General features: G+C 42.0%; 1 protein-coding gene and 3 pseudogenes across 4 annotated transcripts, besides 1 other annotated feature; 1 reads left to right on the forward strand and 3 right to left on the reverse strand.

Moving 5' to 3' along the window:
* Positions 2,041-3,799, reverse strand: CTNNBL1P1 (CTNNBL1 pseudogene 1; annotated as a pseudogene).
* On the reverse strand, positions 23,214-24,487 carry GAPDHP65 (glyceraldehyde 3 phosphate dehydrogenase pseudogene 65; annotated as a pseudogene).
* Positions 30,578-31,235: an enhancer, noted in NCBI's record as "NANOG-H3K27ac-H3K4me1 hESC enhancer chrX:46306311-46306968 (GRCh37/hg19 assembly coordinates)". NCBI's record gives its function as "activates a minimal SCP1, AML or CMV promoter by ChIP-STARR-seq in primed H9 embryonic stem cells {active_cell/tissue: H9 hESC(primed)}" and the evidence as "EXISTENCE:reporter gene assay evidence [ECO:0000049][PMID:30033119]".
* On the forward strand, positions 30,999-58,341 carry KRABD4 (KRAB domain containing 4). Of its 4 annotated transcripts, none has more exons than NM_001129899.2 (7): positions 30,999-31,048; positions 31,902-32,012; positions 34,133-34,177; positions 46,450-46,576; positions 46,900-47,010; positions 54,844-54,887; positions 56,452-58,341. In NM_001129899.2, exons 3-6 carry the CDS (start codon positions 34,163-34,165, stop codon positions 54,885-54,887), a joined length of 297 nt encoding a protein of 98 aa, NP_001123371.1. In that variant the 5' UTR covers positions 30,999-31,048; positions 31,902-32,012; positions 34,133-34,162; the 3' UTR covers positions 56,452-58,341. The 4 variants fall into 4 exon arrangements, with proteins under 4 accessions (NP_001123371.1, NP_001123372.1, NP_001123370.1 ...); NM_001129900.2 differs by having other exon boundaries at positions 46,900-46,995; NM_001129898.2 differs by lacking the exon at positions 54,844-54,887.
* On the reverse strand, positions 37,162-40,946 carry VEZTP1 (VEZT pseudogene 1; annotated as a pseudogene).

Here is a 71,831-nt window from a genome sequence, read left to right on the forward strand (position 1 = left end):
GCCTGCTTTGACTTTTTTAAAAAACAGATCTATTGATGAATAATTCATATGCCACAAAATTCTCCTATTTCAAGTATACAATTTAATGATTTTTAGTGAATTTATAGAGTTGAGAAATTACCAACTCAATCCAGTTTAAGAATATTTCTGGCCGGGCATGGTGGCTCATGCCTGTAATCCCAGCACTTTGGAAGGCCGAGGCCGGTGGATCACCTGAGGTCAGGAGTTCGAGACCAGCCTGACCAACATGGAGAAACCCTGTCTCCATTAAAAATACAAAATTAGCTGGGCATGCTGGCGCATGCCTGTAATCCCAGCTACTTGGAAGATTGAGGCAGGAGAATCGCTTGAACCCGGGAGGTGGAGGTTGCAGTGAGCTGAGATCACACCATTGCACTCCAGCCTAGGCAACAAGAACGAAACTCCATCTCAAAAAAAAATAATATTTCCATCACTCCAAAAAGATTATGCATGCTGTCTGCAATCCCCACCCTCTACCCTCAACACTAGGTAACCTTTAAATTGCTTTCTGTCTCTATAGATTTCTCTATTCTGATTATGTCATATACATGGAATCATATAACATGTGGTCTTTTGCATCTGGCTTATTTCCCTTAGTGTAATGTTTTTGAGGTTCATCCATGTTACCACATGTATCAGTACTTTGTCCTTTAATTACTTATTTATTTTTTGAAACTGGGTCTTACTCCATTGCCCAGGCTGGAGTGCAGTGGTGCAATCAGGGCTCAGTGCAGCCTGGACACCCTGGGCTCAAGTGATCCTCCCACCTCAACCTCCCACATAGCCAGGACTACAGATGCGCACCACCGCACCCAGCTAATTTTTGTATTTTGTGTTTTTTGTAGAGATGGTATTTTGCCATGTTGCCGAGGCTAGCCTTGAACTCCTGGGCTCAAGCTATCCACCTTCTTCGGCCTCCCAAAGTGCTGGGATTACAGGTGTGAACCACTGTGCCTGGCCCACACATTTTTTAATCCATTTATCAGTTGATGGACATTTGGATTATTTCCATTCTTTGGCTATTACAAATTACATTCCCATGGACATTGGTGTACACATTTTTGCATGTTATAAAATGTTTTCATTTCTCTAGATATTTAGAGAATTGCTGGATTTTATGGTAACTTTAAGAAACTGCCAAACTGATTTTTAAATTGGCTGTCCTGTTTTACATTCCCACCAGCAATGTATGAACGCTTTAGTTTTTCCACATCCTTACCATCATTCTATGAGTATGAAATGGTGGTTCATTATGGTTTTAATTTGCATTTCCCTGAAGATTAATAACGTAGAACACCTTTTCATGTGCTTATTGGTCATTTATAGATCTTCTTTGGTCAAATATGCATTCAAAACTTTGGCCCATTGCCCATTTTTTGAGTTGCTTGTCTTATTATTATTTAGTTGTAGGAGCTCTTTGTACATTCTGGCTGGACGTAAGTCCTTTACCAGAAATATGATTTGAAATATTTTTTCTGGTCTATGGATTGTCTTTTCATTTCCTTTTTTTCTTTTTCCTTTATTTTTTTGAGACGGAGTTTTGCTCTTGTCACACAGGCTGGAGTGCAATGGTGCGATCTTGGCTCACTGCAACCTCCACCTCCCAGGTTCAAGCGATTCTTGTGCCTTAGCCTCCTGAGTAGCTGGGATTACAGGTGCGTGCCACCATGCCCAGTTAATTTTTGTATTTTTATTAGAGACAGGGTTTCACCATGTTGGTCAGGCTGCTCTAGAACTCCTAACCTCAGGTGATCCATCTGCCTCAGCCTCCCAAAGTGGTGGGATTACAAGCGTGAGCCACTGTGCCTGGCCCTTTTCATTTTCTTAATAGTGTCATTTAAAGCACAAAAATTTTATAATTTTGATGAAATCCAGTTTATCAATTTGTTCTTTCATGTTTTGTGCATATCTAAGAGATTTTTGCCTAACCCAAGGTAACCAAGCGTCTTAGTTCATTTTGTGATGCTATAACAGAATACCTAGGTACTTTATTTTATTCTATTTATTTGTTTTTTTAAACAAAACTAGCTTTAATTTGTCCAAAAGCCACACACAGCTGTCTAGAAACTGTTTCTGGAAGGGAAGCCAAGAGGGAGTCCATTATGCACAGGGTCAGGAGGCCTCTAGAAGTTTTCAAGCAAGCCCAGGATGTGCTTTTGCTCCTTCTCCCGGAACTCCGCATACCCCTTGATGATATGCCTGACAATTTTGATGGAGCGTCCTCACATGTTTAGGATCTGGTGAACCCTCTGGCAAATCTGGGGGACACTGGCATTGCAGATCTTGGACATAATGCAGCAGATGCACTGGAGAACAAACAGCTCTGCATCCAAGCACTGGAGGTAGAACTCATCCCCCATGTCACTGTCTATGATCTCTCCACGCTAGACCATGTCACGTTTTTCCCCTTCATTCCTCTTGTCTGCCACCTGCATTGCACCCAGATATTGAAAATGCAACTCCATTAGTCTGTCAGCCTACTCACTGTCATTTTCAGTGAATTTATTCAGAAGCCGGGTTCACTGATGCCCTCTCAGGTTCCACAAAAGGGAAGCCAGAACGGAACAGACATGCTGTTTGTGTTCCTTGTCAGTGGTACCCACTTTCTTGATCTTCCTGGGAAATTCCATAAAGAGGGGAAAGATGGTTCATAAGCCAAGAATGTCAACAAATTTACCGCAGTTGTAGATGCCCTCGGGTGCAATCAGCACTTTCAGGACCCTGCTCCGTGAGATCTTCTTTTCCCTGAGCATGAGATTCATTACCTGAAGACCCTCGCCCTTCAGGAAGTGCTCACGATTGGAAGTGAGCATTAGTTAGAAGCAGAGTGAATCAAACAGATTCTCCATCATCTCCTGCTCCTTTGCTGTGCTGGGATTGTGTCTTTTAAACACAGATAACTGTGAAGAAGTGCATCAATTCTATCCAGCTCCCCAAGCAATTTCCTGTTTTCATCATTGTCCTGGAGCAATATGGCCTGCATTTCACTGCAATACAGTTTGTTGGCATCAAAAGGCTTCTTTGCCTTCAGCCTCTTCAACAGCCACTGAGGAAGACCCTGCTGCGCACCTTTTGTACACATCTCCAGCTAGAACTCAGCCATGTTTTCCACAATAACAAGAGTGTTATGGACACCATTGACCTGCTCCTTCACAGACTCATCCAGGCGCTCCACGTTCTGCACCAGCAGCGCTATCACGTGCCCATCCACCAGAGCATCAATGAGTACTTCTGCTCCCTCTCCACTCTCATAGAAGATGTCTATATCTGTTAATTCCTGACTCAAATCAACCCCAGCTATGGACACGTCTGTATTATTGTGTCCAAGCAAACCAAGAAGTGACTGCACAGCATTCAGCTCCAGCAAGAGGTACAGGTCTGGCATGGTGGCCACCAAGTGCATCTTCTGAATGATGTCATGTAGGTCCAGTTGGGATTCCATGAACTTCTCTGGATTGTCTGGAAACTTAATCTGCAATTCTTGGTTTTTATATGCTCACTATTCAAATGCAAGGATCATTTTCTTCACTGAGCTTTCATCCAATGGCTCCTCCTCTTTCTCTTCCTCCTCACCCTCTGTGTCAATAATCTGAAGCAGCAAATGTTTGTCATCCTCTGCTTCTTCCACCACAATCATTTCCTCTTCCCAATCTTGAGTACTAGTTTGTTTCTGATGCATCTTCTGCTCCTCCTCTTTGCCATCTCGGGGACGTTTTATGCCCCTGTTGGGCTGGTAGCTCAGAAGTTTGCCCATGTCCGTGGTCCCTGGCACAGCCAACCTGTGTAATTCATAAAGAACAGAAATTTATTTCTTACAGTTTTGGAGGCTGGAAAGTCCAAGATCAAGGCACCAGAAGGTTTGGCATCTGGCTAGGGCCCAGTCTCTGCTTCCAAGGTAACACCTTGAATGCTGTATCCTCCAGAGGGGAGGAACACTGTTCTTCATGTGGCACAAGAGCAGAAAAAAAGAGAGAACCCATTCCAGAAATCCTCATTTTAAAAACATTAAACCCACCCATGAGGGCAGAGCCCTCACAACCTAATCACCTCTTAAAGGTCCCATTTCCCAATTCCATTACAATGGCAATTAAATTTCAACATGAGCTTTGGAGGGGACAAACATTCAAACCATAGCATTCCACCCATTGCCCCCCAAAACTCACATTCTTCTCATATGCAAAACACTTTCATTCCATCCCAATAGACCCCAAAATCTTAACCATTTTAGCACCAACACATAAGTCCAAAATCTAGAATCTCACCTAAATCATATATGGGTGAGACTCAAGGCATGATTTATTCTGCGGCAAATTCCCTCCAGCCATAAGCCTGTGAAATCAAGTTATCTACTTCCAAAATACAGTGGTGGAACAGGCATAGGATAGACATTCCCAGTCTAAAAGGAAGTAACAGACAAGAAGAAAGGGGTAACTGATCCCCAATATGTTCAGAACCCAACAGGGTGAACAACATCAAATCTTAAGGCTCCAGAACAATCTTCCTTGAATCCATGTCCCACCTTTTGGGCACACTAGAATGGGCTATGTGCTTCCAAGACCTCAGGCAGCCACTCCCCCATGACTTTGCTGGACTCAGCCCATGCAGCAGTTTTCATGGGTTGAAGACTTGGGCCTGCAGCTTTCCCAGACTAGGACTGCATACTGGTGAGTCTACATTTCTGGGGTCTCTGCAGCAGCCCTAAGCCCACAGTTCCACTGGGCATTGTCCTAGTGATAGCGACAGGAGGCAGCCAAATGCCTAGGCAGTTGGGATGGGTACCCAGTGAAACCCCAACTCCAAGCCAAAGACAGTTTAAAGCCTGAAAGCCAAGCTACAAGTTAAATCCTCAGACTGGATTGAGAACTTGTCTTCCTGTGTGGCGCACTTTCCTCTGATTGATCCCCTCCCTTTACCTATTTTACCTATACCTACCCTTCCCTAATTGGTTTTCTACAGTCATGCCCATCTTTGAGTGGTGTCTTTGCTTTAACCTTTTTTGCATACTCACAAACCAATCAACATGCCCTCCCCATTCTGAGTCCATAAAAGGTCCCGGATCCAGCCACATGGGGGACTTTTCCCGCCTTCAAATAGGGAAACCTCCACCCCTTGACATCCCCTCTCTGCTGAGAGTTTTCCTTTCACTTAATAACTTCTACTCCACTCACTCTCCGGCATTCACATGCCTAATTCTTCCTGCTTGTGAGACGAGAACTCAGACTTAGCTCAGCTAAGGGGCAGAAAGACCGTAACACTAGCGGAAGCTCTCTGTGGTAGCTCTGCCCCTATGACAAGTTTCTACTTGGGCCCCCAAGCTGTCCACGACATCCTTTGAAATCTAGGTGAAGGAAGCCATGGCCTCACATTTCTTGCATTCTGTGGGGCTGCAGAATTAGCACCACCTGAATGTAACCAAGGCTTAATGTTTGAATCTTTCAGAATAGCAGGTTGAATTGCACCTGGGCTTGCTTGAGCCATAGCTGGAACAGCCAAGGAGTGCTGCACTGGAATGCAGGAAGCAGATACTTGAGGTAGCAAAGGGCAGCAAATGCTGAGATCCCATAGCCCTCTCTCTAGAAACCTTGCCCTCAAGGTCCCAGTGCTCTGAGACTGTGATGGAAGGGGCAGCCTCAAAGATCACCATAATGACTTTAGGTTAATTCTCCATTGTCTTGATGAATAGCATCTGGCTTCCTTTTATCTGTATTAATCTCCTTATCAAATGGTCCTTTGGCCACACTTTTGGTTTTCTCTCCTAAACATGCCTTTTGATTCTTTACTTAGCCAGGATTTTCCAAATCCTTATGTTCCTCTTCCCTTTTAATTATACATTCCATGTTTAAATCATTTCTCTCTTCTTGCATTTAACTATATGCAATTAGAAGAAGTCAGACAACACCCTGAATGCTTTGCTACTTATATGTTCTTCTGTCATATCCTAGTTCATTGCTTTTAAGTTCTGCTTTCCACAAAACCTTCAGACATGGGTACAATTCAGCCAAGTTATTTGCCATTTTATGACAAAGAAGGACTTTACTGTAGTTTATGATACCTTGTTTCTCATTTCCATCTGAAATCTCACCAGAATTACCTTTACCATTCATATTTCTACCAACATTCTGATCATGACTACTTAGTGATCTTTCAGAAATTTCGGACTTTCCTGACTGCTCTCTTCTTCTGAGCCCTCACCAGAATCGCTCTAAACACTTTATTCATGGCAATATAGGCTTTTGCTAGGATACTCCTCCAAGTTCTTCCAGCCTATAACCACCACCCAGTTTCAAAGTAGCTTCCAGATTTTCAGGTATATGTTATAGCAACAGCCCTATTTCTGAGTACCAAAATCTGTATTCGTTGGGGTTCTCCAGAGAGAGACAGAGCCAATAGGATAGATACATGATAGGTAGATAAGTGATAGATAAATAGATAGATAGATAAGAGGGGATTTATTAGGAGAATTTGCTCATGTGCTTATAGAGGCTTAGAAATCCCATGATAGGCTATCTGCAAGCTAAAGAACCAGAGAGGCTGGTAACATGGCTCAGTCCAAGTCTGAAGGCCACAGAACCAGAGAATCGAATGGTGTAACTCTCGGTCCAATGTCAAAGTCCTGAGAACCTAGGAGGTTGCTGGTGCAAGTCCCAAAATCCAAAGGCTGGAGAACTTGAAGTTCTGATGTCCAAGGGCAGAAGAAGAAGGGTGTCCCAGCTCCAGGACAGAGAGAGAGAGAGAGAGAGAGAGAAAGAGAGAGAACACGAATTCACCTTTCCTCTGCCTTTTTCTTCTATCTGGGCCCCCAGCCAACTGGATGGTGCCCATCCACATTGAGGGTGATCTTCCCCACTCAGTCCACTGACTACACACCAATCTCTTCTGGAAACACCCTCACGGATACACTCAGAAATAATGTTTTACCAGTTTTCCAGGTATCCCTTCATCTAGTCAAGTTGACACCTAAAATTAACCATCACACCAAAGTTTTCTCTTATGTTTTTCTCTAAAAGTTTTAGCACTAAAATTTAGGTCTTTGACCCATTTCAAGTGAATTTTTGTGTATAGTGTGAGGTAAGAGTGCAAATTCATCCTTTTGCATGTGGACATCCAATTGTCCCAGCAACTATCATTGAAAACACTATCCTTTCTCCATTGAATTGTCCTGGCACCTTTGTCAAAAATCCATTCACCATAAATGGAAGGGTTTATTTCTGGACTCGATTCTGTACCATCATCTGTCTTCATGACAATATCACACTGTCTTTTTAAACTTATTTTTAGAATAGTTTTTAAAAATTTTTAAATTGACAAATAAAAATTGTGTGTATTTATGTTGTACAACATGATATTTTGAAATATGTATACACTGTGGGATGGCTAAATCAAGCTCATTAACATGTACATTACCACACATACTTATCATTTATTTGTGATGATAATATTTGAAATCTACTGTCTTAGCAATTTTCAAGTATACAATACATTGTTATTAGCTGTAGTCACTGTATTGTACAATAGATCTCTTACACTTATTCCTCCTGGCTGTAAAATTTTGTATCCTTTGACCAACGCTGTCTTGATTACTGCGGCTTTATAGTAATTTCTGAAATCAGAAAGTGAAAGTATTTCAACTTCTGTTTTTTTTCAAAAATCTCTTTGTTATTCTGAGTCCTATTAAGATCAGCTTATAAATTTCTGAAATAATTCAGATGTCTTTACTTATGTATAGTTCTATTTATTTATCATTATTATTTTTTTTTGAGACAGAGTCTCACTCTGTCGCCCAGGCTGGAGTGCAGTGGTGTGATCTCGGCTCACTGCAACCTCCGTCTCCCTGGCTCAAACAATTCTCATGCCTCAGCCTCCTGAGTAGCTGGGATTACAGGCGCCCACCACCACCCTCGGCTAATTTTTGTATTTTTAGTAGAGACAGGGTTTCACCATGTTGGCCAGGCTGGTCTCAAACTCCTGACCTCAGGTGATCTGCCCCCCTCGGCCTCCCAAAGTACTGGGATTACAGGCATGAGCCACCTCGCTTGGCCCACTTATGTGTAGTTCTATTTTGATTCTCTGTCTCTACTTGAATCATTTTTGGTAATTTGTTTATTTCTAGCAATTTGTCCACTTCACCTACATTGTCTTTAAATTCCTTTGTTGAATTGTTTTGCTACATATTTAAAAGTTATTTTCTTAGTTGTTGCTCTAGGGATTACAATATGAATCTTAACCTGTCACTCTCTATTTCATAGTCATTACTAATTACCTTTGGCAAAATATAAAAAATTTGTACTAATATCATATATGTCCACTTCTCCCCCCTACACACACTCTGCTATTATTTTCATATATGCATTATATTTTTATATGTTATAAGCATAAAAATCATTTTATAAGAATTGTTTTATGTAAGGCTGGGTGCGGTGGCTCACGCCTATAATCCCAGCACCTTGGGAGGCTGAGGCAGGTGGATCACTTGAGGTCAGGAGTCTGAGACCAGTCTGGCCAACATGGTGAAACCCCATCTCTACTAAAAATACACAAATTGGCTGAGCGTGGTGGTGCACACCTGTAATCCCTGCTACTCAGGAGGCTGAGGCAGGAGAATCGCTTGAACCCGGGAGGCAGAGATTGCAGTGAACCGATATTGCACCACAGAACTCCAGCCTGGCGACAAAGCAAGACTCTGTCTCAAAAAAAAAAAAAAATGAGTTGTTTCATGCAATCTTATGTCATTTAGATACATTAGGAAAAAAATATATATTTATATAATATTGTATATTTACCTACAGATTTACCTTTTCTGGAGCTTTGTATTTCTCTGAGTGAATCAGAGCTACCATCTAGTGTCATTTCCTGTCAGTGTGAAGGATTTTATTTTTTCTAGAAAAACACCTATGTCTATGAGAAATAAGGTTACTTTGGGTTTACAAAATACTGGATAACTAACCCAGAGGCAGATACAAGGCTAAAATGGAAAGGATACAAATATTCTATTTGTATCCCATTAATTCCTGGTACATTCATATTTTGACATGGTGTTTCTACATATTTTGGAAAATGCAACCATGAGGTGGCCAACAAATCTTTGGATTATCCCCCTCCAACCTATGTGAGAGTAGGTTGCAGATTCCTTCTTTGAAAAAAAACGTTAATAGGAAAATCTTGCAGTAGAGAGCACTTCGTCACTTTGATATGGACATCACCACTACCACCTCAAGCTAAGAGAGGGTCCACGAGATAACTCAGAATAACAGAGGTTGCCTTCCATATGGAGAGACTGACATCTGCTTCTGCCCCAGGTGCTGAGCTGTAGAAACGTATAGACCTACCCAATTCTGTCTCTGGGATACAGCTTGAGGGAGTTTTTGGTAAAGCTTGACATGTCCTCAGAGTTTTAGAATGTAGATAAGGACAGAGACTGATGACTGCTTCTACCTGGATAAACCTGTAGAGAGGAGGCTCGTGTAGCAGCCTGACATGGCAGGGTAAGGAAAGCGAGTCTAGACAGCGTGTATGTCCAGAGTTTGGTGGGGTGAAGATGTGTGGGTTTTTCCCAGGGGCCAAGAAGGCAGCCAGTTGGAAGAATCTTGAAGGGTGGTGACCCAAGTGGACAGGTTGTCAGGTGAGGAAACTGGTGGTAGGAGTAACTCCTGTGGTAGAAACTGAGACAGTAAGTAATTGAGTTCAGGAGTATTTGCAAATTCGGTCTTTTTGGGCTTTTGGGGGCCATCAGAACATCCCTATATATTCTTTTTTTTTTTTTTTTTTTTTTTGAGGCAGAGTTTCACTCTTGTTGCCCAGACTGGAGTACAATGGGGCCATCTCGGCTTACTTCAAGCTCCACCTCCCAGGTTCAAGCAATTCTGCTTCGGCCTCCGAAGTAACTGGGACTGCGGACATGCACCACCACACTCGGCTAATTTTTGTATTTTTAGCAGAGATGGGGTTTCACCGTGTTGGCTAGGCTGGTCTTGAACTCCTGACCTCATGATCCACCTGCCTCAGCCTCCCAAAGTGCTGGGATTACACCCCGCGCCAGAACATCCTTATATTCTCTCCACTACTTCTCTGTATTGCTGCTAAACCTGTACAGGACCTACAAAGGTCTTGCCGTTGTCAATGGTTTGGTTGCAACCATTTGCATTCTGGTGTTCCTGGGGATGCTCGTCACCTCGTTTTGTTCATAATGTAATCTGGGAAATTTTTTCTTTTGCCATCATAATGGTTCTTTGCTATCATAATGGTTTTAAGATAGCATTTAGGGAGATCAAAAACTACACTATAAGCAAGGCCCTATGGCTCATGCCTATAAGTCCAGCACTTCAGGAGGCCAAGGCAGAATGATTGCTTGAGACCAGGAGTTTGAGACCAGCCTGGGCAACACAGGGAGACCCCGTCTCTAAAAAAAAAAAAAAAAATTTAAATTAGCTGAATGTGGTGGTGCATGCCTGTAGTCCCAGCTACTCGGGAGGCTGAGGTGGGAGGATAGCTTGAGCCAGGGAGGTCCAGGCTGCAATAAGCCATGATTGTGCCACTGCACTCCAGTCTGGGTGACAGAGCAAGCCCTTGTCTCAAAAAAACCAAAAACCCAAAAACTGCACTACCATTATTACCTTGCATTGGCCTGTTAGTCCAGTACTGACTTGTTAAAGAAACCAGGCCAGTTAACTTGTAGACTGTCCCACATTCTATATCATCTGATTGTTTCCTCATGATGTCGTCTAACTCTTCCTTTATCTCCTGTATTTTCTGTAGACTTGAAGTTAGGTCTAGAGGTTTGATCAGTTTCAGGTTAAGCATTTTTAACCAGAATACTTAATAATGACCAAGAACACTTCATGGGTAATATTGTGCAACCACTTTAATGATGCTAAGTTTTCTAACTAGCAAGTAATCTGTGGACTGACATTTTAGAGAGCGGGATGTTAGCATCGTGTTCAAAAACAACTTTTATTGAATGTTTTTAACATCCCTCAAGGATCTTTGCCTGAATCAATTATTACACTGAGGCTTGCAAAATAGTGATTTACTAATTACACAATTATTTGTATATTTATTAGGTGGCATTCTTTTATAAATAATGGCTGTAGTAAATAATGTGTTGCTCTGCTCAGATCTCCTCTTCAGGGCCAACACACTATCCTCCTACTTCTGGGAAAATCAGCTACTGACTTCACAGCTATGTCCCTCATTTCAAACTGACCTTGGCTACAGAGAACTGCTTTACTCAAGGCTACCCACCCCTTTCACCCCTCAAGGAACAGGCAGTAGTCAATGAGTATCTGATGTAGAAATACAAGTCATGCATGGCTTACTGATGGGGATACATTCTGAGAAATGCTCGCTCCTTTAGACAATTTCATCCATGTGCGAACATCATGAGTGTATTTACACAAACCTAGATGGTATCATCTACTGCACACCTAGGCTACATGGCATAGCCTATTGTTTCTAGGCTACAAACCAGTACAGTGTATGACTGTACTGGATACTATAGGCAATTGTCACACAATGGTAAGTATTTGTGTACATAAACATATCTAAATGTAGAGAAGGTAGTGCATCATGCTAAGATGTTATGACAGCTACAATATCACTAGATGATAGGAATTTTTCAGCTTCATTATAATCTTGTGGGATCACAGTTGTATATGCGGTCTGACATTGACTAAAACATTCTTAGGCAGTGCATGACTCTACAAAGGTTCAGCCCACTCTCCTTAATTTGAGACAACTCTGAAGGGCCATCCCAGCTCCAGAGCTCTCTGTAGAATTGTCTCAGGCCTCAGTTGTAACTGCATTGTAGGTCAACTTCTCTCTCGGTCCAGTCTTGTCTTCCTCACCCTCTTACAGATGTTTCTCCACAGATCTCTTCCCAATAAACTTTCTGTATCCAGCTTTCCATCTGAGAGTCTGTTAACCTGAAATCCATTATAAGACAAAACAAACAGCTTTCACCTTTTTTCCTTTTAACCTTTCCTTATAATGTTTTTGAAGTATCATTATGAATTTAGGGAATTTAATTTATCGAATGTGTTAGAATAAATTACGGCCGTTATTCTTTTTGATGTTGAAATGATCTCAAATGTGGCCAGTGAAGGCCCTTCATGATGCTGCCTATGTCATGGGGCCCCATGAGTCTTTAAGCATTTCCTTGCTTTTTAGCACAATAAGATAGCCCATGAGCAACATGTATTTTTCTACCCCCAGACCTGGAATTAGACATTACCCAAAAAATCTCTGGTGCCCTTTTAGTGAGAATGGTGGTTAGAGATCAAGATAATGGGCACTAGGGGTAAACTATTTTGTTTAATTTCATTATCTAAACGTCTTTTTGTTGATATACAGAAATGCAATGTATTTCTGCACAGACATTCACTGGGGTTGCATTAGAATTAAAATTAAGTTCTCCTAAATCTCAATGTATATTAGAAATATTTTCAGCTGCAAGTAACAGGAAGCTCACTCACAATGGCCTACAAAAACAAGATGTTTAGTTAGCTCACCTGATAAGGAGTCTGGTTACAATCAGTCTGGGACTAATGCAATGGCTCAATGATTCTGTCAGGGGGGACCCATACTGTTACTATTTAGCTCTTAGTTTGTCCTCTTGTTTTTTGCCTCATTGCTACAAGATGACTGGCCTACACCAGGTATTGTCTACATTCCAGGCAAGTGTAAGGAAGGATAAAGAAGTTAATGACAAAAATATATTCTCCTTTCCAGGTTTTGCTTTTTTATTGGGGAAAGATGCCCTCTCTGGCCGGGTGTGTTGGCTCACGCCTGTAATCCCAGCACTCTGGGAGGATGAGGCAGAAGGTTGCTTGAGCCGAGGAGTTTCAGACCAGCCTGGGCAACATGGCAAGACCCCAGCTCTACAAAAAATACAAAAATTAGCCCAGTGTGTTGGCCCGTAGTTCCAGCTACTCGGGAGGCTGAGTTGGAAGGATTGATTAAACCCAGAAGTTGGTGGCTGCAGTGAGCTGTGATCATGCCACTGCACTCCAGCCTGGGTGACAGAGTGAGACCCTGTCTCAAAAAACAAATACCCTCTCCAGATAATTCCACTTGCTCATTATTAGACAGAACTGTCACAAGTCCAACTCTTGATGTATAATAAAGTAGTTTAGAAAATTGAGTTTTATTTTTAGCTGCTAGCCCAGAATTATATTCCCAGTGAAAATATCCTTTAAAATGAACATAAAGTAAAACTAGTCTCAGAAAAACCAAAACTGATACAATTAATTGTCACCAGAGTATTTATTCAGGTTAGAAAATAATGAGCCCCAAAATATGAAAATGCAAAAAGGAATAAAGAGTACAGGAAAGGATAAATATGTAGGTCAACCTATATGAATACTGATTGTATTAAACAATTATCATAATGTATTGAAAGGCTTAAAATATACATAGAACTGACATTCACAGCAACAATAGTACAAAATATAAAAGGGAATTAATTGAGTTGAAATATTTTACATCATTGCATTGTTGAGGAAGTAGTAAATATACTAATCTGTAGTGGACTAATAAATCAAGGGTGTACATCATAATCCTTAGAACCATTAAAATAATGATTAAAGAATGCAAAACTAAGAAGGTGAAGGAAGGGAAATAGAATAATAAAAGTTAATTGATTAATCCAAAAGTCAGGAAAGGAGAAAAAAAAGGAACAAATAATAGGAGACAAAACAGGTGAGAAGTAGTAACATAGTATACTGAAACATACATATATCAGTAATTATGATGAAGCTCAAATTGTCAGAATGGATTTTAAAAAGAAGGGTAACTATATGTGGTTTACAGGAAATATATCATTAATATGAAAACAGAGATGAAAAGCAAAATGATGTAATATAATATACAATGCAAATACTAATCAAAAGATGGTTGGTGTAGCTATGTTAATATTGTGGGTTGAATGGTAGTCCCCAAAAAGATATGTCCTAACCCCCAGAACCTGTGAATGTAGCCTTATTTGGAAAAGGGATCTTTGCAAAAGTAATTAAATTAAGGATCTTGAGGTGAAATTATTCAGGATTATCCAGATGGGCTCTAAATCCAACGACAAATGTCCTTATTAGAGACTTAAGAGGAGAAGAGAGAGAAGAGGAGAATACCAGTAAAGACAAGCAGAGACTGGAGTTATGTAGCCATGAGCCAAGGACTCCTCAGAGCCACCAGAAGGTGGAAGAATAGGAAGCATCCTTCCCCAGCACCTTTGGAAGAATTGCATTCCTGTCAAACCTTGATTTTAGACTTCTGCCCTCCAGAACTGTGTGAAAGTAAATTTCAGTTTTTAAGCCACTAAATTTGTGGTAATTTGTTATAGAAGCCCTAGGAAACTAATAAAGATTTTGGTACTAGGAAGCAGGGTGCTGGAGTAACAAATAGCTAAAAATATGGAAATGGCTGTGGAATTGAATACCGGACAGAGGCTAGAAAAAGTTTAAGAAGCATGATGGAAAAATTCCAGATTGCCTTGAAATGATTGTTAGTAGAAATATGAACATCAAGGCAATTCACGTCACGGCTCAGGAGGAAATGAGGAGTATGGTAGAGAAGGCTTCTATAACCTTAGAGAATACATATATTGTTATGCAGAATGTTGATAAAAATATGAACAATAAAGGCATGTATAGTAAGAATGCAGAAGGAAATGAGGGACGTGCATTGGGAATGGAGAAAAGGTGATCCTTGTTATATAGTGGCAGAAAACTTGGCTGAGTTGTATTCCACAGTTGTGTAGAAAGCAGAACTTGTAAGTGATGAATTTAGGGATGTAGCTGAAGAGATTTCCAAGCAGTGCTAAAAGTGTGGCCTAGTTTCTTCTCGCTGCTTAAAGTAAAATGCAGGAGGAAAGAGATAAATTGAGAAAGAAATTGTTAAACAAAATGGAATGAGCATTTGATGATTTGGGAGGTTCTTGGCCTACCAAGTTTGCAAAAGATGCTAAAATTAGAAAATTCACTGTTGAGAAAAAAAAAAGAAAATTTACTGTCGGGAAAAAAAAAAGAAAATTCACTGTTGGGAATAAATGTTCCAGGGAGAGGGTTAAGGGTTTTGCTAAATAACTTTTTGCTGAAGAGATTAGGTGTGTTACTCATGGACCCAATCAACCATCTCAGCAGAGGCCAAGAATCAAGGGATGGAAATGAGAATGGCACTACCCACCCCTAGAGATCCACTAGCAAAATTTTTGCTTCCAATCTCTGCGACCTTATGTTTTACTGGTCTAGAGATCTTAGTTTCAAAGGAAGGAATGCTTTCCACTAGGAGACACAACAATGATTCCATTGAACTGGAAGTTAAGACTGCCATCCAGCTGCTTTGGGTTCCTCTTGCCTCTAAATCAACAGGCAAAGAAGGAAGTTACTGTACTAGCTGGGGTGATTGGGCCTGATGAGCAAGGAGAAACTGGGCTGCTAATACAATTGAAGGTAAGAAGGATTTTATCTAGAGTACTGGAGTTTCCTTAGGGCATCCCTTGGTACCACCATGTGCTGTGATTAAAGTCAATGAAGAACTACAACTCAATCCAGGCAGGACTCATAATTGTCCACACCCCTCAGAAATGAAGGTTGTGTAACCCCACCAGGCAAAATACCACAACCAGCTGAGGTGTTTGCTGAGGGCAAAGGGAATATGAAATAGTAATGAAAGATGGCAGTTATAAGTACCTAGCTATGAGCACATGACTGGTTGCAGAAATGAGGACTATAATTGTTATTTCTTCTTTGTTTTTGTATGAATATGTGATATTTATGTGTGTGTGCATATGTAGTATTTTTGTTTTCTTCCCTCTCTTATCCCTTTATAATCTAACATAAGATGTATTAATAATAGTTAACTTCACGTCACAGTATTTATTTCAGTTACAGGATGTCAAGGAGAAGAGTGAACATTATTCAAAGGTATTTGCATCCTCTTCTAGGGAAAGAGTTGGTGCAGTTTTGGTTGTATGCTGGATAATTGTATCATGTTAGGTGGAAATATGACTTTGTTATTATCTTTATTTGAAGATTAAGCATAGTTTAAGGAGATGTGTATGGTACCAAGATTACAAGGGGTAGACGGTGATGATTAGTTTTGTGTGTTAACTTAGCTAGGCTATAGTGTCCAGTTATTCAATCAAATACTAATCTAGGTGTTGTTACAAAGATATTTTGGAGATGTGATTAACATCTATAATCAGTTGACTTTAGGTAAAGAAGATGATTCTCAGTAATCTGGGTGGGCCTCATCCAATCAGCTGAAAGATCTTAAGAGCAAAACTGAGCTTTCCCTGAGGAAGAAAATTCCACCTGTGGACTGCAGCATCAGGTCTTTCCTGAGGGTTTCCAGCCTGCTGCCCAGCCCTACAGATTTCAGATTTGCATAGCCAGCCCCCACAATCATGTAAGCCAGGGGCCCCCCAACCCTTAGGTCATGGACGAGTACTGATCCGTGGCCTGCTAGGAAGTGGGCTGCACAGCAGGAGGTGAGCACCCAAGAGCATTATTGCCTGAGCTGTGCCTCCTTGTCCAATCAGCAGCGGCATTATATTCTCACAGGAATGAACCCTATTGTGCATGCAAGGGATCTAGGTTGAGTCCTCCTTATGAGAATCTAATGCCTGGCAATCTGAGGTGGAACAGTTTCACCCTGAAACCATCCCCCTGCCCCTATCAATGGGAAAACTCTCTTCCACGAAAACTGTCCCTGGTGCCAAAAAGGTTGGGGACCGCTGATGTAAGCCAATTTCTTGTATGTATCCTACTAAACTCCAACTGATATAATTAATATTAGACAAAGTAGATTTTATGGCAAGAAGAACGATTGGATGATTGGAGATAATCATATAATATATATATAGTTTTTGTTTGTTTCTGTATATATATATATACACACATATATATAGTTTTTGTTGGTTTGTTTGTTGGTTGGTTTGTTTTTGAGACAGAGTCTCACTCTGTCACCCAGGCTGGAGTGCAGTGGTGCAATCTCGGCTCACTGCAACCGCCACCTCCCAGGTTCAAGCGATTCTCATGCCTCAGCCTCCTGAGTAGCTGGGACTACAGGCACGGGCCACCATGCCCAGCTAATTTTTTTTTTGTATTTTTGGTAGAGACGGGATTTCGCCTTGTTGGCTAGGCTGGTCTCAAACTCTTGACCTCAGATGATCCACCTGCCTCAGCCTCCCAAAGTGCTGGGATCACAGGCGTAAACCACCGTGCCCAACCTAAACAATGTTATTTTGATAGGCCAATTAAAAAGGCCAATTAACCAGGAAAATGTTGCCAGTTTAAATATTTAAGTGTATCTTTTTGAACAGGAAAAGGCCATGCTGAAAACATATAATATAACACATTGAATAGCTTCCATCCCCTGGTAACAGTCATTTGGGGCACCAGTGCTTGTAACTTCAGAGCCAATATTGTGAGGGCAGCAATAATACACTCTACAAGAAAAAACGACGCTCTGTACAACAACAAAATTACATTGAATTGACACATGTCTGTTTCTGTCTCTAACTACAAAACAGTCTCTTCTAAAGTAAGGTTTTTTATTGTAATGTTCTTGCTATTTGATGAAGAAAAGAAGAATGTTTTCTGGGGTTAGACATATCCATGCCCAACCAACTACTGTTTGACATTCCACTTGGGAGGAGCCAGACAGTCTATCCTCTTCTCAGAGTACATTCCACAGAGACCCAGGAATTACCATTTTATCAACACAAATGACCTCAGAAGAAGACTGTGTCTGCTGAACCAATGGATGCAAAGCCAGATTCCTTAATCTGAGCAATATGAGCCATTCGTCCCCACACCCAGATGAGCACCCATTGGGCAGCTGCCAAGTTCAGTGTGTGCACATGATGGCAGCCTTCGATGAAGAGTGGAGCAAGGCTGACAGTGATGTACTCCAAAGGAGAAGCCATACCTCCATCTACTCCTCCAACATGAGGACACAGGGATACCTCCTTGGGAGTCTGAGCCCCTCAGATTTCACACCACCCTCTGTCATTGGCCTCTGCACATGTGCCCCATCATGTGGTATCATGTAGGCAGAGGAAGGTTAGCTTTGTCTTCATCCCATCCCAGTAGGTACAGAGAAGATGACCCTGGGAATCCATGTAAGATGTAGGGGATAGGCATTATGGAGGACATCACACGGAGAGGGGGATTCTGTTCCCCCCTCCCCACCTTCTGACTCCTGGAACTCATGAGCCCTCCCCAGAGTAGAGAGACCAGAAGTCATGATTGTTTTTTTGGTTGACTTTTCATCAGTATTCCTTCTTACAGTAAGTCACAAGACTAATTGTTTTGGAGGCCATTATCACAAGTCTAAATGAATGAGTCCAGTCCAGCCAGACTTGGGCTACTTTGTAGGACCCCATGTCTCTTATCCCATAAGACAGAGTATGTGGATCCAGCATGATGATTATCTCATCCATTATGATATTCTCTGGTTGAAGGAGAAAAGTTAGGGGCATCTTCCACTTAAAAGGTCGCACCATATTCCCATTCACCATTTTGAGTCAAGGCTTATCACTGGACTCCCAGGAACTTTGACTCCCAAGATTCCCACGTAAACCATACTAAAATGGCAAGCTGTTTCAAAGCAGTTCCAACCTTGTAGGGATATTACCTCTACATTCAGGAGCTCAGGGATGCTCCTGCCCCATGTGTGTGTGAACCTAATTCCCCTGAACCCCCATTTCAGGAATAGACATATATGACATATTCCAGATATGTCAGTAGACATATCTGATCCCTCCTGTTGACTGTTGGGTCAGTGCTCATCAGAGTCATTCTGCTGCAGAGTTCTGTACTGAACACCATTTTACTCACCACTTGCTTCATTCAACTGCATGAATGTCACCCCTTTATCATGTAGACAAATAATCCAGTCTCCCAGAGATTTCTTCAGCCCCGCATGGTACTACCAGTCTTGGGAGAAGTCTTATTATTATTTCCATGAATTGTAACAGTTTTACCTATACCTGATTTTATCCAAAAGTCCTCTGTCTGGTACATTGTATAATGATTGAATCTGAGGAGTTGGGCTGCATCAGCTGCCACAGTGATGACCAGATTTGGGGGTGGGGTGGGCTCTCTTTTGTCCCTTTCTCTTCTTCTTTAAAGTTCAAACACAGAAAAGCTGAGAAATATAACAATAGGCAGCCTTGTATCTCAGCCTCTTTTTTTTTACCATAGTGATGTAGCCAAATTATCTGCTCATTCAGGTTTACATCTGTGGCCTCCAGACATTGTAACTACCCAGTGACTAGCTACCTAGGGCCAAATGAACTGCCCATTCAGGAGTGTTTCTGTGACCTAGAGACATTCTGGCCATACAATCAAAAGGCTATCAATTCAAATTGCCTGTCAGTTTAGGGGCATTTATGGGCCACAGAAAATGAGGCCATTCAATCATGAGCATTATGGGTGATTTGTCCTCAAACCCAGAGAGTATGCTTCGCAACCCTTGAATGAAACAGTGAAACTTTTCTGCCATGATCACTCCACATTAGGCACTACTATCAAGCAAAGGGCCTAGTCAATCACCAGAAAGTATCACTGAGGCAGGCAGGGTCACACATGCATGGGTCAGCAAAAAGCACAGGTCTCCCATTCCCTTATTATCTTGCAGAGACACATGCTTGGGCTGGGTGCAACTGGATGAACCAGGAAAGGACCCCCATCCCCTACTTCTCTTCCTTTTCATAGGTAGAGCATGAAAGTGCCATTGTAAGTAGAATCTGAGCTTGGATGCCGGTTGTTCAGGGGAGTGCTAAAAATGACAGCTGCCCAGCAACCTTGTGAGAAGTTGAGATCATGAGCAGTCCCTCATTTAATTTGGAGGATCAGCAGCCATTTATCCCACTTAGCCCATTTTCAGGCAACTATAGGACACATTATTATTCAGCAAATAATCTTTTTCGTCTCTCTATATGATCTTCGCAATAAGTTCTATAGTGAGACACACTTGGAAAACGTATTATGGGAGACCTATACAGTAAATTAGCATTTTACAGGTTCTAGAAGTCCTAACATGACAAAACATTTGTACACAATGTTTCCCAAGTTTTCACAATTACAGAACTCTTACATCATACTTGCTAATAAGCCAGAGAACCAATGTTTTGTGGAACACGTTTGTGAAATGCTACACTTAGGCAGGCATGGTAAATAAATTTCAAAATATTTGCCAACTCTGATTGGTAGAGATAGTCTAGAACATACCATTGAGAATGATTTTAAGACCTTGTCTGACCTCAGCTGGAAAGAGTACAATTATTGACAAACAATAGCGGCCATGGATGTAGAAGAATATAACGGCAGCACGAGGGCAATGGGTTTATCAGTCTTAATCCAGCTCATTTAGCTTCATTTTCTCCAGCAAAAGATTTCTCTAGGTCAGAATCATTGACTCAAGAACTCCTTCATCAGGAACCCCACTTGGGAAACATGACTCTTCATTCATTATAGTTTGCTCATGCTCATTGAGTGTTCACTGAGTAGATGGGGCTCTCAGGAGGGTGAGTAGGTTGTTTCTATTGATGGGACTGCTCTCAAAGGTGCCACACAAAAGAAGTCCTGGAATTTTCCTCCAAGCCCAGTGCACAGGAGGATGCTCCATGCCTGAGGGCCTCCATGATTGCAGACTTGGCTCTCAGGAGGGTGAGTAGGTTGTTTCTATTGATGGGACTGCTCTCAAAAGTGCCACACAAAAGAAATCCTGGAATTTTCCTCCAAGCTCAGTGCACAGGAGGATGCTCCATGCCTGAGGGCCTCCATGACTGCAGACTTGGCCTCTGAGGCCAGTGGCATTTGGGCAGAATCTACGAAGTTCTCCCAACTCATCTGAAGCAAACTTTGTCTCATGATTTAGGAATGTTTTAAGCTTCTCCACTGTGACACTGGGAGATTTTCTGTCTGAGATATGGGTCTGCAAGTGCATGTATATGCACATGCACAAGTACATACATGTACAAGTGTATACAAGTGTCTTAGTTCATTTTGTGCTTCTATAACAGAATATCACAAAATGGTAATTTATAACAAACGGAAATTTATTTTGCATACAGTTCTCGAGTTTGGGAAGTCCAAGATGAAGGGGCCACATCTGGTGAGGGCCTTCTTGCTGCATAACATGACAGAAGGCATCATATGGGTGAGAAAGAGAGGAAAGGGAGTCAAACTCATCTTTTTATCAGGAAACTATTCCCAAGATAATAGCAGTAATCCATTCATGAGGGCAAAGCTCTCATGACCTAATTATCTCTTAAAGATCCCACCTCTCAACACTGCTGCATTAGGGATTAAGTTTCCAACACATGAACTTTGGGAGACACATTCAAACCATAGCATTCCACACCTGGCCCCCAAAATTCATGTCCTTCTCACAGGCAAAATACATTCATTCCATCTCAATAGCCCAAAAGATTTTAACTTGTTTCAGCATCAACTCAAAAGTCAAAAGTCCAGTCTCATCTAAATCAGATATGGGTAACACTCAAGGTATGATCCATCCTGAGGCAAATTTTCCCCCAGCCATGAGCTTGTGAAATTAAACACGTTATCTACTTCCAGAATACAACAGTAGGACAGGCATAAGATAGACATTCTCATTCCAAAAGCGAGAAAGAGGCAAAAATAAAGGGGTAACTGATCCCCAATAAGTCCAAAACCCAAGAAGGAAAGTAATATTGAAACTTAAGAAGACAGAAGAATCTCCTTTGATTCCATGCCCTACATCCTGGGCACACTAGGGTGGGGGTTTGACCCCTAAGGCCTCGGGCAGTGCTGCCCCTATGGCTTTGCTGGGCTCAGACCACCCAGGAGCTCTCACTGGTTGAAGTCTCATGCCTGCAGCTTTCCCAGGCTGGAGTTGCATGCTGCTAGCCTTACAGTTCTGTAGTCTCAGGAGATGCCCCACTCCAATGACTCCACTAAGTAATACCCTAGGAGGACTCTGTGGTGGCTCTACTTCTGTGACAAGTCTGCCGGGGCTGCCAAGCTGTCCATTACATCCTTGAAATCTGACATGGCCCTATAGTTTTTACATTCTGAATGCCTGCAGAATTAGCTTCTTGTGGACGCCAGCAAGATTTACAGCTTCTACCTTCTGAAGTGGTAGGATGAGCCCTACCTGGGCCTTCTTGAGCCATGGCCAGGTGGCTGAGGAGCACTGTGCAGAACTCAGGGGGCAGAGTCCCAAGTTGGCACAGGGCAGTGAATGCTGAGGTCCTGCAGGGAACTCTCTGGAAACCCTGCTTTCAAAATCCTAGCTTGCCTTTAAGATTTCCGAAATCCCTTTGGGGTCATTCTCCCCAATATACTGATGAACAGAACTTTCTATCCATATTAATCTCTTTAGCAAACAGTGGCTTGGCCACACCCTTAGTATTCTCTCTCAAGCATCCTTTTTTATTCTTTACATGCCAGACTGGAAGTTTTACAAATCTTTCCATTCTGCTTCCCTTTTAATTATAAATTCTGCCTTTAAATCATTTGTTTTCTCTGATTTTACTGTGAACAGCCGAAAGAAGCCATGCAGCATGTTGAACACTTTACTGCATAGATATTTCTTCTGCCAGATATCCTAGTTCATCACTCTTAGGTTCTGCCTTCCACAAAATCTTAGGACATGAACACAAATTCCACCAAAGTCTTCGCAAATGTATAGCAAGGATGGCCTTTACTCCAGTTTCCAATACCTTGTCCCTCAGTTCTGTCAGACCTCATCAGAATGGCTTTTACTGTCTGTATTTCTACCAACATTCTGATCACAACTGATATAGTTTGGATGTTGTCCCCTATAAATCACATGTTCAATTGTAATCCCTAATGTTGGAGGTGGGGCCTGGTGGGAGGTCACTGAATCATGGGGCTGGATTTCTCATGAATGGTTTAGCATCATCCTCTTGGTGCTGTCCTTGTGATAGTGAGTTCTCACAAGATCTGGTTGTTTAAAAGTGTGTGGCATCTTCCCCTTCGCTGTTTCTTGCTCCTGTTCTTACCATATGACATGGCTGCTCCCATTTTGCTTTCCACCATGAGTAAAAGCTCCCTGAGACCTCCCCAGAAGCCAAGCAGATGCTGGCACCATGTTTGTGCGGCCTGCAGAACTGTGAGCCAATTAAACCTCTTTTCTTTATAAATTACCCAACCTCAGGTATTTCTTTTCTTTTCTTCTTTTTTTTTCTTTGGCTGAGCACAGGGGACTTTACTGATGGTACACGACAAGGTGGGGCTCCCTAGGTCCCTCCCTCTTCAAGTGGTCTGCATGGAAACTGTGAGGAGGGGAGTGTGGTGGGGGACTGAGTGTGGCAGGAACTCCCCAGCAGTGAGGGTCTCTCTCTTCCTCTTGTGCTCTCGCTGGAGTTGGTGGTCCAGGAGTCCCACTCCTTGGAGGCCATGTGGGCCATGAGGTCCACCACCCTGTTGCTGTAGCCAAATTCATTGTCATACCAGGAAATGAGCTTGACAAAGTGGTCGTTGAGGGCAATGCCAGCCCCAGCATTGAAGGTGGAGGAGGGGGTGTCACTGTTGAAATCGGAGGAGACCACCTGGTGCTCAGTTTAGCCCAGGATGCCCTTGAGGGGGGCCTTCAACGCCTGCTTCACCACCTTCTTGATGTTGTCATATTTGGCAGGGTTTTCCAGACAGCAGGTCAGGTCCACCACTGACACATTGGCAGTGGGGGCATGGAAGGCCATGCCAGTGAGCTTCCCGTTCAGCTCAGGGATGACCTTTCCCACAGCCTTGGCAGCGTCAGTAGAGGCAGGAATGATGTTCTGGAGAGCCCCGTGGCCGTCATGCCACAGTTTCCCAGAGGGGCCATCCGCAGTCTTCTGGGTGGCAGTGATGGCGTGGACTGTGGTCATGAGTCCTTCCACGATACCAAAGTTGTCATGGATGACCTTGGCCAGGGGCGCTAAGTAGTTGGTGGTGCAGGAGGCATTGCTGACGATCTTGAGGTTGTTGTCATACTTCTCATGGTTCATGCCCATCACAAACATGGGGGCATCAGCAGAGGGGGCAGAGATGATGACCCTTTTGGCTCCCCCCTGCAAATGAGCCCCAGCCTTCTACATGGTGGTGAAGACGCCAGTGGACTCCACGACGTACTCAGCACCAGCATCGCCCCACTTGATTTTAGAGGGATCTTGCTCCTGAAAGATGGTGATGGGATTTCCATTTGATGACAAATTTCCCGTTCTCAGCCTTGATGGTGCCATGGAATTTGCCATGGGTGGAATCATACTGGAACATGTAGACCATGTAGTTGAGGTCAATGAAGGGGTCATTGATGGCAACAATATCCACTTTAACAGAGTTAAACGCAACCCTGCTGACCAGGCGCCTAATACGACCAAATCCGTTGACTCCGACCTTCACCTTCCCCATGGTGTCTCATGGATGCGGCTGGCAATGCAAGAGAAGATGTGGTTGTCTGTCGAACAAGAGGAGCAGAGAGCCAGGTATTTCTTTACAGCAATGCAAGAATGATGTAATAAAATGTCCACTTAACTAATCTCTAAGAAGATTTAGGCTTTTGCTACAGCTCTTGTCTTCTTCTGAGCCCTCACCAGAAATGACCTTTATGCTCCATTTATGGCAATCTAGGCTTTTTCTAGTCTGCTCTTCTAAATTCTTCCAGCCTCTAACCATTACCCAATTTCAAAGGTGCTTCCACATTTTCAGGTATTTTTTATAACAATTGCCCCACTTCTCAGTTCCAATTTTCTGTCTTAGTTCATTCTATGCTGCTATAACAGAATACCACAGACTAGGTAATTTTTAGTTAACAGAATTTATTTGGGTCATGGTTCTGGAGTCTGGGAAGTCCAAGACTGAAGGGCCACATCACATCTGATGAAGGCCTTCTTGCTGTGTCATAACATAGCAGGAGGCATCACAGAGGAGAGACAGAGCAAGAGAGGGGGACAAACTCATCCTTTATAAGAACTCCACTCCCACAATAATGAACCCCGTCCCACATTAATCCTACTCGCCTCCTAAACTTAAAGGCCCCACCTAAACAATGTTCCACTGGGGATTAACTTTCCAACACATGAATTTTGGGGGACACATTTAAACCAGTGGAACAAGAATACTGGGGAATATAAACTAGGACTAACTTTATACCCAGGGAGTTTAGGGCCTGGAAAAGAAAATTTCATGACACAAACCACTGTTGCTTGCCTCAGCAGCTGACGCCTCAGTTTGCAGCGACACTAGAGGGTTCTGCAGTCTTCTACTTCAGTTTGGAAGGAAGAAAAGGGAGATAAATCTTTCAACTTTAATGTGAATTTCAAAGATGCACCAGGTATTGTCTATTGACACTCCACAACATTCCCACTCTTATTCCCTTCCCTGGATTTCAGAGACTGGAGGCCTTGAGACAATATTTCTCAGACTCCCTTGCGAATGCAATCTCTGAAGAAAATTTGGAAGACAGAAGGGAGCTAGAAGCCATACTTTTCCTCTAGCAGGAAGAGTAGATGTGAGTTTTCACAGCACCCTGTTAAACTCCTTTCTAAGCTAGTCATCCTGGGGCCAATGGGATACTCATGCTATCAGCAATGGCTTTCTGCAATTTTCTGACCTCTGGGTGGCAGAAACAATTTCCTGACCATGGTTATCCTGAAAGCTAGTTGTAAACCCTGAGCTATGCTCGTCCACGTTCTTTCTTACTTCCAGGAATGATGATGACCAGAGTGCCTTGGAAGCCATTTTGAAGAGGGCAGAGATGATAACAGGCTGGGTCTACATGAAGGGGCACTGCCTGTCAATATGGAATACCCATGGTTGATTCTTGTGTGAGCAAGAAAGAGACTGTATCTGAGCCATTAAATTTTGGGTCTAATCAGTAGTTTGGCCTAACCATAGTACTACAAAAGTTGTAGTAAGCATCTAGTTACTGGTAGTTCCTGGAGTTTGTGGACAAGCAACCGGGCTTACAAATGGTATCTGAGCATCTGAGAGGTTGCTGTAGTTACATTTTCCCCAGGATGGTAGCTGCATGGGCAAGCAGATTTCTGAAGGGAACCATTTTGACCTTTCTCCTAGGCACAGTACAGTTGGATCCTCCCGGGCAGCTAAATCATGTGTTCAGTACAGCATGGTGGGCAAGAAGATCTGGAATGAGGATCACCTTGTTTTCTTCCTGCAAAGTCATGAATAATGTGATATTGAACAATGCCCATTCCTTTACTACTGTTCTCCCCAGAAACCCTCATGCAACAGAGGAAGGAACGTGGAAGGGAGGAACACTGGCTGAGAAGTCAAGTGGAATGGGTCCTAGTTCCAGTCTGCTAATAACTCCCTGAGGAGTCTTTTCCCTCCTTGGGCCTCAGACTCTTCACCCCAGAAGGGAATTGTTAAGGGGTCTCAGAAGTGAGACTCAGAGAACACACCTGCTGTGTCTTTGTGTGTGTGTGTGTGTGTGTGTGTATGTGTGTGTGTAGGTAGATATGTGTTTAAGGAAATTCTCCTGCTTGGAAGCCACAGCTGCTAAACCAGGGGGTTGCTCAAATCTTCTTTTGACTGAAAGCATAGTCTGAGGACCGGCAGTAATAGCATCACCTGGGAGCTTGTTAGAAATGCAGAATTTCAGGCCCTTTACAGAAGTATTGAATCAGAATCCCCAATTTAACAAGATCCTTAAGGGGATACCAATGTGCATTCAAGTCTGAGATGCACTGCTCCAGAGGACCTGGGATAAGACAAATGTCAGCCTGAAAAAAGAATGGGATTTGAAGTCAGGAGACCTAGGTGTTAGCTTTAATTCTGGAACTCACTGGCTGTCCAAATTGAGCAAGTCATGTAATCACCCTGATCCTTTTTTTGTAAATGGGGTGCTCTAGTAACTACAGAATGGTGTCAAGATCAATGGTGTATGTTCTGGAGCCAAACTGGCTAACCTTAAATCTTGAGTTCGTTTATCAGCTATGAAGCTTTTGGTGAGTTGCTTGATATCTGTGGGCTTCAGTCTCTTTATCTGTAAGATAGGGTATCATAATAATGACAGACATTGAGAATTTTAAAATGGGCCAGGTGCGGTGGTTCATGCCTGTAATCCCAGCACTTTGGGAGACTGAGGCGGGCTGATCACCTGAGGTCAGGAGTTCAAGACCAGCTGGCCAACATGGCGAAACCCTGTCTCTACTAAAAATACAAAAATTAGCTGCGTATGGTGGCACGCGCCTGTAATCCCAGCGACTTGGGAGGCTGAGGCAGGACAATCGCTTGAATCCAGGAGGTGGAGGTTGCAGTGAGCCAAGATCACACCACTGCACTTCAGCCTGGGTGACAGAGCGAGACTCTGTCTAAAAAAAAAAAAGATTTTAAAATGAAGTAATTAATGTAAATCACATAGCACAAGGCCTGGCATCATCTAAATTCACTGTACATCTTATTATACTCTGACTTCCTGTACCATCTTTCAGGAACAGAGAGAGACCTCTAAAATAGAGCCACCTGGAGGCTAGCTGAAGACTCCCACCTTTGGTGTTTATCATAGTATACATACTTCTCAACAATGGGCACAGTTGCTCAAAGACTGGAGCTCTAACCTCTGAACCACCAGACAGGCATGAGATTGGCTTCATGGTGTTAACTTAGGCCATCAACCAGTTCCCTTGCATGTATTCCCCATTTCTTTGTTGTCTATTCCAGTTACACTCAAGTCTAGATACTCCCTTCCCTGTGAAAATCCACAGGGCAGCCATATACAGAGCAGTGCCATCCAGGTAGGAGATGAGCACTTGCAACTGGCTTTCCTTTCCCTACAGGAACTCACACAGTTCAAAGAGTGGAATGTCATCAAGGCATTGCCTGATGGGCCTGTCACCACACTCACTGGAGGGAAAGGATCTAGAAAGAGGCAGGTTCCAGGGATCATTAGCAACATACCAAACCACAGCAAGAAACCAAGCATGACTCAGCTCCTGCCCACTGCAATTACTCAGGACCTCTGCCCTTCAGATGTGGAAAAAGCCCAGCAGTGCCTTGCAGTAACTGCTGCTAAGGTCTGGAACTTCCTGACAAATAACCTTGCAAGTCTTTTGCTACAGGGAGGCTCAAACTGGATTTCAGAAGGCCCACCCCACCAGGATGACTGAAACAAATTGTGGACTGGGTATCAATGCAAATAATATTGTAGCATCAGGAATAAAATAAATTTCAACTCAATAAGAGGCCTAACTTATGCATTTAAAAATGTCTGCAGGTGGATACAAGTGGTGATCCTGGGCAAAGCTGGTGCCAGGCACAGGCACAACTGTGCAAGGAAATGGCAAAAGGGAAGCCCACAGTATGGAAAAGTCCAAAAGGGGCACCAGCATGTTCCATAGTGTGGGAGAGAGGAAAATGAAAACACCATTTACCAGATGCCTGCCAAGGGCTATTCCTGGGCCTGCAGCTCTAGAGATGTTCCTCTGAACAAAACAGGAGCCATCTAGGACAGGTGGTGCTTGGCTATGGCAAAGAGGAGGGAACTTAAGCCCAACGGGTCAGTAAATGATGGATTTGAGCCTTCTCTTCTATTGGATTAGTAGATCCCAACAGTCAATACAGTGGGGGGTTGGAAAAACCTTCCTGTGTTTCATGATACCCGAATGCCAATGTCATGAATGGCAAATGCTAGCATCCCAATAACGGTGTGCCCTTCATGAAACCCCATCCAAAGATTCAGCCCCTTCTCTTAATGTTCAAGCACCTGTTCCTGCAGAATCGGGATATGAAGAGAGGCTGGCAAAGGCCACAAACCAGGTACTTCTGCAGCTTGCGGGCGGGTGGAGGTTGGGGAGGTTTCTATGCTGTCCACACTACACTGTCACACTAACTCTATTAACCCTTTCCTACCTAGAGATAATGATATGAGAAAAGAAGGTTATCAGTTCACCTTTCCTCTAGAAGTAAATAGGGTGGTATCTCTGAACCTGGCCATCGTTACAGATGCAAATAAAATACAGAGTGGGCAATAATGCAATGCACATATGCCTAAGACAAAACGGGCTGGCACAAATAAGGAAAGGGGCTTCATTTCTGAAAATACCAGCTCCACTTAACACTGGATATTCTCCTGCCTATGGAAATCCACAGGGTCAGTTGCAGAGAGTGCTGCATGTTTCATAGTGTTGGGAGAGGCAGTGAAAACTAACATTTACCAGGTGCCTGCCACGGGCTATTCCTGGGCTTCAGGCTCTAAAGATGTTCCTTTGAACAATTACAGCAGCCATCTAGGTTAGGTGGTCCTCAGCTATGGGAGAAAGCGGGGGAATGAGACCCAAGAAGCTAGCAAGTGGTGGATTCCAGTCTTCTCTTCCAATGGATTAGTAGACACCAATGGCCGAGGCAGGGTGTTTCTTAATTTTTGAATACTAACATCATGAATAGCAAATGCTGGCATGGCAATAAGAGCGTGCCCTGCATCTGGTCACATCTAAAATATCAGTCCCTTCTCTTTCTGAAGAAATACCTGTTCCTGCAGAATCTCCATATCCTGAAATGGAGAGATGCTGGTCAGGGCCACAGACCAGGTGCTTCTGCAGTTTGCAGTTTCTCTATTGTCCTCAGGACACTGTCATACTATTAGCCCTTTCCTGCCTCGTGATAGTGATGTCTGAAAAGAATGTTATCAGTTCACCTCTCCTCTAAAAATAAATAGGTTGGTTTCTCTAAACCTGGCCATCAGCAACACATACACATGAAATTCTGAATGAGCAATAATTCACTGCTCACATGCCCAAAGGAAAACAGGTTCTTTTCCTAGGACTTGTACAGGAGGCTTAGACAGGGTAACTTCCCAGGGGATGGCTGTACTGAGTTTGCAAATTTGGGCTGAGACTCATTCAAACTACCTGGGGAATGCAAGTTAACCTGCAGAGGAGAAAGCGAAAAAGAAAAAGGAGAAAGACCCATGTTCAAATGGAAATTAAATACATATCTGATGGATTCCATGATCAGCTTTAACACTTTCATCTATAAACAGTGTCTGGCACCAGTTGGCTCCAGCACAGAAGGGATTGCTTTGTACCTGGTGGAGACCCTGCCATGCCTGACCCAAGGAAGCCTGCTTGGTGACTAGGCAGGCACAGAAGGATGGAGAACACACTTCGTCTGTTTCCCCCAGGCCCAGACAGGAAACAGAAAACTTTCCTCAAGGCCATTACAGGCCTTTTTAGGGGACCATGTTGCCACTGGCTGGCAATCTCACAGAAAACACCTCTTTGCTATTTACAGTGCGTTTTCAAAAAAGTAAAATCCAGATTCTCCCAGGGTGTCTAGGATCTCAGGAATTGGAGCCCCTCTATTGCGTAGAGAAAAATCAGAATGAGGGTTTCTTTCCTCATTTCAAGAGATCGCTGGCTCTGCAGCCCAGCTCAAAAGCCCATCCTCCAGGCCACTTCCCCGGCTGAGCCAGACCCCTTGCTCCCATGACTCTCTGAGAGCCAGGCCCAGGGTCGGGTTCCCTGAGACCAGCCTGGACCCTAGATGGCCACGCCTCCGAGCGCTATTGGCGCCGGAGGCGCGACTCTTTTTCCTATTCCCAGGAGGGTAAAAAAGCGGGAACAATGGCTTTCAGGACGGAGGGACACAAACACCCAATGCCGCAGCGACTGGGAGGGTCGCGATGCAGGAGGACGAAATGGGAGAAGGGGGACAAGGGGGACTTCGGCCTCCCTGCGGGCGGGAGCTAGGCCGCTGGAAAGTCCGCTCGCCTCTCGCCGGCAAGGGATGACGCCCTGGGCCTTTTGTACCACTCGCCACGGAAAATGGTCACACGCTTTTGTCCTCAAGCCGAACACTATCAGAAACACGGGGTCCCTGGAAGCCGCCATCTTGGCCATTGGCGGTGGCGCACCCACCCCCGTGCTACTGCGCGTGCGCGGCGCTGCGACACACTCCGACCCCATCCCGCGTTCCCAGGGGGCGGTGGGAAGCGGAAGTGCTCCGCTGACCCGGGAGGGCGGTCCCTAGTTCACACTGGCTGTTGTCAGCGGCCTCTGAGGTTTCAGGCTCTTGGCGGTGAAGTAAGAGGGACGCGGAGGTGGTGATGGTTTTGATGGGGGCGGGGGTTGACGGGGTCGTGGGGTCATGGGGCCATGGGTGAACGCCTTTGTGGGTGACAGGGTGGCTCTACAGCCCAGCTCAAAAGCCCATCCTCCAGGCCACTTCCCCGCCTGAGACAGGCCCCTTGCTCTCAGGACCCTCTGAGCCAGGACCAGGGTCCGGTTCCCTGAGACCCGCAGGCCTGTGGGCGTGAGTGCTGGGGACGAGGTTCAGGGCCAGCGAGTGACTGATTGAGTCACTCCGCGCCTGTTTCCTGAGCGCCTAAAAATGCCAGGCAACCTTGCAAATGTTTCACATTAATCTTCACAGGAGCCCTGTGAGGTGTTACGATGATTATTTTCGTGTTATAGAGAGAAAATGGCTCAGTGTGGCTTGACAACCTGTCCAAAGTCACGTAGGTAGCAAACCCGAGGAATCTTTTTTTTCTTTTCCTGTGCTTCGTTTATCATGTTTATTGTTTCCTGTGTGTCTCCCCCGCTGGACTAGAAACTCTGCGGGAGCTGGGACTTTGAGATTTTGTTCCCTGATGTATTTCCAGCACGGAGAACGGGCTCATGGAAGGAAGGCACCCATTTCTTCAGTGAATAAAAGTGGCACAGCAGTCAGTCAGTTGATTCCAAAGCCCGGACTCAGGAAGGCAGGGTTTCGCTCACTGAGGATAATTGAGCTGTGAATCAATGTTAACTCTTAAAGCTAGAATGAGGCATTGTCCCTCTTCTGCTGGGTAAAACCTTTGGGTTTTACTCAACTTCACTGCATGGAAGGGAGCATAGGTGTTGCTAATTGAATCTCCTGTGGTCATTGTGTTTCCAGGGTCAGAGTGCAGACCTGAGACCACTGCTCACCGACTTCAGACTCCAGTTTATCTGTGCCCCAGCTTCCTCACTTAGTCTCAGAAGACTTAGGCTGAGGCCTCAGAAGGAGGTGAGTTCCCTGGGTCACAGGCAGAGATCTGGTGCTATAGTGATGGCCTCAACTGGGGCGTGTTTGTCTCTGAATCCCTTGGTCCTGCGGCCTTGGACACAAGAGAGGTACGCTGAGCTGAGGCGAGTTGGAGGAGAAGCCTCAGCCCAGAGCCCAGACCCAGATCCTCAGGGCAGAGAAAGGAGGCTCACAGGATAGCAGGTCCTAGAAGAGCTGGACCCATAGTGGCCTTTGTCCCTCACTTCAGCTGAGACAAAGCAAAGCTGGCTCAACTTCCAGATGCCATCGAGGACCGTGTGACAGTGCAGTTTGATTCCTGCTGGAGGAGGGACAGGTGAAAGTCACAGGTGGATGGAGGCATGGATGTCCCCCCATGGGGCAGGTGCCCTGCTGTAGTGCCTGTAAAGGCGCTATGAGGCTGGGAAGGATCACAGCCAGCCACAGAGGATTGGCCTCTCCTAGCACACCTATTTGTGCACCCCTGTGTTCCCGTCTCTTGCCATTGGCTATTTCTGAATTTGAGTCAGCCCCACACCATCAATCAGGCACCTGCTTCCAGGGGAAATGCTGAGTGTCCCTTCATCCTGACCAAAGTGCAGAAAATATATTTTTAGTTTATAGAATTTCCAAGTAGTCTCTAGGTACGCTGTCATCCATCTCTGCTGCCTTATTTCAATGCTTAATGAAAGTGGGCCAGGGGACATGACCTGCTAAGCCACACCAAGCTGAACCCTGTTGTCCTGATACTGTCACAATGATTGTTGCAGTATGCAATGGTTACTCTGCACAGAAGCTCCTTGCTGGAACTTTATTTGAAAAACTACCAAAGAAGGAGGAGCCTGGTAATCAAAATGCAAATTGTGAGAAAGGAGAAAATGATGGGGTGGGAACAGGGTAGGTGGCCAGTTAAAGAGGCAGATGCAGGGGAGCAGGCACGGTGGTTTTCAGCCCCTCACAGAACTGACAGTGCTGGGCTGTTACCCACCCAGCCCCACACCTCTCCTCCACTGTGGCCCTCTGAGCCCCTGTTGGGCTCCTTCCTCCAAACCACATCAAGAGATCCTACTTATACACACTTGCAGAGGGTCTTTTCACCTCTAGGGCTCGGTTTGATAAGTGGTGATTTTTAATAATTTTTAATTTTTGTTTTACTAGTGATATTCTTTGTCAAAAATTGAGAAAATGCAAATAAAAGAAGAAAATTGAAATCACCACTCAAAAGTAACCAATATCAGCATTTTAATAAATCCTCTGAGACATCATATATGTGCATATTGATTATCAAAAATGAGATCACACTGCGCTTGCTTTCTTGGAACCTGCTTTTAAACACATTAGGAACTAAAAACAAATTCCATAGCATTTTGAAAGGCTGTTCAGTATACCTGCTTTTGCATGTGTCATATTTTTTAACTGTGTCCTCTTTGCTGGATATTTAGTTGCTTCCAATTTTTTTGTTTATTTGTTTTTTGTTTAGACAGGGATTCCCTCTGTCGCCCAGGCTGGAGTGCAGTGGTGCCATCTTGGCTCACTGCAACCTCCACTTCCTGGGCTCAAGTGATCCTCCCACCCAGCCTTCAGAGTAGCAGGGACTACAGGTATGTGCTACCATGCCTGGCTAATTTTTGTAGAGATGGGGTTTCGCCATGTTGCCCAGGCTGGTCTCGAACTCCTGGGCTCCAGTGATCTGCCCACATCAGCCTCCCAAAGTGCTGGGATTATAAGCATGAGCCACTGCACCCGGCCGCTTCCACATATTAATATTTTAATGGTAGAAATGACTACAGTTAACATTCTTTCAGCTTTTCCACATTTAGGAATGTTTCATTATGACAAATGTCTAGGAATAGAACTCTTAAGATAAAGGAGATGTTAATTGTTACTGGTTTCTAAAATAGATATCTTTAGACGTAAGTCATACATCTGTCCAGTAAGGGAAACAAAATTTCATGTGGAAAACCTACATGATCTTAGTAGAGTTTCATGGAAACAGGCTGGAGCTACCAGGTCATGTTTTTAGATCACTCTCCCTAGGGTACAAGGGTAATTATTATTGGGATGGTAATGATGGTCTAATGGCTGTACCTACCGAATGTACTCTCCTAATTTTGCCTTTATAGATCTCCATCCTTTGTCCAGAGCAGAACAGGATGGCCATGTCCCAGGTGAGTTTCTAATTTACCCATACTTTGTTTCCAGTGAAATTGAGGCAAGGTTTGGAATCTATATAGCAGACTTGAAAATACCAATTATCCCCTCTTCTCTGGCTGTTTTCTATTCAACTTGTTCTCAACCTCTGGTTTCTCTGATCCTCCCCGTCACCAGGAGAGAGGAAAAACAAAGAATCCTCTCTCTACTTCTTGTTCTTTCTTTTTCTTTTTCTTTTTTCTTTCTCTTTTTTTTTTTTTTTTTGAGACAGTCTCACTCTATCACCCAGGCTGGAGTGCAGTGGTGCAATCTCAGATCACTGCAACCTCCACCTTCCGGGTTCAAGCGATTCTCCTGCCTCAGCCTTCTGAGTAGCTGGGATTACAGGTGCCTGCCACCACGCCTGGCTAATTTTTGTATTTTTAGTAGAGACGGGGCTTCACCATGTTGGCCAGGCTGGTTTTGAACTCCTGACCTCAAGTGATCCCCCCACCTCGGCCTCCAAAGTGCTGGGATTACAGGCGCGAGCCACCATGCTCTCTACTTGTTCTTCTGAGAACTGTACCTCATCTTCTCTTCATTTCCTTCTCACAGAAGATTGTTTACATACATAGATTCATCTTGCTCTTTCCTCTTTCTTCACTTCTAGATCACTTGGTCTTTTTCATCATTCATATTTATGATAATAAGTTTGTGCATAATGTTTTGATGTGCGTAGAAAAAGCTAGTAGCCCAAAAGATTCTATTCCTTCTCCCCCAAGTACCATGTTCCTCGTCAGAGATGCCCACTGTTAACAGTTGGGTTAAATGGTGGGGTAGATGCATTTATGTCAATTTAATGAACCAAAAACATATACACATGTATTGTTTTCATGCTTTTACACAAATGGCATCATACTCCCATACCCATCTTGCCTTTTGCACCTGATTACTTTCTGGGTGGTGTTCCTTGTCGATATATAAAGATTGTTTTAATTTCTATCTCATAGTATGGATGTCTTAATATCATGTAACTATTTATTTATGGATATTTAAGTTTTTAATTTTTTTTTACTGTTGTAAACAGTGCCTCATAAACAACTTTCTCTGTATCTACTTGCTCTGTAGTACCAGTGTTTATGGAGGTTATACCTGGAAGTCGGGTTTTGACTAAAAGGTACTGAAACTTAAGTTTTGCCCTCCGAAATCCTTCATAATTACTCCTTTCACTAAATGTAAAGACCAGATAATTTCTGTGTTCCAATTTTCCAGGCTATTAAAGATGAAAAGGCACCCAGTTCATTTTGTGAAGCCACTTAACCTGAAATTTGAGGAAGATACTACAAAAAAGAAAATTATAGACCAGTTTCCCTTAAGAATATAAATGTCAAAATATTAAAAATACTCTGAATAGAACATTAACAAATTGCATTGGGCATTTCAAAAGCAAATGGATACACATTGTAAAAAAATTCAAACAAAAGCTTTGTTCAGCAAAAAAAAGTTTTTTGTGGTTTTTGTTTTTTGATGCAGGGTCTGGCTCTATCCCCCAGGCTGAAGTGCCGTGGCACAATTTCAGCTCACTGCAACCTCCGCCTCCCAGACTCAACAATCCTCCCACCTCAGCCTCCCAAGTAGCTGGGACTACAGGCACATGCCACCATGCCCAGCCAATTTTTGTATTTTTTGTAGAGATGGAGTTTTGCTATGTTGCCCAGGCTGGTCTTGAACTCATGAATCTCTTTCTCTGCCTATGCACAATCACTCGTTTTCTCCTGCATGTGCTCTCTCTCTCTCTTTCTCTTTCTCTCTTTAACAAGTTACAGTACATCCTGGTCTTTCTGGTCCTTTTTTTTTTTTTAACGAACTTTTCACTTGTATTAACTCTACACCAGGGTTTCTTAGTGTGGCACTATTGACATTTTGGTTGAGGTCATTATTTGTCATGGGTTGCTTTCCTGTGCATTGTATATGTAACAGCATCCCTGGACTCTCTCTACTAGATGCCAATAGTGCTCCCTCCTCCAGTTTTGGCAACCAAAATATCTCTTGTCATTGTCAAATATTCCCTGAGGAATAAAATTATCCAGTGTTTAAAACCAGTGGCCTACCCCGCTTACAAAAATGGCTGCTTTCATTTGATGGCAATACCACTATTTATTTACCTTTCTCCTAATAATAGATATTTAGGATATTCCTAGTCTTTTGCTACCATAAACAACATAGCAGTGTATAGTAGATTCCCATTGTGTACATGTGAGAACATTTATAGGATAACTTTCTAAATATGAAGTTTCTAGGTCAAAGTTTATACATCTTGAATTTTGATTCAGAACTGTCAATTGCCTTCCAAATAGGATGTACTGATTTGCATGGCTGGCAACATTATAATGCCTTTTCCTGTAAATGGGAAATCACAGTGTATTATCCGCTGTGATTTTTGCCATTGTGAGGGAGAAAAGAGTCGTGCATTTTAATTTGTTTTTCTTGATTTGAGTGTCTTTTTTCATTTTTAACCACCATTTGTACTTTTTTCTTTCAAATATTTATTCTAGTCATTTGCCCCCTTTTCTCTTGGGTGTGGAATTACTTTGATTGCTGGATGTTAGCTCCTTGGGTTAACTTAAGCAAATGAGATCTCTGTCATACATGTTGTCAATATTTTTCATAGTTTATTATTTGCTTTGATTTGTCTTATACATCTTGGGGAGTGGACACTTAATGTGTTTTTAATATCTAATTTTACAATATTTTGTGGCTTCTAGAGTTCTTGTATTGCTTAAATAGGATTCTGTGAGTTGAGATTATAAAAATGGCATTTCAGTTATGTGGAAAAAGTGGTTACTGAATGACGGTGGCACCGTTGAGTCTCCGTCTGGATGGAAAGAAAGTGAAACTCTTCTACATCATATAAAAGTGAATTCCAGATTGATCAAATACCTAAATATATATTTGAAAAATTAGGTGACAATTTAAGAGGATATTGGTATAACTTTGCTTAGTGCAAGAAACTTTTTTTTTTAAATGGTACAATGTTTTTCTTTTAATGATCATTGGGACATCTTAAAATTAACTACTAAGTAACCACATAAATAAGGAAACATAAGAAATGCCATAACCCAAGTACTTTTGAAACTACTTCTTAGTTCCAAGCCCCAGCATGTATCAATTGTATGAATTAATTTTTTTTATTCAGAACCTGGATCTTTGTTTTAAGACTAGTATAAACAAAAATAAAATGTAAACAACTTGTTATTAACATAATAGCTGCAGTTATTAACTGCAAGAATACAGTAAAAAAGTCATACTAAATGTTAATGTTCTTGTAACAGAATTATCCATATCACCTTATGGTAGCAAATTCTGGCAAGAAATGATCATTCATTTCTTATTAAAAATACTTATTTCCAAGATCAGTTATACCACAAATAAAACCACAGTTTATTCAATAGAGCCCTTACCTTTCTCTTTTTTTCCTGAAAGATCTGCCATTTACAGGGAACTACTAATTTCAGATCAGTTACTCAAACCAGGGTTATTCCTGTAAATGTACATCTTAACTTTATATATAGTAGGTGTACACTCATATTCCCTCTCTAGTCTTGAAGCTAAACACTTTCACAAAAGAAACAACCTAAAATCACTTCATGTGAATCTTGGTTCTTACTTTTCTTCTACCTCATTTGTTCTTCCTCCTCATCACAAAAATTATCTTCCTGCATGGTGGTAAAGGAGAGAGATCTAGCAGCCACTTCTACAGCAAAGCCATCAGTGAAGGTAAAATTCAGTGACAGCTGTAGCTGTGCCAGCCTCTGCTGAATGGAAGTCTGTAAGGACTCCCTGGGAGATGGAGGGGTAGTGGCCAGAACGCCTCCATCTGCTTGAGATTCATCTTCGCCCTCACATTGGTAACACATTCTGTCTTCTCTCCTTGGAGGAAGACTTCATTTGCAGAATTGTCTTTATTTTTACCCTCTAGATCAAGCTTGTCCAACCCATGGCCCCGGGCCACATGCAGCCGAGGACAGCTTTGAATGCAGCCCAACACAATTCGTAAACTTTCTTTAAACATTATGAGATTTTTGGCTGGGCGCGGTGGCTCATGCCTGTAATCCCAGCACTTTGGGAGGCCGAGGCAGGCGGATCACAAGGTCAGGAGTTTGAGACCAGCCTGACCAACATGGTGAAACCCCGTCTCTACTAAAAATACAAAAATTAGCTGGGCGTGGTGGTGCGTGCCTGTAATCCCAGCTACTCGGGAGGCTGAGGCAGAATTGCTTGAACCCAGGAGGCAGAGGTTGCAGTGAGCTGAGATCGCGCCACTGCACTCCAGCCTGGGTGACAGAGCGAGATTCTGTCTCAAAAAAACAAAAACAAACAACAATAAAAAACATTATGACATTTTATTGTAGTTTTTTTTTATTTTTATTTTTTTTAGCTTATCAGCTGTCATTAGTGTTAGTGTATTTTATGTGTGGCCCAAGACAGTTCTTCTTCCAGTATGGCCCAGGGAAGCCAAAAGATTGGACACCCCTGCTCTAGAGAGTCTTCACATAAATACTCAGTCTTACTTACTTCATTGTCACTTGTGGAGTGTTTACTATTTTCCTCTTCAGTATCATTTTTACTGAATTTTCCTGTATCTGAATTCATTGATGGTTCTGAATTACTTGTGGGTTCCACTAGGTTTACAGGAGACAAGGATTTCAACACAGCATGATCACTAAGTAGAAGTTATAACCACTTCTGCCTTTCTGCCTCTGAAGCTTTAAATCCCAGCACAGATTTTAATTCTTAGAGCACCCTCTTGGATTCTTCATGCTCGTGCTTCTGTCTTTCTTTGTCTTCCTGAGACAAGTAATAAAAATCATCCTTTCTGCAATCACTGTCAATATCTATATCATCTACATAAGCTTCTAAGTCCTATTCATCCTCCTCAGGGAGTGGATCTTTGTCGGCAATGTGTAGAGTAGGCTGCATCAAAGTTACCACTGTACAGTATGGGTTTTCACACACTACCTCAGGCTTGCCTTTTTTAAATCTGTATTTCTTCATAGCAGTTTGTCCACCTGAGAAATGGCCTCTTCCCAGCAATTGTTGCTAGTTTAAACATGGGGCTGAATCAACTTTAATTTCTGTTCTAGGATTTGATAAGCCTCTGACACTGTTCTTGTTTCTTTAATACAAAAAAGCTTTTCAAATTTATCTTCGAGAATTATTACCTTATTCAGTAATGCTTTCACATGGAGCTGCAAGTTGTACACTGCTGTGTGAACGTTATTCAGTTCTTTTGACTTCTGTTGAGTTTTGGATAAACACTGGTACTGACTGGTGCTGAGTTTCAAAGTACTGATAGAATTCAGAGTTGCTCTTAAGCTCTTCCAAACAGGCATAGTAAGCATGAGGTAGACCTTGAGTCAAATCAGATAACATATGATGAGGCAAAAGTGCTGAAGTAAGTAAGGGCCCAGGAGGTGAATTGGCTGTAGGAAGTAATAAGACTAACCATCTGTAGAATTCTGAACGCTGCCATCCAGAGTTGGAACAAAACCTTCAATGTAGGCAGGCTAAAGTCATCTGTAAAGTTAGGTGCTTCCTCTTCTGAAATCTACTCTTCACTAAGTCCAAGGCCCAGCTCCTTAAAAGGCACGACACAGATATAGCTGGTTGCATTGTCACTTTCAGAGTTCAGGGGGTAGTTTTTCAGCATCTATAGGATAGATAGCCTTGCTGCTTGGAAGTTCTGTAGACAGCTTTCCAGAGACTGATGAGGTACTGAGTGGGATGCCATCCAGCTTTATTAAATGGGATAAATAATCATTTATCATTTAATAATAATTTAATAATGTATTATTAAATTATTATATATTTTATAAATATAAAGTATAATTTATTAATTATTATAAATTTAATAATTTATTATTAATCATTTAATAAATTATCTCATTTATTAAATGGGATAAAGCACTGACCCTGTCAAGCAAAAGTATAAATCCTCTGGAAATCACTTCAGTTTCTTGAATGAGATGTAAAGCTTTTCTTACAAGGTTAGTAAAAGCTCAGCTATTTGCTGCCATATCTTCCAAGTGAACATTGTATTTTTTTCAGGTCACTTGTAGTTTAGCTGTCCTCCATACTCTCAAAGCTCTTATGACCAAATAAACAAATAGAATCACTCCCCATACCAGCCAGGAAGATAACATCCACCAAGCAGGAAGCATAACGAGCAAACTAATGAAGGCAAATAGCATTGAGACATCCCAAATATTAGGGGTTGCCAGGGAGCAAAGTGTTGGAAGGTGTCCACTTTCCTGTTGTTGAGGTTGTCCTGCTTACAGGATACTGGAATCAAGTAGCTCAGTGAGCTCCACATCCTCTTGAAACAGGACTTCCTGTTGCAGGATGGTATGTAATGAGTTGAGTCGGAATCCAATATCCAACTTGTGAAGTAAGTCATCTTTCTTACTGCGCTGAGAAAAAACCCAACTTCTGGTGGTTTTAGCCACTTTTAACAGAATGCGTTGCTTAATAACCCATTCCCTGAGCATGCCAGTAAGTGGAGTTTATGTTCACCGAGTGATTACTGTATCCCAGGTATTTTGGTAGGACTCTTGTAGGAGGCTTTTGTTGTCCCTCCGTGGCGCATTTTTCTGTTTTTGGTGACAAAGAACATATTTCAAAGTCTGTGTGTCCCGGATCCTGTAAGTACTGATAAAGCGGAGAATTCCAAAAGCTACCTCCTTGTCAAACTCCAATGTCATCCTTCTCTGCCATGCCACCCACTTCAGCACGATGGGAAATCAGAAGAAACATTTTTAATGAAGATGGGAAACCTAGAAACCATAACGAGAAAGATTGTCAGATTAAACTGTATTAAAATGTTAAAACCCGTAGAATCAAAAGACATATTTGAGGCTGAGAGAAAATACATGCAATGCATATGATATGCAAAGGATTCATATATAGAAAATGAAAAAGGATGAAAGAAGATGAAAAATGTGGTGGACATATAGTCAAAAAGATAAGGCAAGCAATTTATGAGAAAAAAGTGTGATGCCATTTGAAAAGATGTTTACTTTCCCCAGTTTTCAAGCCATGAAAACAGGGCTGATTTTCATTCCTCCCTTTCTGTTGCATTCCAACAAATGAACCCAGTCTCAGCCCTTCTACTGTTTGCCTTTCAGAGTTTTTTTTTTTTTTTTTTTTTTATATATACAAAACCACAACATTTTGCATGGGTTGTTTTTAATGAAAATATGCTCCTCCTATGCTTTTCTGTTTTGGGGTTTTTGTTTTTTGTTTGTTTGTTTGTTTGTTTGTTTTTTGAGATGGAGTTTCGCTGTGTCACCCAGGCTGGAGTGCAGTGGCACAGTCGGCTCACCGCAACCTCCACTTCTCGGGTTCAAGCGATTCTCCCGCTCAGCCTCCCAAGTAGCTGGGATTACAGGTGCCTGCCACCACGCCCAGCTAATTTTTGTATTTTTAGTAGAGATGAGGTTTCACCATGTTGGCCAGTCTGGTGTCAAACTCCTGACCTCAAGTGGTCCACCCGCCTTGGCCTCTCAAAGTGCTGGGATTACAGGCATGAGCCACCGCACCTGGCCCCGACGTTAGAAATTTCTAAGCACAATGAAAATCTTAAAAATTATCAAACATCCATATCAAAGTGAGAAAAATATTTGAAGTATACATAACAATGGGCTGCCTTCTTTTATACACTAAAATTCTAACAAATCATTGAAGATCACACCTAATATATAGCTGAAAGAATATGAAATGTATGTAGAATAGTATACCATGTATCATACTTCATATTCTTAAACATTAAAAAGGTTGATAATAGTACAGTCAAGTATGTAGAAAAAACACCAAAGAAGTTATAAACTGTATACAGCATTTTGTGGTGGAACAGTTGGTTTACATATATCAACATTTACAATGCAAATACCCTTAACACAGTAATGCCCTTTCTAGAATTTTACCCTAGACCTTTAATATATCAATAAGACAAGACAACCCAACAGAATGAAGACTCATAGTAACAGAAATATTAGTGGCCTAGAAACATACAAAAAGATTATAATCCTCACTAAAACTCACATACCTGCTGTCATTTATCTGTAAGAGTGGTAAACTTTGAAAAGATAGATAAGAGCCACTGTGGATGAGAGTACTGGCTGGTTGAGAGGTAATTTGGCTGTACTTATTAAATATCTTTTTCTTATTTTAATCAGCAGTTGCATTGATAGGACTCCATCCTAGTGAAATATTTATATGTCCACAAAGATTTCCAAAGCAGTTCTATTCATACTAGCAAAAAGTAGAAGGAGAAAGCCCTAAGTGTCCCATGTTCCTGAGAATCCAATAATGGTAGAATGATAGCTATACTACCAGGTGGCATTGCTTATGATAAAAATGACCCCTGATTGGTAAACAAACTTCACATGGATGAGGAGGACTATAGAATAGTTAAATAAATTGCCACATCCATACTCTGGAACTGTTATGATAAAAATTGACTCATATGTAAGAATGTCTGGGATACTTTTGTCTAAGTGAAAAAAACCAAAGTTCAGAAAAGCATAGTAGGAGCAGCCGGGCATGGTGACTCACACCTGTAATCCCAGCACTTTGGGAGGCCGAGGTGGGTGGATCACCTGAGATCAGGAGTTCAAGACCAGCCTGGCCAACATGGTGAAACCCTGTCTCTACTAAAAATACAAAAAATTAGCCAGGCATGGTGGCGCATGCCTGTAATCCCACCTACTCATGAGGCTGAAGCAGGAGAATTGCTTGAACCTGGGGGGCAGAGGTTGCAGTGAGCCAAGATAGTGCCACGGCACTCCAGCCTGGGCAACAGAGCGAGACTGTCTCAAAAAAAAAAAAAGAAAAAAAAAAAAGAAATTTCTGATGTCTAGGTAGTCAAGTTTATCACTCTGTAGCTATGTATTTTCTGAATTTGGGGATTGCTTAGAAAGGCCATCAGCCACTACAAAACTATCAAAACTTTTAACTTATCTATCATTTTTATGGTTATTTTGTACACATTTAAATCTCTAATCCATCTGTAATTTACTTGGGGGCTCAGAGTAAGATGAGTAATTTACTTTTATGGAGTTTCTTCCCTCCATAAATGCCTAGCCAGATTTTCCTAATGACATCTTTTCTGCAGAGATTTAAGATACTTTTATTATGAAGTAACCTCTGACACTGTACTTCTAGGATCTGTTAGTGGTTATTAACTCTCATTATCATTGTCATGTTTAGCTATGTGTTACTGGAAGCCTGATAATGGAATGACGGCTGTTTTACTAGGTCTGAGAGATAGGGAAGGAAACCCAAGTTTTTCCTACTGTCTCCTCTCACTTGACACAACACTTCTGACACCATATGTAATCCCAGGCCCCAGGCTGTTCCCTCACATACCAAGCAGTTTTCCCTGGACACCAGCTCGGTGTGCTGTGAAGTCAATTCCATTCTGACACCATCTACCTGGAGTTAGCGTGAGCTCCCACAGGTTGAGGGCTTAGTCCCACAAGACTGCCCTGACTTGAGATGCCAGTCACAAGTAGGGTGTCACCTATACATCTGACTGATGGGCCACAAATTGGGGGTTCCCATGAACCCCTCCTGAAGATTGATTAATTTGCTAGAGTGAGTTTCAGTTTCCCTGAGTTTCCCCTATTTGTTATAAAGGATATTACAGGCAAAGCGCGGTGGCTCATTAATCCCAGCACTTTGGGAGGCCAAGGCGGGCGGATCACCTGAGGTTGGAAGTTTGAGACCAGCCTGACCAACATGGAGAAACCCCGTCTCTACTAAAAATACAGTTAGCCGGGTGTGGTGGTGCATGCCTATAATCCTAGCTACTCAGGAGGCTGAGGCAGAAGAATCACTTGAACCTGGGAGGTAGAGGTTGCAATGAGCCAAGACCACATCATTGCACTCCAGCCTGGGCAACAAGAGCGAAACTCAGTCTCAAAAAAAAAAAAAAGCTGGGGGCAGGGGGGTGGATATTACAGAGGATACAGATGAACCGCCAGATGGAAGAGATGCATAGGGCAAGGGATGTGGGAAGGTCCACGGACCTTTCATGCCCTCTCTGGACTCACTACCATCCGGGAACCACCAAGTGTTCAGCTGTGTGGAAGCTGTCTGAACCCACCCAGCCCTTTGGTTGTTGTCGTTATTGTTGTTTTTGAGAAACAAGGTCTTGCTCTGTCCCCCATGCTGGAGAACAGTGGTGCAGTCTTGGCTCACTGCAGGCCCAACCTCCTGGCCTCAAGTGATCCTCCCTTCTCAGCCACCCTTAGTGCTGGGATCACAGGAGCCAGCCACCACACCCAGCCACAGTGGGGTTTTTATGGAGGCTTCATCACAGAGGCATGATCATCATTGGCCCTTGGTGATCAACTCAACCTTCATCTCCTCTCCCCTCCCAGGAGTTTTGAGGATGGAGATGAAATTCCCAACCTTCTAATCCTGTCTGGTTTTCTGGTGACCAGCTTCCATCCAGAAGCTACCTAGGGGCAGCCAGCTAACAGTCATCTCATTAGCATATAAAAGATACTTTGATCACTTCAGAGGCTATTCCAAGGGTTGCAGGAGCTTCTTGCCAGGAGACAGGACAAAAACCAAATATATATTTCACAATATCAAACCAGGTGACATTACTCCAGATAAAATTGACTCTGGATTGGTAAACAAACTGCATCTGGACTGGAGGACTGAGTAAACTATGACTGGCTGGTAGGAAGCCATGGATTGGGGTTTTCTGAGCACATTGCCACTCAGTGATAAGTAACTGGGCCCATCTTTTGCTGGGATCCTCGAAGCCATGCCACTGGGACCATTACAAGAGATACTGGTCTATGGAACAGGTTAGGGCTTCCAAGCAACATCATCCTAGCACTCAGCAGTGTGGTTTTGTTCCCCAGCACCGGAGCTATCACGAGGGAGGGGCAGATTGGGCTAACAGCTCCTGGATTGCTCTGAGAAGCCCTCCTGCTGGAGAAGCCTGCCTGTCCCCACCCTCTGGCACGCTGGCTTTCCTGCCCCTCTCCTGCACAGCTGGGTAAACTGGTGCCACTGTGGCTGATTTGGGCCTTATGGGTGCAGCGAGTGGCTTGAATTGAAGGCCACCAAGTGTGGGCGTGACAGGATGGGATCTGGAGCAGAAACAGGCGGGTTATTAGTCTTTGCAAGGAATTGGGGCGCTTGTAGAAGTGAGTTCTTGTTTGGTGGTGACAAGGCCAAGCACAGACCTTTCCCCTTTTGCTTCAGTCAGCTGCCCAGGCCACAAACCTCTGGCTTCCTGTTCTTTGTTTCATGATTGATTAGCTATGTTTAGAACTGTTTGTTGTAGCTCTGTGTCCCCTGTGAAGGCTGCTCTGTCAGCCCCAGGCAGGATTGACTTCCTCCTTTGTGGACCACCCGGACCCCTTCCTACATCTGTCACTGTCCCTGTGAGGCAGGCTTCCTCCCTGCCTCTGTTTCATCTATGAGTGTCTTGAGTGTCTTAAGTGTCACTTTTCTCCCTCCACTAAACTGAAGCTCCTTGAGTTCAAGAGGTGTGGTTTTGTATCAATCTTTACTTCACAGGACTTACCAGCCCGGCCTCTGTTCAGTAAACATGTGTTGAATGAATGAATTTCCAGGGTAAAATATTTCTCATACCCTATCTGTTTCTCCTATAAAGTTCAAAATGATTTTAGTCATATAGATACTCTATGTAATATACTATGCCAAACTGACTAGTGACTGGCATAAGAACAATTATATGAGAAAGGCCAGGCCGGGCGCGATGGCTCACGCCTGTAATCCCAGCACTTTGGAAGGCTAAGGCGGGCAGATCACAAGGTCAGGAGTTCGAGACCAGCCTGGCCAATATGGTGAAACTCCGTCTGTACTAACAATACAAAAATTAGCCGGGCGTGGTGGCGGGCTCCTGTAGTCCCAGCTACTCGGGAGGCTGAGGCAGGAGAATCGCTTGAACCCGGGAGGCAGAGGTTGCAATGAGCCAAGATTATGCCACTGCACTCCAGCCTGGGCGACAGAGCAAGACTCGGTCTCAAAAAAAAAAAAAGAAAGAAAGGCCATTGTGGGTGTGGGAACCAGACCGTGTGGATTCGACTCCCCTCATTCCTGGCTGTGTGACCTGGGTTAGTTACTTAGGCTCTGTGCACCTCACGCTCTTCATCTGTCAAGTTTCTCCTAGAGGGCACAGAGTAAGCCCTCCGTGTGCGTGAGATGCCATGTCCCAGTGCCCCAGGCTGGTCCTGGGGTGCTAAAGAGGAATGTGCCATTACAGGAATCATTGACCTTCAAGGACGTGTTTGTGGACTTCACCCTGGAGGAGTGGCAGCAACTGGACTCTGCCCAGAAGAACCTCTACAGGGATGTCATGCTTGAGAACTACAGCCACCTGGTGTCCGTGGGTGAGGGACCGTGCCACAGGGTGATGCAGAATGCCTCCAGTACTGTGTTTCTTTCTCAGCTGCTCCAAGCTCTGGGGCCTAGGAACAATGAGTGTGGGTTACCACCCTCAGTGAGTTTGGGTTACTGCCCACTGTGTAGTATTCGTAGTCTCCTTTGGACACTGGAGAGCATATTGGTGCCCTTGCTTGCTATGTGAATGTTCTGTACTGAGGGGCAGATAGCTGTGTGCATGGGGCCATCACCTTCAGCCTGCAGGGGTGGGCCTAGGTTCTGGAATTCCTCAGCATTAATAACGAAGTCCTATGTCATTTCCCCCGAACAGGGTATCTAGTTGCGAAGCCAGATGTGATCTTCAGGTTGGGACCAGGTGAAGAGTCCTGGATGGCAGATGGGGGGACCCCGGTACGGACCTGTGCAGGTGAGGACAGGCCAGGTGAGTCAGGCCGGGGAAAGGAGACCAGGTTGGTTGGTGAGAGCTTGGCCTCTGGGATGTGCTCAGGAGCCCTTCTCAGAGCCTCGGACTTGTGGACATGCCTAGGCTCTGATGAGCAGAACTGTTGTCATGTCCAAATGAGGCCTCTGCCTGGCCGCCGGTTACAGTCTCTGTGTTCTTTGTTTGGCATTCACATAGATTGTGGCCACTTGTTCTGAGATCCCATTTCTACCTTCCAGCCTCCTGGCTTGTTAGTGAGAAGTGCCAAGCCCCTTCTCATTCCTCTCCCACCACCTTTCTGGAAGCTTTTAAGACTTATTCTCCCACCTTCTTGGCCTTTTGTATTTTCACCATAGTAGATGTATTAATAGATGTCAGCATTTTCTCTTTATTGGGCATACTGTGGGCCCTTTCAGGCTGAAATTTGGCCTTTTTTTTTTAGCCTAAGGTAGATTATCGTACCTGTTTTTTTGTTTGTTTTTTGTTTGTTTGTTTGTTTGTTTTGAGTCACTATGGACACCAAAGCTTTGCCAGTGACCTTTACCCAGCCAGGTACCCACCACGTTCTTGCCTGCTTTCACTTTGTGGTTAACACTGTAAACCTCACACCATTTTCTGTTTTCTCTACTTATTTCTTCTCAGACTCTTACAAATCTGACTTCATACTACTTGTTATCAGATTCCTCCATTTTTCAATACGTCCTTCCTACTCAACTCTTGTTTTTGTTATTATCTCTTTACTTTTTCAAAAAAAAAAAACACACTTGAGAGGACATTACTCCCAGGGTGGAATACTTCAGTGAACCGTATTTTAGTCCTGCATAGAACTGCTTTTTCCTTGTCTATTTTTCCTGTGGGCTACCTACAAGGATCCAGAAACTCTTCAGATACACTGGTCTACTCTTTCTCTCCCCTTCATAGTACCCCCTTCACTGGCCCATGGCAAAGAAGCCTGTTTAGAATGCTATTACTCTTCAGAGGGTGATCCCTGCCTGGGCATTGTTGGGGCACTAAGTAGAAAATCAGAATCAGGCCCCACTCTAGATTTTCTGAAAGAGAATGTGCATTTCAACAAGCTCCCCAGGGACCCCATAGGCACAGTAAAGCTTGAAAAGCACTGCTCGTTAGAGATTAATTTCAGAGCATCAGCTGTAGTCAGGTGCTGGCCCCAAGGACCTACAGGTGACTCCTCAGATGGCTTCCTCCAGAACCCACTCCTCAGCACACACTCTCTGAGATCCTCCCTGTGCTGGCATTTGTGGCTCCCACCACTCTAGCTTCCCCCAGGAATGTTTTGGGTGATGATAACCTCTTTGTTGCTCAGTGTAATTCCCTATTTGCTGCTTAGAGATTCATCAGGATTTCTGATGTGCTGATGGTATGCTTGCTTTTTTCCAGTGATGCCTGGAATTGTAATGACTGTGTGTCTTGTTCTCATTTCAGTGCTATCCCAGAAGGGAGGAAAAGCAAATTCAGGCACAGTCTACCCTCCTGAGTCCCAATTCCCTAAGAAAAACTATATTATATTAAAATACAGACATTTATATATTCAGTCTAAGAGTGCAGAACAGTATAGGCTAAAAGGTAATCTTAGGTGCATTCCCAATCACACCTCCCAAGGGCAGCTTCTTCTAAAGATTTCTCTTTTGGTTCTGGTGAGCACCTCCATAGGTTTAGGGAATGCCTTTATATCTGCATTTTGCGGGTTTTCAGTTTTATCTTCTCTCTATGAAAAGTAAGGATTTCCCTCACACTTTGGCCCTCCACTCCCCAGCTCTTCACAAGTTTGTTATATGCTTATTTTTAGTTCCTTTATTGGTTACATTTGTAACTTTAAATAATATAGCTATGCATTTCATATGGTAACTTTTAAAAAATCTAGCTAAGTGCCAGTGGCTCATTTCTTTAGCTCAAACACAACCCCTAGACATAAGAGCCTACATCTTGTTCTGACTTGTTCCAGTGTGGGACTGGTGGAAGACATTCAATAAATATTGCACTGATTGTTTTGGACCTGGGCAGAGGAAGGAGCTTTGTTATTCATCCACATACAAGTGGCTAAGAGCATGGACTGTGGAGCCACATAGCCTGGGCTGGAATTCTGGCCGCTTCCCTCACTAGCTATCACTGTGTACACATTGGTTGGCCTCTCTACCTGTTGTAGAATGGGGCTAATGATAAAACTGAATTTTCAGAAATTAATGAGTTGATCCATGTAAAGCACCTAAAAGGGTGCCTGGCATAAAGGAAACAACAAATGATATCACTATTTTTATTGTTGTTATTATCCATAAAAACAGTTTTTTTTAATTTAATGTGGTTGTTAACCAGAGATGTATTACATAGTTACCTGTGGATCTGTCAGAATACTCATGAGTAGGCCCCACTCTAGAAATTGTTTCAGAAAGCCTGGGGTAGGCCTGGTTATGTGCATTTTGAGTGACACTCCAGAGGGTTCTGATGCCCATCTTTGGTTAAGATCCACTACTTGAAATATCTGCTGAGAGGAATTGCAAGGAAATAGGAGACGGCAATGAGCATGCGAGCAGGATGGGATGGGAAGACAGGAGCACATTGACTCACTCCTAGACAGCTCTCCAAACTCCCAGGGTTGGAAGCAGAAAACAGCAGAAAGCAACTTGAATTTCTGCCCTATTTCTCCATATTTAAATCTATTTCAGGAACTATATTTTTCCCTCTGTCTCCTGGATGAAACCTCTGGTTGGTCCCATAAGTTCACTGGTCATTCTGAGATAATAAAAATCTTCTAGGAACTGTTACTTTCAAGAGTAGCCTCATTATAGTAATGAAAACTGTCCAGTCTCATGTAGTAGTACAAACTGAAATTTATTTCAAGTTTGTTGATCTTTTCTTAGAAGTTTTAGCTTTGTTAATTTTCTCTACCATTTTTCTGTTTTATTGATTTCTCCTTTTACTTTTATTTGCTTTTTCCTACTTACTTTCAGTTTACTTTGCTGTTCTTTATCTAGCTTCTCCCCCGACATTTTATTATGAAAATTTTTGTATAAAACAAGTAAAAGAATTGTAGGTTGAACACCCATATAATACGTCCACCTAGATTTATAATAACTATAAAAGGCCTACCCCAGGCTTTGCTATATTTATCCCCTGTCCATCTGCCAATTCCTCTGTCCTTCCATCAATTCGATTTATTTTCTTGTGGTGCATTTCAAAGGAAGTTACAGAGATCAGTACCCTTAACACCTAAGTACCTCCACAGGCATATCATTAATTAGAGTTCCATATTTGTTAGTACTTTATCATTAGTGCTCATGAAGTATTTTAATAAAACAAAATGCCCTTATGGCACCATATGATCTTTGGCCATACATGTTAATGTTTGAACATAATTTTCTATATGTGTTTTTATGTGTGGTCATTATATATTTATGTTGATGTGACTGCATTCCTTTTATTTTTTCAAATGAAATTGATTAAGGTATAATGTACATACCATGGAATTTATCTTTCTTAGGTGTATAGTTGTATAGTTTTGACAAATATATAGCTGTGTAACTACTACTACAATCAAAGCATTGGACATTTTCATCCCCTGCAAAAAACTCCGTGTTTCCTTTTATAATTCAGTCTTTCTCCTCATCCCAGGCTTGACCTCTTTTCCTTCTAGTTTGGTTCTTTCTAGAATATCATGTGGCTGGCTTCTTTCACTTACCTTAATGCATTTTAGGTTCATCTATGTTGTGGCATGTATCAGTTTGTTCCTTTTGATAGCTGAGTAGTGTTCCAGTTTATCTGTCGATGGACCAGTTAATGCACATTTGAATTGTCCCTGGGGTTTTTTTGGTTATTATGAGTGAAGCTGGTGAACATTCTTGTACAGGCATTTCTGTGGATCTGTGTTTTCATATCTCTTGGGTAAATATCTGGAGTGAGATTGCTTAGCCATATGGTAAGCATATGTTTAACTTTATAAGACATTGGGCCGGGTGTGGTGCCTCACGCCTGTAATCCCAGCACTTTGGGAGGCCAAGGCGAGCAGATTACTTGAGCTCAGGAATTTGAGACCAGCCTGGCCAGCATATAGTGAAACCCCGTCTCTACTAAAAATACAAAAATTAGCTGGGTGTGGTGGTGCACGCCTGTAATCCCAGCTACTTGGGAAGCTGAGACAGGAAAATTGCTTGAACCCAGGAGGTGGAGATTGCAGTGAGCCAAGATCACGCCACTCTACTCCAGCCTGGGTGACAGAGTAAGACCCTGTCTCTCAAAAATAATAATAATAATAATAAGATATTGCCAAACTGTTTTCTAGTGTGGCTGTACTATTTTGTTTTCCCACCAACAACACACCTTTCTAGTAGGTATATAGGGGGATCTCATTGTGATTTAAATTTGCATTTCTGTATGATCAGTGATGTTGAGCATGTTTTCATGTGCTTATTTGCCATCTGTATATGTTCTGTGGTGAAGTGTCTATTGTAATCTTTTGCCATTGTTTGTTATTAAACTGTGAGAGTTCTTTATATATTGTGGATATAAATCCTGACCAGCTATGTGTTTTACAAGTATTTACTCCTAGGCTGTGGCTTGTTTTGTTCATAACAGTATCTTTTGAAAAACAAATGTTTCTGTTTTTATAAAGTCCAATTTATTAAATTTTTCTTTTATGGTTCATGCTTTTTGTGTCCTCTTTAGCAAATCTCTCACCAACCCCGGGTAACAGAGATTTTTTCTGTATGTTTTCTTCCAGGAGATTCATAATTTTAGTTCTTATATTTATAAGTCTGTGACTGTTAATGACTTAATTTTTGTATCTGATGTGAGGTAAGGGTCAACATATTTTTATATTATTTTTACATATGCATTTCCAATTGTTCCAGTAATATTTTTGAAAAGAATATTCTTTCTTTTTCTCAGATCAACAAGTGATCCGTTTATTATTTGACATCTACTTTAAAATGATGCCAGGTGTGGTGCCTCACACCTATAATCCCAGCACTTTGGGAGGCTGAGGCAGGAGGATCCCTTGAGCCCAGGAGATCAAGACCAGCCAGGGCAACATAGTGAGACCCCGTCTATACTAAAAAATTAGCTGGGCATGGTGGTGCGCACCTGTAGTCCTAGCTACTTGGGAGGCTGAGGCACAAGAATCGCTTGAACCCAGGAGGCAGGGGTTGCAGTGAGCCAAGACCGCACTGCTGTACTCCAGCGCTCCAGTACTCCAGCCTGGGCAACAGAGCAAGACTCTGTCTCAAAAAAAAAATGTTAATAGTAAGAATTTCACTGGGGAACTAGGATATATAAAATAATCTAATGAAAATTGAAAATTAAGAATTTAATATATATAAAAAACACAAAATTTAAAAAGCAACAACAAAAAAAGAATTTAATATATAGACTTAATAGCAGATTAACCAGAGCAGAAGAGAGGTTAAGTAAGAAAGATAAGTTACTATCAAATATTCAGTCTATTCTAGACTGTTCTTTCTTAATTAACTTACTTTGGCATCCTTTTTGAAAAGTATTTGAACATATGTGTCACTCTGTACACCAATACAGGTTGAGTATCCCTAATCCAGAAATCCAAAATCCTAAATGCTCCAAAATCCAAAACTTCTTGAGCACCAACATGGCATCCAAAGGAAATGCTCATTGAAGCTTTTCCAATTTCATGTTTTCAGGTTAGGCTGCTGAACCAGTAAATATATAATGTAAACATTCTGGAAACCAACAAAATCTGAAATCCAAAACACTTCTGGTTCCAAGCATTTTGGATAAATGATACACAACCTGTACCACATGTCTTAATTGCTGTAGCCTTATATTATGTGTTTAAATCAGGTAGTATGAGTCCTCTTACTTTGTTCTTCCTTTTTGTAATGTTTTAACTAGTCTAGGTCCTTGGTATTTTCCTAGAAATTTTAGAATCAGCTTGTCAATTTTTGCAAAAAAGCCTGCAGGGGATTTTGACATTGCATGGAATTTGTGGATAATTGATGTGCAATATTGAGCCTTCTAAATCATGAATATGGTATATCCGTCTATTTCAGTTCTTTTAAATTTTATTTCAGTAATATTTGATAGTTTTGAATGGATAGGTCTTGCACATATTTTGTTTAATTTTCCCCTGTGTTTTATGTTCTTACAAGGTAATATAAATGGGGTGTGTGTATGTACCTAGTTGTTTTGTATTTCATTTTCCTATTGCTCATTGCTAGTTTATAGAAGTGTAATTGATCTTTCCATATTGGCTTTGTATCCTGGAACCTTTCTAATAAGCTCACATATTAGTGCTAGTAGCTCTTTTATAGATGGTTTGGTATTTTCTACATAAACAATCATGTAGTTATGAATAAGGACAGTTTATTTCTTTTCCCAGGCTAGATGCCTTTACTTCTTTTTCTTACCTTATTGTACTTACTGGCTAGGATCTTCAGTATAATGTTGACTAGGGTAGGGAGGGCAACATACTTGCCTTGATCCTGATCTTAGGACAAAAGCATTTACTCTCTTACCATTAGGCATAATTTTACTTGCAGGTTTTTTCATAATGGCCTGATATAGGTTGAGGATATTTCCTTCTAATCCTGATTTTCTGAAAGTTTTTTTTATTATGAATGGATGTTATAAATTATTTTTATGGATCAGTTCCTATGATGGTGTTTTTTTCTCCTTTAGACCATTACTTCCTATGTAATTATTGATATTATTGGATTTGCATGTACCATTTTTTTATTTATTTTCTGTTCATCCCCCCAACCAAACTTCTTTTTGGTTTTTTGTTGTTATTTTACTTCACCATTCTTCTCTTTGGAATATTTGACTATTTTTTAAATTAAACATTCTGTATTGAGATAATCATAGATTCCCATGCCCTTGTAGGAAATAATACAGACAAATCTCGTGTATTCTACCCAGTTTCCACTAATGGTGACATCTTGAAAAACTATACTACAAATCACAACAAGGATATTGACATTGAGAAAGTCAAGATACAGAAAATTTCCATTACTACAAAGGTCCCTCATACTGCTTTGTATAGCTATACCCATTCCTTCCCTCCCCACCCATTCTTAAGCCCTGGCAACTACTAATTTGTTCTCCATTTCTATAATTTTGTCATTTCAAGAATATTACATAAATGAGGTCATACAGTATGATGCTTTATGGGATTAGTTCTTTTCACTCAGCATACTTCTCAGTTGGATTCATCCTGTTGTGAGTACCCAGAGTTTCTTCCTTTTTGTCACTAATATTCCACCAAATGGATGTACCACAGTTTGTTTAGCCATTCACCATTTGAAGAACATTCCTGTTTTCAACTTCATTGATTTCTGCTCTTATTATTTCTTTTCTTCTGCTTGATCTTTATTTCTAATATATGCATTCAGTGCTATAAATATCCCTCTAATTGCTGTGTCCCACAAATTATGATATGTTGCATTTTCATTTAATTCAAAATAGTTTCAAATTCCCCTTAAGACTTATTTAGAAGTAAGTATATCTTTAAATTTCCAAATATTTGGGGTTTTCCAAGTATCTTTTTTATTGATTTTTGTTGTAATACTGTTATTGCACATAATATGATTTTGTATAAATTTGTACAAGTTTGTTTTAAGACCCAGAATATGTTCTATCTTGGTGAATGTTTCATATGCACTTGAAAAGAATGTATATTCTGCTGTTGTTGGATGCAGTGTTCTCTGAATGTCAATTAGGTGAAGTTGGTTGATGGTGCTGTTCAGATTATCTATATCCTTGCTGGTTTTCTGTCTACTTGTTCTATCAATTATTGAGAGAAAGTGTTGAAGTCTCCAACAATAATTGTGGATTTGTCTGTTTCTCTTTCAGATGTATCCATTTTTGCCTCATGTATTTTGAAGTGCTGTTATTAGGTACATACACTTTTAGGATTGTTATTTCTTCTCAAAGAATTGACTGTTTTATCATTTTGTAATGTCCCTCTTTGTGCCAGAAAATCCTTCTTGTTCTGAAGTCATTGTCTGAAATTAATGTAATTTCTCCAGCTTTCTTTTGGTTAGGTTTTCATGGTATATCTCCATCCCTTTACACATCTCTCTACAGAGAGTTTCCTTATACCTCTCTCTACCCACCCCCACCCTGCCAATTTCCCCTAATAGTAACATCTTGCATTAGTATGGTACGTGTGTTACAACTGGTGAATGAATACATTATTATTAACTAAAGTCACATCTTACATTAAGGTTCACTCTTTGTGTTGTTCAGTTCTATGGGTTTTGTCAAATGCATAAAAATCCACCATTACTGTTTCATACAGAATAGTCTTACCGCCCTAAAAATCCCCTGTGCTTTGCTTTTTCATCCCTTTTTCACTCTCTCCTGGCAAGTACTGATCTTTTTACTATCTCTATAGTTTTGCCTTTTCTAGAATGTCATATAGTTGGAATCATATAGTATGTAGCCTTTTCAGACTGGCTTCTTTCAAATAGCAATATGCGTTTAAGTTTCCTCCATGTCCATGGCTTGATAGCCCATTTCTTTTTATTGCTGAATAATATTCCATTGTGGATCACTTTGTTTATCCATTCACCTATTGAAGGACATCTTGGTTGCTTCCAGTTTGGGGCCATTATGAATGAAGCTGCTATAAACATCACGTGCAGGCTTTTCTGTAGACATAAGTTTTCAACTCATTGTGGTTCATTTCCTTTTGAAGTTTGTAATTTTTTTTTTACTGTGAACTCCTTTTCAGTGAGAGTTATTTTCCATGGAAATTCTGTGTACCCTAAGCTATGAAAGCATCACTGCAGAACTATTTGGATTGCCACTGCTGGGGCCCACTGGTTTCACTAATGCAGGAACAATTTATAGGTGAATTTATCAACTTCGGGGGTTTTGTATTATACTTCAAATGTCCATTTGGAATGCACTCCTACATGTGGTACAGGACTGTGGTTCTGACTTCTTGTAAGTAACCCCTGATTCTTCTTAACATTTTCATTAGCCAGTGGGTGACATCTTTCTAGTTCCTATTTTACACACAGAGATGTCCTTTGTGACTCCCAGCTTTAAGCAGGTAGCTCAATTCTAATTCTCTGCACATTTGTGCCCTGTGGCCTAGAATTCACCTCACACTCATGATTAGAGCCTTAGTCCCCCAACTGCAAAGCCACACAGCTTCAATTTCTGTTCACTCCCTCACTTTAAATTTCTTCTTCATTTTTGTCACATAATAAATTTATTTTCTGGTTTGAGCTTGGCTGCATATTAAATTATTTTTGTTAAATTTGAGCCAGCATTTCTCTGTACTTGCACTCAGGGGAGGTGGTGGTGGTGGGACATGGGGAGGGTCCATCCACATCAGCTCAAGTCATGTTGATAGGAGTTCACTGCTTGGGCATTTAGGGATTAATGTTATTCCATAACATTCTAGTGGAAAGACTTAACAAGTTTGATGATTCATTCATTTTCTTCTAGAAGTCTGGCAAGTTGATGAGCAGATAGATCACTACAAGGAAAGCCAAGACAAACTTCCTTGGCAAGCTGCATTCATAGGCAAGGAAACACTGAAGGATGAAAGCGGTCAAGAATCCAGAACATGTAGAAAAAGCATTTATCTGAGCACAGAATTTGATTCTGTAAGGCAAAGACTCCCTAAATATTATTCGTGGGAAAAGGCATTCAAAACATCATTTAAACTTTCTTGGTCAAAATGGAAGCTATGTAAGAAAGAAAGATGATGGATGTAAAGCATATTGGAAAGTATGCTTCCATTATAATCTTCATAAAGCTCAACCTGCAGAGAGATTTTTTGACCCTAATCAACGAGGGAAAGCCCTCCACCAAAAGCAAGCCCTTAGAAAAAGTCAGAGAAGTCAAACTGGGGAGAAACTCTACAAATGTACTGAATGTGGAAAAGTGTTTATCCAGAAAGCAAACTTAGTTGTACATCAAAGAACTCACACCGGAGAGAAACCTTATGAATGCTGCGAATGTGCAAAAGCCTTCAGCCAGAAGTCAACCCTCATAGCACACCAGAGAACTCACACAGGGGAGAAGCCCTATGAATGCAGTGAATGTGGAAAAACCTTTATCCAGAAGTCAACTCTGATTAAACATAAGAAAATTCATATGGAGAGAGACCCTATAAATGCAGTGTCTGTGAGAAAGCCTTCAGTAGGAAGTCAACTCTCATTAAACATCAGATAATTCATATGGGAGAAACCTTATGAATGTAATAAATGTGGGAAATCTTTTAGTGTTAAATCAACTCTCATTGTATGTCACAGAACATAAATGCATAAGTTGCATGCTATTGTGAATAGTGTGATGAAATTTTGCACTGTCCTGCTCTTTCCTGCTCAGGATGCAAATCAGTGAATCTTTTTTTTTTTTTTTTTGAGACAGAGTCTTGCTCTGTCATCCAAACTGGAGTGCAGTGGCACAATCTTGGCTCACTGCAACCTCCGCCTCTTGGGTTCAACCGATTCTCCTGCCTCAACCTCCCAAATAGTTGGGATTACAGGCACATGCCACCATACGCAGCTAATTTGTATTTTTAGTAGAGACAGGGTTTCACCATGTTGGCCAGCCTGGTCTTGAACTCCTGACCTCAAGTGATCCGCCTGCCTCAGCTTCCCAAAGTGCTGGGATTACAGGCATGAGCCACTGCACCCGGCTTGAATCATCCTTTTGTCCAGTATTATATCCATGCTGTATATGCTACCCGCCCACTAGTCCCTTAGCTGTCTCAGTTGTCAGATTGACTGTCATGGGATTGCAGTGCTTGCATTAAAGCTACCCTTATTGTATAATGACCCCAAAGTGCAAGAGTAGTGATGTTGGCAATTTGCATACACCAAAAATAAGTTATAAAGTGCTTCCTTAAAGTGAAATGGTTAAAGTTCTTGACTTAATAAAGAAAAAAAATGTATGCTGAGGTTGTTAAGATTTACAGTAAGAATGAATCTTCTATCCAAGAAATTGTGAAGGAGGAAAAAGAAACTTGTGCTAGTTTTGCTGTCACATCTGAAACTGCAAAAGTTGTGGCCACAGTGCATCATAAGTGCTAAGACGAAAAAGACATTAAATTTGCGGATGGAAGGCGTGAATAGAAATGGGTTCTGACAGCAATCAGGTTCGGTACTATTCACAGTTTCAGGCATCCGCTAGGGATCTTGGAACATATCCCCCATGGATAAGGGAGGGGTACTGTACCTTGTCATATTGTGCATTAAAGAATTCATTGAGTGTAATCATGTAAGTCTAACACACATTTAAAAAGCTCTCAGATATCATTTCGCCTTCGGTTGATGTAAGAAAATTCAAAAGCTACTCAAATCATTCAATAAATGATAAAATTATTTATTTATTTATTTATTTATTTTTGAGACAGGTTATCGCTCTGTCACTTAGGCTGGGATGCAGTGGCATGATCACGGCTCATCAGAGCTTCGACTTCCCAGGCTCAGGTTATCCTCCCACCTCAGCCTCCCGAGTAGTGGGGACTACAGGCACCCACCACTACACCCAGCTAATTTTTGTATTTTTTTAGATGGGATTTTGCCGTGTTGCCCAAGCTAGTCTCGAACTCCTGGGCTCAAGTGTTCTGCCCACCTCAGCCTCCCAGAGTGCTAGGATTACAGGTGTGAGCCAATAAATGATAAATTCCTTACCCATGAGTTTTAGTAACATTGTACATCAAATAATTTATGAAGGGTCGAAACCATGAAGCTAGCAAACACTGGAATGCCTTCGGAAAGAAGTGAGGTGTCATCTTATATCAGAGCACTTACATTCAGGAAACATCAATTTAATCAATTTGATAACCCAGCTTTCCTATATAATATAAGGAAAGTCATGTCTCAGATATGTCATCATCCATTTTATAGAAAAGATCGCAGTGGTTACAGTCAAGCACTCAATTATAAATAATACACATATTCTCTGTAGAATAGGTTTAAAAGCTTCTGAAAGTATAAATATATTTTCTAATCAGGAGGGCAGAGGAAAAAAATATTAATCCTTACTAGACCAATCTCCAAGATTATCCGTAAATAGATAATCCCTAAATAGATTAGTTTGAGAGCACATGAGCCAGCAGGATTGCCAAATAGACCTTGCACATGTATTTTATCTATCATCAGTACAAAAGTGGAAGCATCTTATGGAGAAAGGTTATACTCTTCTGGGATACTTTTCTTTGAAAAGTCAAAATTTATTATTCTCTCTTAAAAAAGTAATTATGGTGGAAAGATCCTGTAAGAGCAGTATTAATTGAAATAAAAATAAGCAACTTGAATATCCAGTAATAGGTGATTGAGTTGATATATTCATAAATTGGAATCATGCTTCCATTAATGTATTCATATTTTAAGGAGTGTGGAAAATGTTCATAGTAAACTAAGACTATAAAACTACTTTATGATTTGTGTTGTAAAATGGCATATATAAGAAGGATATGGCTGGGCGTGGTGGCTCACTCCTGCAGTCCTAGCACTTTGGGAGGCCGAAGCAGGCGGATCACCCGAGGTCAGGAGTTGGAGACCAGCCTGGCCAACATGGCGAAACCCCATCTCTACTAAAAATACAAAAATTAGCCAGGCGTGGCATCATGGGCCTGTAATCCCAGCTACTCGGGAGGCTGAGGCAGGAGAATCCCTTGAACCCAGGAGGCGGAGGTTGCAGTGAGCTGAGATCGCACCACTGCACTCTAGCCTGGACAACAGAGTGACATTCCATCTCAAAAAAAAAAGAAAAAGGATATGCGATATGCACCATTATGAGTTCAGTGTCTCTGGGTTGTAGGAATATAGGCAAATTTTTTATTAGTAAAAAGTTAGATACATATGTATATATTTATATTACCTTTCTATCTTGTCTATGTGTTTATTCTCACATGTGGAGAGAAACACACAAAAAAAGCTAGGAAGAAACTACACCCTCTATTAATAGTTATATTTAGAACAAAAATTATTGATTTTTAATGCCTCTGATTATACTCTCAAATTTCAAGAAACTACCAAGAAGGATTATTTACAATGTCTTTTATATAGTTTTCTTTATCCCTCCTTATTTTTCTATTCAGTTTTATTTTCAATATATTACACTACTCTGCTACTTTCTGTTCTGCACACATCATCCCACTTTGACATGTCTACACATACTCTATTTTCCATGTGGTTGTCTGTTTGATCTCATTGTTAGAAGAATATATTCTACAACTTTGAGAAAGTATCTCTTATGATTTTAACTTGGAGAGTGATTTTCTAATGAGAGCTAAAACATTATCTTGCTTTTACACTTCATCCTCACAAATCCTGTGACCTAAATTGGAAGATACCAGATTTTACATATGAGAAAACACTGTAGTGAGTAACTCAAGGTCCCATGGGTAATAAGAACAAACTGACGAAAACCCAAATCTCCAGAAACCAAATATAAATTCTGATACTGGTGATTGCTATTGGATAACTATTTTCTCTTTTCCTCTTTTTTCCGTATTCCCTATCACCAGCTCACAAAATGCACTGTGGTGAGTATATCTTAATATTGATTTGTTATGAAAGTAAAGGCTTTTCATTTTATAAAAGCATTACATTGATGAATTCCACTGATTGTCTTGGTAACACTATTAAGAGGGAAGACAATGACAGTCCCACCTCCACTGATCAGACATACCTTCTGATATTTTATAGATGAAAAAGCAAAATCATAAGGAGTTTACTTAAAACTCATGGAAAACAAGAAGTATAGCAACATTAGCCACTGATACACATTCCGTGTGGCTCCATGCAGCCAATCTGTGCTCCTCTACGATGTCTTTCATCCCTCTACACCTCACCCAGTGGAAGAGAGGAGGGAACATCTTATGTGGTAATTTAGTATCTTCTCATTTTTGTCTTGGATTTAAATGTTGAATAAGAACAGACCCTCATTTCCATGTATATTGTAGTTGGTATTGCCAGGCCAGCAATCATGCTGCAACAAGTTGTCGGGGGGCAGGGGGTGGGGGATGGGGAGATAAGTTGAAAAAAGTTTAAAGGTATTGCCAAGCTGCGGAAACAATGAGTTCTAGATGAATTAAAATTCCAGAAAGTGAAGTGCTTTTTCTAGGGGAGTTGACAATTGCTGACCATTATCTCATCTGGGGGCACTTGCTGATTTTCATTGTGAGCTGAGGATGGGGCTTGGTCTAGGCTGATAGACTTTACAAGAGGAACAGATCCAGAAGGGGTTTTGGAAGTTATATAGGGCTGACTTAGAAACTAGAAGAGCTTCAAGCACATGATTAGTTTTGTCCACCGGACATTTGCTAAGTTTGTGATCGTGTGGGAAGTTAGGGAACTGGGCCAGAAAGGCAGTCTCTCTGCTTTGGAAACAGTCCAAATAAGAGAATGGGCTTGCCACAGTCATGAGAAAGAAGGCTAAAGAGCTCAGCTCAAAACCCATGAAGGGGAGAACTAAATCTCAAGCAGTTTTTCTAGTCTGAGGAGATAGACCAAACAGGCTCTCCAGCAAAAGTGCAGGAGGGAAACACCTGAGGCACAGTGATGAACAAGAGCTGGGTTGTGTTCGTAACACCAAAGCCCTGATTGTTTAAGGTGATTAGTGCCTTACCTTACCTCTCTTATCTTTAGAGGAAAAGAAAATAAACTACAGTCTCTACAGTTTGTTTTGTTTTTTTGACTTAGGGTCTCACTGTCACCCAGGCTGGAGTGCAGTGGTGTGACCCTGGCTCAGAGGCCTCAACCTCCTGGGCTCAAGAAATCCTCCCACCTCAGCCTCTTGAGTAGCTGGGACTACAGGCATACACTACCATGCCTTGCTAATTTTGTATTTTTTGTGGAGATGGAGTCTTGCTATGTTGCCCAGGCTGGTCTCTAACTCCTGACCTCAAGTGATCCTCCTGTCTCAGCCTCCCAAAGTGCTGGGATTACAGCTGTGAGCCACAACACCCAATCATCTACAGTTTTTAAAATGCACAATGACCACAAAATTAAAGATTACTAGATGCGAGAAAAGGCAGAGAAATTCAGCTGTTAGGACAAAATGGGCCAGGCACAGTGGCTCACACCTATAATCCCAGCACTTTGGAAGGCTGAGGTGGGAGGACCAATTGAGCCCAGGAGTTTCAGACCAGCCTGACTGATAAGGTTTGGCTGTATCCCTACCCAAATCTCATCTTGAATTGTAGCTCCCATAATCCCCACATGTCGTGGGAGGGACCTGGTGGGGGGTAATTGAATCATGGGGGTGGTTATCCTCATGCTGTTATGATAGTGACTGAGTTCTCACAATATCTGATGGTTTTATAAGGGGCTGTTCACCCTTTGCTCAGCACTTCTTTGCTGCCACCATGTGAAGAAGGACATGTTTGCTTCTCCTTCTGCCATGATTGTAAGTTTCCTGAGGCTTTCCCAGCCATGTGGAACTGCAAGTTAATTCCTTTATAAATTACCTTTATAAATTACCTTTATAAATTACCCAGTCTCGGGTATTTCTTCATAACAGCGTGAAAATGGACTAACACAGTAAATTGGTACCAGGAGTGAGGTGCTGCTATAAGGACACCTGAAAAGGTGGAAGCAGCTTTGGAACTGGGTAACAGAGGTTGGAACAGTTTGGAGTGTTCAGAAGAAGACAGGAAAATGTGGGAAAGTTTGGAACTTCCTAGAGACTTGGAGGGCTCAGAAGACAGGAAGATGTGGGAAAGTTTGGAACTTCCTAGAGACTTGTTGAATGGCTTTGACCAAAATGCTGATAGTGATATGGACAATGAAGTCCAGGCTGAAGTGGTCTCAGATGGAGATGCAGAACTTGTTGGGAACTGGAGCAAAGGTGACTCTTGCTATGCTTTAGCAAAGAGACTAGGCCAGGCATGGTGGCTCATGCCTGTAATCCCAGCACTTTGGGAGGCTGAGGTGGGCAGATCACTTGAGGCCAGGAGTTCAAGACCAGCCTGGGCAACATAGTAAAACCCTGTCTCTACCAAAAAATACACAAAATCAGCTGGGCATGGTGGCGAATGCCTGTAATCCCAGGTACTTGGGAGGCTGAGGCAGGAGAATTGCTTGAACCTGGGAGGTGGAGGTTGCAGTGAACCAAGTTCAAACCACTGTAGTCCAGAGCCTAGCTGACAGAATGAGACCCTGTCAAAAAAAAAAAAAAAAAAAAAAAAGACTAGCAGCATTTTGCCCCTGCCCTAGAGATCTGTGTAACTTTGAACTTGAGAGAGATAACTTAGGGTATTTGGTGGAGGAAACTTCTTTTTTGTTTGTTTTTTTTTTTTTTTTTTTTTTTTTGCTCTCCTTTTTTTTTTAAAAAAAATCATACTTTAAGTTCTAGGTTATATGTGCAGAATGTGCAGATTTGCTACATAGGTATACATGTGCCATGTTAGTTTGCTGCACCCATCAACTCGTCATTTACATTAGGTATTTCTCCTAATGCTATCCCTCCCCCAGCCCCCCACCCCCCGACAAGCCCCAGTGTGTGATGTTCCCCGCCCCGTGTCCAAGTATTCTCATTGTTCCATTCCCACCTATGAGTGAGAACATGCGGTGTTTGGTTTCCTTTCCTTATGATAGTTTGCTGAGAATGATGGTCTCCAGCTTCATCCACGTCCCTGCAAAGGACATGAACTCATCCTTTTTTATGGCTGCATAGTATTCCATGGTGTATATGTGCCACATTTTCTCAATCTAGTCTATCATTGATGGACATTTGGGTTGGTTCCAAGTCTTTGCTATTGTGAATAGTGCCACAGTAAACATATGTGTGCATGTGTCTTTATAATAGGATGATTTATAATCCTTTGGGTATATACCCAGTAATGGGATGGCTGGGTCAAATGGTATTTCTAGTTCTAGATCCTTGAGGAATTGCCACACTGTCTTCCACAATGGCTGAACTAGTTTACAGTTCCACTAACAGTGTAAAAGCATTCCTATTTCTCCACATCCTCTCCAGCATCTGTTGTTTCCTGACTTTTTAATGATCACCATTCTAACTGGCATGAGATGGTATATCATTGTGGTTTGGATTTGCATTTCTCTGATAAGCAGTGATGATGAACATTTTTCCATATGTCTGTTGGCTGCATAAATGTCTTCTTTTGAGAAGTGTCTGTTCATATCCTTTGCCCACTTTTTGATGGGGTTGCTTGTCTTCTTCTTGTAAATTTGTTTAAGTTCTTTGTAGATTCTGGATATTAGCCTTTTTTGCCTGTTCACTCTGATGATAGTTTCTTTTGCTGTGCAGAAGCTCTTTAGTTTATGTAGATCTCATTAGTCTATTTTGGCTTTTGTTGCCATTGCTTTTGGTGTTTTAGTCATGAAGTCTTTGCCCATGTCTATGTCCTGAATGGTATTGCCTAGGTTTTCTTCTAGGGTTTTTACGGTTTTAGGTCTAACATTTAAGTCTTTAATCCATCTTAATTTTTGTATAAGTTGTAAGGAAGGGATCCAGTTTCAGCTTTCTACATATGACTAGTCAGTTTTCCCAGCACCATTTATTAAATAGGGAATCCTTTCCCCATTTCTTGTTTTTGTCAGGTTTGTCAAAGATCAGATGGTTGTAGATGTGTGGTTTTATTTCTGAGGCCTCTGTTCTGTTCCATTGGTCTATATATCTGTTTTGGTACCAGTACCATGCTGTTTTGGTTACTGTAGCCTTGTAATATAGTTTAAAGTCAGGTAGTGTGATGCCTCCAGCTTTGTTCTTTTTGCTTAGGATTGTCTTGGCTATGCAAGCTCTTTTTTGGTTCCATATGAACTTTAGTTTTTTCCAATTCTGTGAAGAAAGTCATTGGTAGCTTGATGGGGATGGCATTGAATCTGTAAATTGCCTTGGGTAGTATGGCCATTTTCACGATATTGATTCTTCCTATCCATGAGCATGGAATGTTCTTCCATTTGTTTGTGTCCTCTTATTTCATTGAGCAGTGATTTGTAGTTCTCCTTGAAGAGGTCCTTCACATCCCTTGTAAGTTGGATCCTAGGTATTTTATTCTCTTTGTAGTAATTGTGAATGGGAGTTCACTCATGATTTGGATCTCTGTTTGTCTGTTATTGGTGTATAGGAATGGTTGTGATTTTTGCACATTGATTTTGTATCCTGAGACTTTGCTGAAGTTGCTTATCAGCTTAAGGAGATTTTGGGCTGAGATGATGGGGTTTTCTAAATATACAATCGTGTCATCTGCAAACAGATACAATTTGACTTTGTCTTTTCCTAACTGAATACTGCCGAGACCAGCTCAGTCGGGGAGACCCTAACCCAGCAGCGCTAAAGAAATTAAAGACACACACACAGAAATATAGAGGTGTGAAGTGGGAAATCAGGGGTCTCACAGCCTTCAGAGCCGAGAGCCCCAAACAGAGATTTACCCACATATTTATTAACAGCAAGCCAGTCATTAGCATTGTTTCTACAGATATTCAATTAACTAAAAGCTTCCCTTATGGGAAACGAAGGGATGGGCCGAATTAAAGGAATAGGTTGGGCTAGTTAACTGCAGCAGGAGCATGTCCTAAGGCACAGATCACTCATGCTGTTGTTGGTGGCTTAAGAATGCCTTTAAGCGGTTTTCCGCCCTGGGCAGGCCAGGTGTCCCTTGCCCTCATTCCCGTAAACCCACAACCTTCCAGCTTGGGCGTTAGGGCCATTATGAACATGTTATGGTGCTGCAGAGATTTTTTTATGGCCAGTTTTGGGGCCAGTTTATGGCCAGATTTTGGGGGGCCTGCTCCCAACAGAATACCTTTTATTGCTTTCTCTTGACTGATTGCCCTGGCCAGAACTTCCAACACTATGTTGAATAGGAGTGGTGAGAGAGGGCATCCTTGTCTTGTGCCATTTTCGAAGGGAATGCTTCCAGTTTTTGCCCATTCAGTATGATATTGGCTGTGGGTTTGTCATAAATAGCTCTTATCATTTTGAGATACGTTCCATCGATACCTAGTTTATTGAGAGTTTTTAGCATGAAGAGCTGTTGAATTTTGTCGGAGGCCTTTTCTGCATCTATTGAGATAATCATGTGTTTTTTGTCATTGGTTCTGTTTATGTGATGGATTACGTTTATTGATTTGCATATGTTGAACCAACCTTGCATACCAGGAATGAAGCCAACTTGATCATGGTGGATAAGCTTTTTGATGTGCTGCTGGATCTGGCTTGCCAGTATTTTATTGAGGATTTTTGCATCGATGTTCATCAGGGATATTGGCCTAAAATTCTGTTTTTTTTATTGTGTCTCTTCCAGGCTTTGGTATCAGGATGATGCTGGCGTCATAAAATGAGTTAGGGAGGATTCCCTCTTTTTCTATTGATTGGAATAGTTTCAGAAGGAATGGTACCAGCTCCTCTTTGTACCTCTCGTAGAATTCGGCTGTGAATCCATCTGGTCCTGGACTTTTTTTGGTTGGTAGGCTATTAATTATTGCCTCAATTTCAGAACCTGTTATTGGTCTATTCAGAAATTCAACTTTTTCCTTGTTTAGTCTTGGGAGGGTGTATGTGTCCAGGAATTTATCCATTTCTTCTAGCTTTTCTAGTTTATTTGCGTAGAGGTGTTTATAGTATTCTCTGATGGTAGTTTGTATTTCTGTGGGATTGGTGGTGATATCCTCTTTATCATTTTTTTATTGTGTCTATTTGATTCTTCTCTCTTTTCTTCTTTATTAGTCTTGCTAGTGGTCTATCAATTTTGCTGATCTTTTAAAAAAACCAGCTCCTGAATTCACTGATTTTTTTGAAGGGCTTTTTGTGTGTGTGTCTCTATCTCCTTCAGTTCTGCTCTGATCTTAGTTATTTCTTGCCTTCTGCTAGCTTTTGAATGTGTTTGCTCTTGCTTCTCTAGTTGTTTTAATTGTGATGTTAGGGTGTCAATTTTAGATCTCTTCTGCTTTCTCTTGTGGGCATTTAGTCCTATAAATTTCCCTCTACACACTGCTTTACATGCGTCCCAGAGATTCTGTTATGTTGTGTCTTTGTTCTCATTGGTTTCAAAGAACATCTTTATTTCTGCCTTCATTTTGTTATTTACCCAGTAGTCATTCAGGAGCAGGTTGTTCAGTTTCCATGTAGTTGTGCAGTTTTGAGTGAGTTTCTTAATCCTGAGTTCTAATTTGATTGCACTGTGGTCAGAGAGACAGTTCATTGTGATTTCTGTTCTTTCACATTTGCTGAGGAGTGTTTTACTTCCAATTATGTGTTCAATTTTAGAATAAGTGGGATGTGGTGCTGAGAAGAATGTATATTCTGTTGATTGGGGTGGAGAGTTCTATAGATATCTATTAGGTTGGCTTGGTCCAGAGCTGAGTTCAAGTCCTGAATATCCTTGTCAAGCTTCTGTCTCGTTGATCTGTCTAATATTGACAGTGGGGTGTTAAAGTCTCCCATTATTATTCTGTGGGAGTCTAAGTCTCTTTGTAGGTCTCTAAGGACTTGCTTCATGAATCTGGGTCCTCCTGTATTGGGTGCATATATATTTAGGATAGTTAGCTCTTCTTGTTGAATTGATCCCTTTATCATTATGTAATGGCCTTGTTTGTCTCTTTTGATCTTTGTTATTTTACAGTCTGTTTTATCAGAGACTAGGATTGCAACCCCTGTTTTTTTTTTTTTTTGGCTGTCCATTTGCTTGGTAGATCTTCCTCCATCCCTTTATTTTGAGCCTATCTGTGTCTTTGCATGTGAGATGTGTCTCCTGAATACAGCACACTGATGGGTCTTCACTGTTTATCCAATTTGCCAGTCTGTGTCTTTTAATTGGGACATTTAGCCCATTTACATTTAAGGTTAATATTTTTATGTGTGAATTTGATCCTGTCATTATGATGCTAGCTGGTTATTTTGCTTGTTAATTGATGCAGTTTCTTCATAGGGTTGGTGGTCTTTACAATTTGGCATGTTTTTGCAGTGGCCGGTACCAGTTGTTCCTTTCCAAGTTTAGTGCTTCCTTCAGGAGCTCTGTAAGGCAGGCCTGGTAGTGACAAAATCTCTCAGCATTTGCTTGTCTGTAAAGGATTTTATTTCTCCTTCACTTATGAAGCTTAGTTTGGCTGGATATGAAATTCTGGGTTGAAAATTCTTTTCTTTAAGAATGTTGAGGCCAGATGCAGTGGCTCACGCCTGTAATCCCAGCACTTTGGGAGGTCGAGGCAGTAGATCATGAGGTCAGGAGATCAAGGCCATCCTGGCTAACATGGTGAAACCCCATCTCTACCAAAAATACAAAAAAATTAGCTGGGCATGGTGGCACGCACCTGTAGTCCCAGCTACTCGGGAGGCTGAGGCAGGAGAATGGCATGAACCCAGAAGGTAGAGCTTGCAGTGAGCCAAGATCGCACCACTGCACTCCAGCCTGGGCAACAGAGCAAGACTCCATCTCAAAAAAAAAAGAATGTTGAATATTTACCCCCACCCTCTTCTGGCTTATAGGGTTTCTGCAGAGAGCTCCCCTGTTAGTCTGATGGGCTTCCGTTTGTGGGTAACCCCACCTTTCTCTCTGGCTGCCCTTAACATTTTTTCTTTCATTTTAACCTTGGTGAATCTGACAATTATGTGTCTTGGGGTTGCTCTTCTCATGGAGTATCTTTGTGGTGTTCTCTGTATTTCCTGAATTTGAATGTTGGTCTGCCTTGCTAGGTTGGGGAAGTTCTCCTGGATAATATCCTGAAGAGTGTTTTCCTACTTGGTTCTGTTCTCCCCGTCACTTTCAGGTACACCAGTCAAACGTAGATTTGGTCTTTTCACATAGTCCCATATTTCTTGAAGGCTTTGTTCGTTTCTTTTCACTCGTTTTTCTCTAATCTTGTCTTCTTGCTTTATTTCATTAATTTGATCTTCAATTACTGATATCCTTTCTTCTGCTTGATTGAATCAGCTATTGAAGCTTGTGTAAGCTTCACGAAGTTCTCGTACTGTGGTTTTCAGCTCCATCAGGTCATTTAAGCTCTTCTCTACACTGGTTATTCTAGTTACCATTTCATCTAACCTTTTTTCAAGGTTTTTAGCTTCCTTGTGATGGGTTACAACATACTCCTTTAGCTCAGAGAAGTTTGTTATTACTGACCTTCTGAAGCCTACTTCTGTCAATTCATCAAACTCATTCTCTGTCCAGTTTTGTTCCCTTGCTGGCGAGGAGTTGTGTTCCTTTGGATGTTTAGAGGCATTCTGGTCTTTGGAATTTTCCGCCTTTCTGCTCTGGTTTCTCCCCATCTTTGTGGTTTTATCTACCTTTGGTCTTTGATGTTGGTGACCTACAGATGGGGTTTTGGTGTGGATGTCCTTTTTGTTGATGTTGATGCTATTCCTTTTGTTAGTTTTCCTTTTAACAGACAGGCCCCTCAGCTGCAGGTCTATTGGAGTTTGCTGGAGGTCTACTCCAGACCCTGTTTGCCTGGGTATCACCAGCAGAGGTTGCAGAACAGCAAATATCACTGCCTGATTCTTCCTCTGGAAGCTTCATCCCAGAGGGGCACCTGCCTGTATGAGGTGTCTGTCGGCCCCTACTGGGAGGTGTCTCCCAGTCAGGCTACACGAGGGTCAGGGACCCACTTGAAGAAGCAGTCTGTACATTATCGGAGCTTGAACGCTGTGCTGGGAGAACCACTGCTCTCTTCAGAGCTGTCAGGCAGGGACATTTAAGTATGGAGAAGCTGTCTGTTGCCTTTTGTTCAGATATGCCCTGCCCCCAGAGGTGGAATCTAGAAAGGCAGTAGGCCTTGCTGAGCTGTGGTAGGCTCCACCCAGTTCGAGCTTCCTGGCCTCTTTGTTTACATTGTGAGCACAAAACCGCCTATTCAAGCCTCAGCAATGGCCAACCCCCCTCCCCTCACCAAGCTCACGCATCCCAGGTCGATCTCAGATTGCTGCACTAGCAGCGAGCAAGGCTCCACGGGTGTGGGACCTGCCGAGCCAGGCATGGAAGGGGATCTCCTGGTCTGCTGGTTGCGAAGACTGGGAAAAGCACAGTACTTGGGCAGGAGTGTACCACTCCTCCAGGTACAGTCACTCCTGTCTTCCCTTGGCTAGGAAAGGGAAATCCCCTGACCCCTTGCGCTTCCTGGGTGAGGCGACACCCCGCCCTGCTTCAGCTCGCCCTCCATGGGCTGCACCCACTGTCCCAATGAGATGAACCAGGTACCTCAGTTGGAAATGCAGAAATCAGCCATCTTCTGCATCAATCTCACTGGGAGCTATAGACCAGAGCTGTTCCTATTTGGCCATCTCCTGGAAGATAAGCAGCCCAGACTTGAGTTTCTAGATGGATACAACCAGGTGCATGTTCGAGGCACAGAGCAGGGTATTTATAACCCATGGTAACATTAAATGCAGTGCCTTCTTCTCCTGGTTCAGCAGGGCAATGGTCATCTGTAACTGATAAGCCCAATAAGAATAATTACGTGTAGCAGGTAAATCAGTGTGAGAGGAAACTGGTGAGACAGAAAGTATAAGGAGGAGAATCATTAAATAAAACCTAGTGTAAGCGAGATTCAGTGCTGAAGGAGGAAGAGAAGAACAGAGGGATGTTATTTTAAGGCTAATAGAAATGGTGAGATTTTTAGGTTTGTAAGGAGAAAAAGAAAGGTAATCAGGAGAAGTGGGATTAGTTAGATGGGTCTCCATTGCCATCAGGAAGGATTGAATCAGACCCATTGTGATTTGGCATGCCAGCTTCTGAGGAGTTGGCACAGATCTCACCACGTCTGAGGACGGTCTCTGACACAGACATCTTTTCTCTGTGGTTTTCTTTTGATGATCTCCTGGTGAAACACAAGCATATCCTCTTTCCCACATTAAGCAGAATAAGAGACAATATTTAAAAGTTTGGGGAAATCCTGTAAGGCAGTAATTACAGCAATTAACTCTGCCTTTTGAGCAGAGGTATAAGAGGTAGAAATAAGCTTGTCTGTAGGTCTTAAATAATTAATGTTACCCAAAAGTTTTTGGAAGTCATTTAAAGTTTTGAAGGAATCTCTCCTAATTTGAACTTTTTGAGGTTGAATACGTTGTTTATCGACCACATTCCTAAATATTGAACAGCAGTGGTCTGTTGAATTTTATCCTGAGCAATGTGTAATCCAGCCTCTATAACACAGTGGCTCAAACTTTGATAACAGTCAATTATTTATTTATCAGTGGGGGCAGCAATTAAAATATCATCAATATAATGAAGAATATAGGCCTGGGGAAATTGGGCTCAAACTAGTGAAAGCACTTATCCAACATAAAGCTGGCAGATTGTAGGGCTATTTAGCATTCCCTAAGGAAGTATTTTCCATTGATAACGAGCTGCAGGCTCCTGATTATTGATAGATGGTACAGTAAAATCAAATTTTTTACAATCCGATTTATGTAAAGCAATATGAAAAAAACAATCTTTAAGATCAATAACTAGGAGAGGCCAATTTTTAGGTATTAAAGCAGAGGCAGGCATGCCAGGTTGGATGGCTCCTATAGGTTTAATTACAGCATTAATGGCCCTTACATTGGTTACCATCCGCCATTTGCCTGATTTCTTTTTTACTAGAAACACAGGAGAATTCCAGGGGGAAAGAGAAGGTTCCACATTTCCAAGTTGTAACTGTTCAGAAACCAATTGAGTTAAAGCTTCCAGTTTTCTTTAGAAAGCGGCCACTGCTGAATCCAAACGGGTGTGTCAGATTTCCACTGTAAAGGGATAGGATCAGGAGGCGTGGCAGCGGCCGCCACTAAAAAGGATAACCTAAACCATTACTGTCTTATTTTATAGTAATTGGGAGGGGTTTAGTAATCCCTTCATGCTTTAGACCCAGACCAAGCCCAGGAACAAACCCCATGTTTTCCATCATATGCTGACTGGGAGCACT

Source organism: Homo sapiens, chromosome X (genome assembly GCF_000001405.40).
Source record: "Homo sapiens chromosome X, GRCh38.p14 Primary Assembly".
Lineage (NCBI taxonomy): Eukaryota > Metazoa > Chordata > Mammalia > Primates > Hominidae > Homo > Homo sapiens.

Excerpts from the sequence above, each read along its gene's own strand:
- KRABD4 (NM_001129898.2), top strand. Across the intron at positions 46,577-46,899 it reads CAGCCACCTGGTGTCCGTGG|GGTATCTAGTTGCGAAGCCA; the intron begins GTGAGGGACCGT and ends TCCCCCGAACAG. Across the intron at positions 47,011-56,451 it reads TGCAGGTGAGGACAGGCCAG|AAGTCTGGCAAGTTGATGAG; the intron begins GTGAGTCAGGCC and ends ATTTTCTTCTAG.